The sequence below is a fragment of the Symphalangus syndactylus genome, chromosome 6, assembly GCF_028878055.3.
Source record: "Symphalangus syndactylus isolate Jambi chromosome 6, NHGRI_mSymSyn1-v2.1_pri, whole genome shotgun sequence".
Lineage (NCBI taxonomy): Eukaryota > Metazoa > Chordata > Mammalia > Primates > Hylobatidae > Symphalangus > Symphalangus syndactylus.
Genome location: NC_072428.2, coordinates 133,094,262 through 133,166,350, shown reverse-complemented (window position 1 = coordinate 133,166,350; position 72,089 = coordinate 133,094,262). Strand labels below are relative to the sequence as shown.

The following is a 72,089-nucleotide window of genomic DNA, read 5'->3' as shown; positions in this document are numbered from 1 at the left end:
TGTACTAAAAAACAGTAGCCCACACCCTTCTCTGACTCACATATATAGTTCCGATTTCACAGAGAACACCACTTTTGTCTTCCCTCATAATTATTTCCACACCTTTTAATGAAGAGCTTATACTTCTGTTAATTGATTTGTCAATTATAGATGTTTTCTATTTACTTTATGTTATAATAGCTGTGGATCTGACTCTCTTGGGCTCCACTTGTCCTCTTCATCTCTCTCCAAATTATTACTATTTTAATTAAAAGAGTAATCAGCGACTATATCATCATTATCATAAAAATTTTATTCACTGTATCATTCTTATGCCTTTGCATCCTCAGCTTAGCTCCCACTTGGGAGAACATATGATGTTTGGTTTTCCATTCCTAAATTACTTCACTTAGAGTAATAGTCTTCACTTCCATCCAGGTTGCTGCAATGCCATTAATTTATTCCTTTTATGGCTGAGTAGTATTCATATATATATATATATATATATATATATATATACCACAATTATATATACATTTTATATATATACCACGATTATATATATATGTATATATATATATACACACACACACATATATATACCACAATTTCTTTATCTACTCATTGATTGATGGGCATTTGGACTGGTTCCATACTTTTGCAATTGTGAGTTGTGTGAATTGTGCTGCTATAAACATGAAACTCTTTAGTTTAATTAAGTCCTACCTATTTATCTTTGTTTATGTTGCATTTGCTTTTGGGTTCTTGGTCATGAAACCCTTGCCTAAGCCAATGTCTACAAGGGTTTTTCTAATGTTATCTTCTAGAATTTTTATAGTTTCAGGTCTTAGATTTAAGTCCTTGATCCACCTTGAGTTGATTTTTGTATAAGGTGAGAGAAGAGGATCCAGTTTCATTCTCCTACATGTGGCTAGCCAATTATCCCAGCACCATTTGTTGAGTAAGGTGTCCTTTCTCACTTTATGTTTTTGTTTGCTTTGTCAAAGATCAGTTGGCTCTAAGTATTTGGGTTTATTTCTGGGTTCTCTATTCTGTTCCACTGGTCTATGTGCCTATTTTTATACCAGTACCATGCTGTTTCAGTCACTACGGCCTTATAGTATAGTTTGAAGTCAGGTAATGTGGTGCCTCCAGATTTGTTCGTTTTGCTTAGTCTTGCTTTGGCTATGTGGGCTCTTTTTTGTTTCCATATGAATTTTAAAAATGTTTTTTCTAATACTGTGAAGAATGATGGTGGTATTTTGATGGGGATTGCATGAATTTGTAGATTGCTTTTGGCAGTATGGTCATTTTCCCAATACTGATTCTATCCATCCACGAGCATGGGATGTGTTTCCTTTTGTTTGTGTCATCTCTGATTTCTTTCAGCAGTGTTTTTTAGTTTTCCTTGTAGAGTTCTTTCACCTCCTTGGTTAGGTATATTCCTAAGTATTTTGCTTTATTTTTTTGCAGGTATTGTAAAACGGGTTGAGTTCTTGATTTGATTCTCAGTTTGGTCACTGCTGGTGTATAGCAGAGCTACTGATTTGTGTACATTAATTTTGTATCCTGAAACCTTGCTGAATTCTAGGAGCTTTTTGGGAGAGTGTTTAGGGTTTTCTAGGTATACAATCAGCAAACAGTGACAGTTTGACTTCCTCTTTACTGATTTGGATGCTCTTTATTTCTTTCCCCTGTCTGATTGCTCTGGCTAGGGCTTCTAGTACCATGTTGGATAGAAGTGGTGAGAGTGGGCATCCTTGTCTTGTTCCAGTTCTCAGAGAGAATGCTTTCAACTTTTCCCCATTCAGTATTATTATGTTGGCTATGGGTTTGTCATAGATGGCTTTTATTATATTGTGGTATGTCACTTGTATGCCAGTTTTGCTAAGGGTTTTAATTATAAGGAGATGCTAGATTTTGTCAAATGCTTTTTCTGCATCTATTGAGATGATCACGTGATTTTTTGTTTTTAATTCTGTTTATGTGATGTATCACATTTATTGACTTGCATATGTTAAACCTTCCCTGCATTCCTGGTATAAAACCCACTTGATCATGGTGGATTATCTTTTTGATATGCTGTTGGATTCATTTAGCTAGTATTTTGTTAAGGATTTCAGCATCTATCTTCATCAGGGAAATTGGTCTGTAGTTTTCTTTTTTTCTTATGTCCTTTCCTGGTTCTAGTATTAGGATGATACTGGCTTCATCAAATGATTTAGGGGGAATTCCCTCTTTCTCTATCTTGTGAAATAGTGTCAATAGGATTGGTACCAACTCTTCTTTGAATGTGTGATAGAATTCAGCTATGAATTTGTCTGGTCCTTGACATTTTTTTGTTGGTAATTTTTTTTATTACCATTTCAATCTCACTGCTTGTTATTGGTCTTTTCAGGGTTTCTAATTCTTCCTGATTCAAGGTAGGAGGGTTGTATCTTTTCAGGAATTTGTCTGTCTCCTCTAGGTTTTCTAGTTTATGTGTGTAAATGTTTTCATATTAGCCTTTAATTTTTTTTTGTATTTCTCTGTTGCCACTTGTAATTTCATGTCTTAATGAGATTATTTGGATTTTCTCTCTTCTTTTTTTTGATTAATCTTGCTAACAATCTATTAATTTTATTTATCTTTTCAAAGAACCAGCTTTTTGTTTCATTTATCTTTTCTTTGTTTCAATTTCATTTAGTTCTGCTCTGATCTTTGTTATTTCATTTCATCTGCTGGGTTTGGGTTTGGTTTGTTATTGTTTCTCTAGTTCCTTGACGTGTGACCTTAGATTGTCTATTTGTGCTCCTTCAGAATTTTTGATGTAGGCATTTAAGGCTATGAACTTTCATCTTAGCACCACTTTTGCTGTATCCCAGAGGTTTTGATAGGTTATGTCACTATTATCATTCAGTTCAAAGAATTTTTTAATTTCCATCTTGATTTGATTATTGATCCAATGGTCATTCAGGAGCAGGTTATTTATTTATTCATTTATTTACATATTTATTTTGGAGGCTGAGTCTCACTCTGTCACCCATGCTGGAGTGCAGTGGTGTGATCTCGGCTCACTGCAACCTCTGCCTCCCCGGTTCAAGCAATTCTCCTGCCTCAGCCTCCCAAATAGCTGGGATTACAGGCGTGTGCCACCATGCCTGGCTGATTTTTGTATTTTTAGTAGAGATGGGGTTTTGGCATGTTGGCCAGGCTGGTCTTGAACTCCAGACCTCAGGTGATCCATCCACTTAGGCCTCCCGAAGTGCTGGGATTATAGGCATGAGCCACTGTGGCCAGCCAAGAGCAGGTTATTTAATTTCCGTGTATTTGCATGGTTTTGAAGGTTCCTTTTGGAGTTGATTTCCAGTTTCTTTCCACTGTAGTCTGAGAAAGGACTTGATATAATTTCGATTCTCTTAAATTTATTGAGACTTGTTTTGTGGCCTATCATATGGTGTATCTTGGAGAAAATTCCATGCACTAATGAGTAGAATGTATAGTCTGTGGTTGTTGGGTAGAATGTTCTGTAAATACTGTTAAGTACATTTGTTCCAGGGTATAGTTTAAATCCACTGTTTTTTTGTATACTTTCTGTCTTGATGCTTATCTAGTGCTGTCAGTGGAGTATTGAAGTTCCTCACTATTACTGTGTTGCTTTCTCTAATTTCTTAGGTCTAGTAGTAATTGTTTTATAAATATGGGAGCTCCAGTGTTAGGCACATACACATTTAGGATTGTGATATTTTCTGGTTGGACAAGGCCTTTTATCATTGTATAATGTCCCTCCTTATCTTTTTTAACTGCTGTTGCTTTAAAATTTGTTTTGTCTGGTATAAGAATAGCTACTCCTGGCCAGGCGCGGTGGCTCACGCCTGTAATCCCAGCACTTTGGGAGGCCGAGGCGGGTGGATCACGAGGTCAGGAGATCGAGACCATCCCGGCTAACACAGTGAAACCCCGTCTCTACTAAAAAAAATACAAAAAATTAGCCAGGCGAGGTGGCAGACGCCTGTAGTCCCAGCTACGCGGGAGGCTGAGGCAGGAGAATGGCGTGAACCCTGGGGGGCGGAGCCTGCAGTGAGCCGAGATCATGCCACTGCACTCCAGCCTGGGTGAAAGAGTGAGACCCTGTCTCAAAAAAAAAAAAAAAAAAAAAGAATAGCTACTCCTGCTCACTTTTGGTGTCTATATGCATGAAATGTCTTTTTCCATCCTTTTACCTTAAGTTTATGTGAGTCCTTACATGTTACGTGAGTCTCTTGAAAGCAGCAGATAGTTGGTTGTTGAATTCTTATCCATTTTGCAATGCTGTATATTTTAAGTGGAGCATTTAGGCTGTTTACATTCAATGTTAGTATTGAGATGTGAGGTACTATTCCATTCATTGTGCTATTTGTTTCCTGAATACCTTTTTTTATTGCTTATTTTTTATAGGTCCTGTGAGATTCATACTTTAAAGGGGTTCCGTTTTGATTTGTTTCCAGGAGTTGTTTCAAGATTTAGAGCTCCTTTAGCTGTTCTCGTCGTGCTGGCATGGTAGGGGCAAATTCTCTCAGTCTTTTTGTTTGTCTCAAAAAGACTGTATCTTTCCTTCATTAAGGAAGCTTAGTTTCACTGGATACAAAATTCTTGGCTGATAATTGTTTTGTTTAAGGAGGCTGAAGATAGAGCCCCAATTGCTTTTAACTTGTAGGGTTTCTTCTGAGAAATCTGCTGTTAATTTAATAGGTTTTCCTTTATAGGTTACCTGATGCTTTTGCCTCATAGCTTTTAAGATTATTTCCTTTGTCTTGACTTTAGATAACCTGATGACTATGTGCCTAGGTGATGATCTTTTTGTGATAAATTTTCCAGGTGTTCTTTGAGCTTCTTGTATTTGGATGTCTAGATCTCTAGCAAGGCTGGGGAAGTTTTCCTTTATTATTCCCCCAAATATGTTTTCCAAACTTTTAGATTTCTCTTATTCCTCAGGAATGCCAATTATCCTTAGGTTTGGTCATTTTGTCATTTAACGTAATCCCAAACTTCTTGGAGGCTTTGTGTATTTTTAAAAATTCTTTTTTCTTTGTCTTTGTTGGATTGAGTTATTTAAAAAACCTTGTCTTTGAGCTCTGAAGTTCTTTCTTATGCTTGTTTGATTCTATTGCTGAGACTTTCCAGTACATTTTGCATTTCTCTAAGTGTGTCCTTTATTTCCTGAAGTTGTGATTGCTTTTAATTTATGCAATGTGTTTCACTGAAGATTTCTCCCTCATATCTAGTATCATTTTTTTTATTTCCTTAAGTTGGACTTCACCTTTCTCTGGTGCCTCCTTGATTAACTTAATAATTGACCTTCTAAATTCTTTTTCTGGCAATTCAGGGATTTCTTCTTGGGTTGAATCCATTGCTGGTGAGCTAGTGTGATTTTTTGGGGCATGTTAAAGAACCTTGTTTTGTCATATTACCAGAATTGTTTTTCTGGTTTATTCTCATTTGAGTAGGCTATGTCAGAGGGAAGATCTGGGGCTCAAGGCTGCTGTTCAGATTCTTTTGTCCCACAGGGTTATCTCTTGATGTAGTACTCTCTCCCTTTTCCTAGGGATATGGTTTCTGGAGAGCCAAACTGTAGTGATTGTTATTTGAGTAGGCTATGTCAGAGGGAAGATCTGGGGCTCAAGGCTGCTGTTCAGATTCTTTTGCCCCACAGGGTTATCTCTTGATGTAGTACTCTCTCCCTTTTCCTAGGGATATGGTTTCTGGAGAGCCAAACTGTAGTGATTGTTATTTGAGTAGGCTATGTCAGAGGGAAGATCTGGGGCTCAAGGCTGCTGTTCAGATTCTTTTGCCCCACAGGGTTATCTCTTGATGTAGTACTCTCTCCCTTTTCCTAGGGATATGGTTTCTGGAGAGCCAAACTGTAGTGATTGTTATTTCTCTTCTGGATCTAGCCACCCAGCAGGGCTGACAGTCTCCAGGCTAATACTGGGTGGTGGTGGTGTGGGGAGTGTCTGCACAGAATTCTCTGGTGTGAACCATCTTTAGGTCTCTCAGCCATGGATACCAGCACCTGCTCCAATGGAGGTGGCAGGAGAGTGAAATGGACAGGATCTGTAAGGATCCTTAGTTGTAGTTATTTTATGCACTAGTTTTGTGCTGGTTGGCCTCCTGCCAGGAGGTGATGCTTTCAAGAGAGCATCAGCTGTGGTAGTATAGAGAAGGATCAGGTGGTGGGCAGGGCCCTAGAACTCCCAAGAGAATATAAACTTTGTCTTCAGCCAATAGGGTGGGTAGGGAAGGACCATCAGGTAGAAGCAGCATTAGGCAATTCTGAGCTCAGACTCACCTTGGGCAGGGCTTGCTGTGGCTGCTGTGGGGGATGGGATGTGGTTCCCAGGTCAATGGAGTTATGTTTCCAGGAGGATTATGGCTGCCTCTGCTGTGTCATGCAGGTTGTCAGGAAGTGGGGGAAAGGTGGCAGTTATAGGCCTCACCCAGCTCCCTTGCAACCCAAAAGGCCAGTCTCACTCCCACCATGCCCCCTCAACAGTGCCATATTTGTTTGCAGTCAGTGGGCGAGTAGAGCTTAGAACTTGCCCCTAAGCTACCAGCCTCCTGGCTGAGAAAGCAAGTAGGGCTTTCATGCCTCCCTGCCTGTTAAGTCTGCATACCAGATGCACACCCTCCCCCGAGGTCTGGCCAGGAAACTTTGCATTCAGTTGGAATTGTTAAAAAGTTTACCTGGAGGTTTCCTTCTCCCTGTGGTCTTTTCCCAGTTCCTCTGGCAGCCCTCCCCAAGGACCACTGTGAAACAAGTCAGAAATGACTTCCCTGGGGACCCAGAGAGCCCACAGGGCTTTTCCTGCTGTTTCATCCATCCCTGTATTTCACTCAGCTCTGTAAATTGTCTCAGATCCAGGTAAGGTCTAATCCTTCTCCCATGATTGGGACCTTCAGGTTCCCCAGTGAGATTATGTGTTTGGGGTGGACAATCCCCCTTTCCCACTTTCACAGTTTGGGCACTCACAGAATTTGGGCTCTCTCCTGGGTCCTGCAGGATCAATTTGTTTCCTTCAAAGGGTCTGTGTATTCTCTTGGCCTTCCTGGCATATTCCTGCAGTAGTTCTTGGAGCAAAAGTCCACAATATGAATCTCCACATGCTGTTCTGTCCGTCCAAGTGGGAGCTGCAATTTAGTCCTTCCTCCTACCCAACATTTTTTACTCCCTTGTCATATAATTTGAGGTCAGGAAATGCCATACCTCCAGCTTCGTTCTTCATGTTCAGGATTACTTTGGCGATTTGGGCTCATTTTTTTCCATGAATTTTAGGATTTTTTTTCTAATTCTGTGAAAAACGATGTTGGTATTTTGATAAGGATTACATTAGGTCCTTAAATTGCTTTGGGCAATATGGTTATTTTAATGATATTAATTATTCCAATTTATGAGCATGGGATGTTTTCTCTCTCCCTGTAGCTGAGACCTCTGGACAAACTATAGGTAACCAGTTGTAGAAGACAGAAAATAGGAGACATGGCCTGACCCAAACTATACAACTTACATAAGCTCTGGGGAAAACAGAAGGTTATTTCAAGTTATTTTTCAAGTCCTACAGAACCTCACATTGGAATTAACCTGGAAATGGTCCAGCTGTAGCCTCCAGGCATTGGCATGTGACTGATGATACATGGCCTTAGAGAGGGGTGAGAGAACAGGAGAGTGTGCATGCCATCACTGTGGTGACCACCAGACAACCTCTGAGATAAGATGACCTCTGGAAAGTAGAGCAATATGAAAGAGAAGAGTGAGAAGGAATGGCTAACCATTCTCAGCCCTCCAGGCTAGCTAATGTTTCTATAGTAGCAGGGATGAGAATTTGAGAAAAAGCTTCTTCATTGTCAAAATATCTGTGCCCTGCTTCCTGCCTTCACTGTGTAGATTCACCTCTGGGCTCTTCTACTCCAGTTGGGGAGCTCCCCCTTCCCACTAGGAAGACAGAAAAGCCATAGGGCCAGCTCATCCTCCAAAAGAAGCACAGTTCCTTCTCCATGGGCAAAGGTGCCTTATCCCTGGTGTGTCATCTCTAGGGTGATGTCTAAGGTAGTGAGAGAAGAGAAGTAGAAAGCTCTAGTTGTTCATCATGAAAGTGAACACAGATTCAGGCGGTGGGAATTTATTTCCACTCTGACACAAATATGTGTTAGTATTGATAATGAGCTATTGGGAAGAGGATGGGGAATGATATGTGTACACAAGTGTGTGTGAACTCACATGTAAGCTGGATAATGGTGACCACAGTCTGAAATACATGAGTATATGTCTGTGTATTGGTGTTTCTAATATAAGACAGTGTCTTTCTGCACATGGATCTAGGAGTTCTGAGATACGGTTACTGAATGTGAGCCTTCTGAGAGCTGCTTGTCTGCTGCTTTGCTTTATTCTCATACCTTGTCCTTAGAAGTCCTAGCTGAGGATAAATATCTGGCTGCAGGTCTGTGCCAATAAATCTTGGGATAAATAACTGATGACATTGGGCTAGTTTCACAGTGTTGTTTTTGGATGATTCAGGGACATGGACCTTTGGGACAGAAAGTTAACCTTGTGATTGCTAGTCCTGGAATAGCCTGGGCAGGACTGGGCCACCCTCACTCTTGAAGGGGGCAACCCGTGAAACATAACCCCCCATTCCTAGCAATTTTCCAGCCAGGCAGATGATCCAGATGAAGAGGTGACTACCTGCCCCTCTAGTCTTCTGACCATATTAGGAGCTAAAACAGTTTAATAAAGTGAAAAGATGCCCCTCACTGAGCGTCAAATGAACTGGCTCTGAACCAAAGAGATAGAAATCCCAGTAGGGGTCACTGGGAAGGAGAATACTATCTGTCAAGGTCAGCTACACCAGAATCACTCCATAAGCCATGTAGCTACTGTCACCACCAGTTAATAGAATTCAGAGATTCCAGTGAGAATTTAGCCCATCATTCATCATCCTACCTTCTCCATTTGTTCATCACCTATTCTATAAACTGGAATGCCTGCATTTCTGAAGGGAGGGAATACACTTTTTTCCTTCAAAAAATCTCCCATTTATTTCCGGCAAAATATACCTAAGGTATAGGGGGATCAGCTGAGTATGATGTCAGAGACTCTCTGGCTATATGGCGAATGCTGTTGACCAAAGCTGGAAGGACTTCATTAGTCACTGGTGTCAGGGAAGCTGATCATCGCTTCTTAGGTTACACACTAAGAGATAATCTTCATGGTTCTTGATGTGTCTGCACATTACAGTCACCTGGGAAGCCTCACCGTAGACCAATTAATTATATCAGAATTTCTGGGCATGTTTTCTGGGTGTTCAAAAATTCCCGGAAGTGGTTGTAATGTGCATCCAGGGTTGCAAAACACTGAAATTGTGGATCTTCTCATTCTGAAAACATGAATCTAGAATACTCAACTAGATACCTAGATATTGAAAGTGAAATAGTGACTTTTTCAGTGGTCATTATGTCTCCTTTGTTGATATGATATGTTAGGGTTACCATGTGAAACTTTATGATGTTCTGTGGACATGTCTGAAAACTATAAGGTGGACCAATTAGATTTCTCCCTCAGGAATTGGAAGGGAAACTCAAAGGCATTGGTGGATATTTGACCTGAAAGTTTAGAATGAGCTGGGACAAGGTAGTCGTGATGAGTCTATGGCTATGCAGATGTTTCACGTAATAGGGACTCAGAGAAGATTGGTCAAAAGAGGGAAGAGGACAAAAGAGTAGCCGGAGAAACAAAAGAGTGATGGGGGTGGAGTAGGGGAGCACAGAGGGGAAGATGGCCAGTCCCAAGATACCTTGATTCCTGACCTTTCTGAAGTCTTTTCCCAGATTACATTTCAATCAGAACTCTAATGGAAACTCTGGTTTAGAACCGTAAGTGAGGAAGTCAAAGCTCCTTGAAGATGCTGTTTTCTCTCATATCATTAAGCCTGTCTCAAATGCACTTTATTCTCCTCTCTGTCACTCAAACACCTACTCCTTTTAAAAGAACAGTATGCATGTCACTCCCACCTGGCTTCCCCAGAACAAAGGACAACCCACTCTTTGCACACTCTTTACTTTCACAGGATTTTGCTCCATATCTTTATTTCTTTACACATTAAATGTTATTTTCTTGAGGACAGAGGTTATATGTCATTTATATTTTTTTTACCAGCATCTAGTATAGTTCCCAGTCCATAGCAATTGCTGAATAGATATTTCTTAATTGAATACATTCTTAAAAATCAAATGGACCTGAGTTTTTGAACTTTCTGTTTTCTTATACACCCAGAAAAGGGTTAATGAACATAATACAGCCTTTCCAGAATTGGATCTGGAAGTGGCGAGTAATTTTCCCCAGTAATTTCTTATTTAACATATCTACTAAAAACCCTTAGGACAAAATTCTCCTCTTCTGTTTTCTTTTAAACCAATAACAGTCATTTATTATCATTATCAAGTATTGCGTACTGTACATACTTGTCTGTGCTATATTTTTATACGACTGGCAGTGCAGTAGGTTTGCTTACACCAGCATCACCACAAACATGAGAGTAATTCATTGCACTGTGACATCACTAGGTAATAGGAATTTTTCAGCTCCATTGTAATCTCATAGGATCACAGTCCGTCTGTTGTTGACTGAAATGTGGTGAATGACTGTATAACAGGGCTCCAACGAAGATCATAAAATTGCTTGTTTTCCAGAACTTTGACAAATACCTTTTACAGAAACTAATATAATAGATAAATAATAGTATATCATTGCTGTTTTCATTTGCATTTCATTGATTACTAACTGTTTGGATTGTTTCTTGTTTATTGGCTGTTTACATTTTTGTCAATTTCTTTTTTTTTAATTATACTTTAAGTTTTGGAGTACATGTGCACAACGTGCAGGTTAGTTACATATGTATACGTGTGCCATGTTGGTGTGCTGCACCCAGTAACTCGTCATTTAACGTTAGGTATATCTCCTAATGCTATCCCTCCCCGCTCCCACCACCCCACAACAGTCCCCAGTGTGTGATGTTCCCCTTCCTGTGTCCATGTGTTCTCATTGTTCAATTCCCACCTATGAGTAAGAACATGCGGTGTTTGGTTTTTTGTCCTTGCGATAGTTTACTGAGAATGATGGTTTTCAGCTTCATCCATGTCCCTACAAAGGACATGAACTCATCATTTTTTATGGCTGCATAGTATTTCATGGGGTATATGTGCCACATTTTCTTAATCCAGTCTATCGTTGTTGGACATTTGGGTTGGTTCCAAGTATTTGCTATTGTGAATAGTGCCGCAATAAACATATGCACGTCTTTATAGCAGCATGATTTATAATCCTTTGGGTATATACCCAGTAATGGGATTGCTGGGTCAAATGGTATTTCTAGTTCTAGATCCGTGAGGAATCGCCACACAGACTTCCACAATGGTTGAACTAGTTAACAGTTCCGCCAACAGTGTAAAAGTGTTCCTATTTCTCCACATCCTCTCCAGCACCTGTTGTTTCCTGACTTTTTAATGATCGCCATTCTAACTGGTGTGAGATGATATCTCACTGTGGTTTTGATTTGCATTTCTCTGATGGCCAGTGATGAAGAGCATTTTTTCATGTGTCTTTTGCCTGCATAAATGTCTTCTTTTGAGAAGTGTCTGTTCATATCCTTCACCCACTTTTTGATGGGGTTGTTTGTTTTTTTCTTGGCCATACTGCCCAAGGTAATTTGTAGATTCAATGCCATCCCTGTCAAGCTACCAATGACTTTCTTCACAGAATTGGAAAAAACTACTTTAAAGTTCATATGGAACCAAAAAAGAGCCCGCATTGCCAAGTCAATCCTAAGCCAGAAGAACAAAGCTGGAGGCATCACGCTACCTGACTTCAAACTATACTACAAGGCTACAGTAACCAAAATAGCATGGTACTGGTACCAAAACAGATATAGACCAATGGAACAGAACAGAGCCCTCAGAAATAATGCCACATATCTACAACCATCTTATCTTTGACAAACCTGACAAAAACAAGAAATGGGGAAACGATTCCCTGTTTAATAAATGGTGCTGGGAAAATTGACTAGCCATATGGAGAAAGCTGAAACTGGATCCCTTCCTTACACCTTATACAAAAATTAATTCAAGATGGATTAAAGACTTAAATGTTAGACCTAAAACCATAAAAACCCTAGAAGAAAACCTAGGCAATACCATTCAGGACATAGGCATGGGCAAGGACTTCATGTCTAAAACACCAAAAGCAATGGCAACAAATCCAAGATTGACAAATGGGATCTAATTAAACTAAAGAGTTTCTGCACAGCAAAAGAAACTACCATCAGAGTGAACAGGCAATCTACAGAATGGGAGAAAATTTTTGCAATCTACTCATCTGACAAAGGGCTAATATTCAGAATCTACAATGAACTCCAACAAATTTACAAGAAAAAAACAAATAACTCCTCTTCTGTTTTTAAATATAATGCTTTCATAGGAAATTTAGTAAAAGAACGAAAAGACATAAAATAGTAAGATAATTAGTTCAACAAACTGAACCGGTATTGTTATTTAATGGCAATGTGCCTTTACAAGTTAATTATCCAGACAATTAAAATGAGCACCTAGCACAACTGTCCAAAATATGGGATTTTGAAATGTAAACTTAACTGTTACTGTGGTGACACAGTTATTTTTCATGAACGATTACTCAGATTGCATCAGTGGATCTATAAATACATGATACCTGGAATTTAAATGGAACTATATTTTGCATAACCGAATCAATAATGGGATGCCTATGATTATATCTGGAGCTCCATAGGCTCATCATATAAACTTTATATTATACAGATAATTTTTTAAAACTACAACCTCTGATTTATGATCTTGGAGGCATACACCCCCACCTCCAGCTTCCCAGGTAGCTAGGATTACAGACATGAGGCACTGCACCCACCTTTTGAATGCATTCAGTAGAGAATATTATTCCATAGTAGTGGATTCTGTTCTACAATCAATTACTGGCTAATTAGGTAGCCAGTAATGAGCCAAGAGTGAATTCACTGAATTGAGATAATTTTTTTATAATTTAAAACTTATTTTATTAATAACATACATCTTTTATCCTCATTCCTCACTCCCATTCCCCTCTCCTTTTCTACTGGTATGAAGTCACTCTGATCTGTTTAGTGTCTATTTTCTTAATTTCTAAATTAAAAACGTGTAATAATGTTTTGAGTTTTATTTATAGAAATGTTTATATTGTGATAATAGTAAATTCACATGAAATTATAAGAAATAGTACATAAAGAACCTATGTACTCTTAACCCAGTTTCTGCCAGTGGTACCATCTTGATAAAATAACAGTGCAACATCACAACCAGGATATTGAAATTGATGTTAAGGATACTAAGTTCAGCATTCATACTTTCTTTTTAACATACACAGTGATAAGCAGCCTAAAATACTTTAAATAACTGTTATTTGTTTGAACATCTAGGATATGCTAAAGTGATGAGAAAAATCGTCAAAATAAACTACACTGGATGGGGGCAATAGAGAATGGTAGAACAGGGAACAGGAAAGCAATGTGAACTAATAGACCGCACTTGGTTTATAATACAGCAGAAACTTGCAGAGCATTATGAAAACTTTCAATAATTTACTTAGTATTAATACAATTGATGAAGGCAGAGTCAGGGCAGACTTCTTAGAAAATATGACATCTGAATTGATTCTTTTAGATCTTAATGTAAAAATCTCAGCCACTTTGGTACTCATTCATTGATTATATCCTCTTCTCTCTCTCCCTGAAACCTATTGGTCAGTACCCCTTACTCATTGAAGCTTAGGCATCTCGCTGAGAACTATCTTTTTCACCCCCATTTCTGCCATCATCCTAGGTAACTTCTATGTCTGTGTGGATAACCCAATCAACACCTTGGCTTCTCTTGATTTTCTCAACTCCATTGATGTTTACCTAAGCTCCACTCCAGTGATTTGCCTCTTTGAATATTGTTAAGCACTCAGAAATGATCATGTTCAACTTAGAGATTCAAAGTTGTTGTTGTTGTTGTTGTTGTTGTTGTTTTTGGAGACAGAGTCTTGCTCTGTCACCCAGGCTGGAGTACAGTGGCATGATCTTGGCTCATTGCAACCTTCACCTCTTGGGTTCAAGCAATTCTTCTGCCTAAGCCTCCTGAGTAGCTAGGACTACAGGCACCCACCACCACGCCTGGCTAATTTTTGTATTTTTAGTAGAGACAGGGTTTCACCGTATTGGCCAGGCTGGTCTCGAACTCCTGACCTCAGGTGATGTACCCACCTCAGCCTCCCAAAATGCTGGGATTACATGCATGAGCCACTGCGCCTGGCCTTTTTCCTTATTAGAAAGGAAAAGGTGGTGCTATCACCACCCTCTTATGTCTTGGTCTTGGCTTGTAACATTTTAGACTAACAGACAGAATGTAGAGAGAAGGAGTGCTATCTGAGCTCAGAAGTTTGTGGTAAAAGAAGACCCAGATGAGAGCATAAGAAAGAACAGCTAACAGCCGTAAGTGGTGGAAAGAAACGCAGGGATGAGAACAATGTTTTGTGTGTAGCTCCTCTGCAGAGCAAGAAAGTAGGTGGCTGGACAGAATCTGGTTGGATAACTCCTGCCTCTAGCTCCTACATGAAGAGAGGTGAATGTGTTAAGGAGGGGTAGAGATCAACAGGCTCTTTATGTTCATAAGACATTTGTAAATTTGAATCGTAATCTCAGTTTTCTTATCCTATAACTTGTACTTTTAGTGTCTGAACCCAAATTTCCTGAACCAACGCTGCTATGGCCTTAAAGTCTTAAATTTTCTATTTATTTCTAAGTGTATTTCCTAAGTATTGCTCAATTATTTGCTAGGAGGCTATCGTCAGAGATACATAATCTTGCTGTAATAAGTGTTTGGCATCCTTTTGGGAAAGCATAGCTCCTCCACTGCAATTTCACTGTCAGAATGCATGATGCATGGCAATAATGATGCTTCACTCCTTTATAAACAGTACCTTGGGTAGATAGCTGAGAGCTGAGTAGGGACCTGCAAAGGCCTGCCTCTTCAAGAGATGCTGTGAATTGTTTGAGATGAGGAAAATCCTTAATGAGCAGTTTGTTCTCATTATATGTAATTTAATTTTCTGGATACCTAAGAAAAACAGTATACTAGCTCCTTTATTAATTCTCATGAATTCTTATTAATTTACAATTCCCTGCTAATTGCACTTCTTCTTTTCTCTCACCCTCTACAAGATGTTAACGTGGGTTTAGCTCTTGTGTAATCTAAGTCCCTAAGTGCTAAAGAGAAGATCAAAATAAAATGACATTAGCAGTTAGGGTTTTTATGATATTGGAAAGGACTGGCACAGTTTTTTTTATGTGTGGTAGAATGTGGGGTGGGGGAGGATGTTGTGATACATGTTCCTAGAAGAGTAAGTGGCAGTTCCAAGTGGAAAGAACTGGTCATGATGAAGAGGGTAAGCTCATTTACTTGATAGGAACAGATATTCTGTTGGTAATATGGAATGTGATTGTGCATGAGGCATATTATTGCAGCAGCATAGGCTAAAGAGGCAGTTATAAGAGGGATTCTGCCATAGTGAAGTTTGTATTTGATTTCAGAGTTAATAGGGAACACAAATCAGTTCTGAGCTATTGATAATGTAATATTCTTGAGGTTACCTAGAGGACTGTGGAGTAACAGCACCTGATGTCTCAGCCTTGGGGCCAAACCAGCCATTGTGGGGAAAAGATCCAGGTCTCTAGGGAGAAGATGGAATCAAGTGTGTGTCTCTGTGTGTGTGTGTGTGTGTGTGTGTCCATGCATGTGTACAGACGGAGGGATGGTCATTGAGAGAGAATTGTTATTTCAGTAGGAGGGAATATGTAAAAATATACTGCATCCCAGAGGAGATCATTGCTTTCCACTTATTTGTTTAGGCTCCAGATCCATAAGGAGGGAGAATAATTAGCTTTATGAAGGCCAGAGCAGAGAAATTGTACCTATTCATGGGCCCATCACCACAGTTCCCCAACTGTCCAAAATCCCTGAGATAACCCTTAATGATGACATTCATCTACCTACCAAGTTTTCTCCTCCAAGAAAGCCAGTGATTGACAAAACCATTCTCAAGCAGACCCCAATCCAAGATCTTCTTCCAGTCGAATTTTCACCCTGTTGACTTTGGGATACCTTTTATTGTGTATACATTAGAAAGGGGGAAGATGCGAGCAAAGGGGATTTTCTGTGAGTAAAGAGGATTTCCTTATCCTATAACAATGTCCTGCAATTCTCACCTTCCTGCATTTCTCTACCAACCTCTAGGACATACAACAAGCTCGGAATCAGCCCACAGGTAGAATGGCATAAGGAAATGTGGGCAGATTCTCTATATAGTTGAAATAAATTCCAGGAGCCTCACTTTTGCTAAGTACGTGCTTGAAGAGGTAGGTAGTCATTGTCAGACTCCTTGGTTTCATCTACCATTTAACATGGTGTGAGGTCATTGCTTTCTCCAGTTAGGACATCTCTCCCCATCACACCCAGGAAGAGCTCATTTACTTGCTTGAGTTATTATTCTCTCTATTGCCATCACTCTGTTTTCCTAACCTTTTTGTCCCCTAAATCTACAGTAAAAATATGTTTTTCCTGCCAGAGCCACAGATCCATTCACGAGCTCTGCCCGCTTCTGAGCAGCCTCTCTTCAGATTCTGGGCACTCGAAACAGTTACTTAGGTTATTTTTGCTGAGGGCCCTGCCTTAGGCAGCACACACCAGAATCTCTCTTGTGGTTTTTCTCCATTTCTTCTTCTCTTCTGTCTTTGGTGTCTTTCATTCAGATTGATTATCACAGCACTTTTATTCCATTCAGCTCATTTGGTGTTCTTTTGGATTGCTTTTTAAACCCACTTTCTGTTTTTTTCAAGACAGAGTCTCACTCTGTTGCCTAGGCTGGAGTGCAGTGGCACGATCTCGGTTCGCTGCAACCTCTGCCTCCCGAGTTCAAGCAATTCTCCTGCCTCAGCCTCCTGAGTAGCTGGAACTACAGGTTCCCACCACCACACTGGGCTAATTTTTTTTTTTTTTTTTTTTGGTATTTTTAGTAGAGACAGGGTTTCATCATATTGGTCAGACAGGTCTCGAATTCCTGACCTTGTGATCCACCCACCTCTGCCTCCCAAAATGTTGGGATTACAGGTGTGAGCCACTGTGCCCTGCCTAAACCCACTTTCTTTAAACAATCCCCACAATCCTGCTTTCTCCATCTCACCTCAGTCTCTATGTCCATTTTTTTTTTTTTGTCCCAGATGGGTCACTCACAGCTTCTAGATACATATAAAATATGCTACAAAACTACTTAAAATGATTTGGGGGTTCAAAGCTCCTCTCCATTTTTGCTATATTTGACCATTTAAACATTAAGGTGGTGATGATTGTGCCCACCACCAAATTGAATGTGAACCCGAGCAGAGATTTGAAGCTCCAGCGGGGCAAACATATTTCCCATATATTTGGGGAAAGGCTGAGAAGTCTAGAAAAAAAGACATATCTCACAGAAGCATGAGTGTTGTATTTCCTTTCAATTCTGTCTCAGACCCCTTCTTCTGAAGCTTAGATGCACGATCATGAAACTCTAGCCTGGGCTCACTCTTTGAGACAGATGTCCTATGTTTGTTTGCTTGTTTGTTTGTTATTGTTTTGACAACATCCCTATGAAAATGCATTATGCAAATAGAAGTTCATCAAGACAAGTTTTCATTTTCACTTGTTAGTGTTTTCAGTTAAAATTGTTAGACAATTGAACAGACAAACTTGAACCATTAGGGCAGGAGATGCTATATGTGATACTTGAAATGCTCCTTGATCAGCAAATATATGAAAATGTGAAAGGCAAATGAGAAAATGTCAGTGTAGGGGGTATGCAAGGTCATGTGTAAAAGTCTAAAGTACCCAAGCTGAAGATCACCTGTACTCTGCTCCTTGGAGTTCAAACCCAGACACCACTTACTAGGTGCATGCCCTGGAGCAAGGCTTCCTCTGTACCATCAATGGTGGAATGAAGACACCCATAACGGCTGCTTCACAGGGTTGTTGAGAGGATCAAATGAGACAATGTCTGCAGGAACACGTGATATAGCTGTTATTGCCATGAAGTACAGCAAGGGACAAAGGAAAAGGACTATGTCATTTCTTGAGTCCTTGGCACTGGAGGTTATGCACATCCTTGGGTGGGTGGAGAAGTCAGGGAAGCTGGTCTTGCTGATAAAGAGATGCAAAATTCCGGGCCAGGCGCGGTGGCTCACGCCTGTAATCCTAGCACTTTGGGAGGCCAAGACAGGCAGATCACGAGTTCAGGAGATGGAGACCATCCTGGCTAACACTGTGAAACCCCATCTCTACTAAAAATGCAAAAAATTAGCTGGGCGTGGTGGCAGGTGCCTGTAGTCCCAGCTACTCGGGAGGCTGAGGCAGGAGAATGGTGTGAACCCGGGAGGCAGAGCTTGCAGTGAGCCAAGATAGTGCCACTGCACTCCAGCCTGGGTGACAGAGCGAGACTCCATCTCAAAAAAAAAAAAAAAAAAAAAGAGAGAGAGAGAGATACAAAATTCCTTTGGTTTTGGCAGTCACAGTAAAATTCTATGTTTATTGAAGTGTCCCAATGTCATATTTAAAATTTTTCATAGCTGATATAATATACAAAATTACAAATTGGCAACAAATATTTTTGTCATTTATACACACACATTCCCTTTATGTATATGCATATATATATATATGTGTGTGTGTGTGTGTGTGTATATATGTATATATATATATATATGTATATTTCCCATTTTATAATTGTAAACAGATCCCTGATTTCTCATTTTGGTTCACCAAGTATCTTAATGCTCAGGCCCTGACCATTTTGTTTTTCTAAAAATAGATGTCTTTTTCTGTTTTTTTTCTTTTTTTCTTTTTTTATTATTATACTTTAGGTTTTAGGTACATGTGCACAATGTGCAGGTTTGTTACATATGTATCCATGTGCCATGTTGGTTTGCTGCACCCATTAACTCGTCATTTAGCATTAGGTATATCTCCTAATGCTGTCCCTCCCCCCTCCCCCCACCCCACAACAGTCCCCGGAGTGTGATGTTCCCCTTCCTGTGTCCATGAGTTCTCGTTGTTCAATTCCCACCTATGAGTGAGAACATGCGGTGTTTGGTTTTTTGTCCTTGCGATAGTTTACTGAGAATGATGTTTTCCAGTTTCATCCATGTCCCTACAAAGGACATGAACTCATCATTTTTTATGGCTGCATAGTATTCCATGGTGTATATGTGCCACATTTTCTTAATCCAGTCTGTCGTTGTTGGACATTTGGGTTGGTTCCAAGTCTTTGCTATTGTGAATAGTGCCGCAATAAACATACGTGTGCATGTGTCTTTATAGCAGCATGATTTATAATCCTTTGGGTATATACCCAGTAATGGGATTGCTGGGTCAAATATTTCTAGTTCTAGATCCCTGAGGATAGATGTATTTTTTTACTCTGACATTCCTCTTATTTTTCATTTATGAGAAAACAACAAGACAGTGGACCTATTTTTTTTCCCTCCAGGGTAGCCAGAGGTAACAATTCTTTGCTCATTTTCTTTGTTCCTGGATTGCCTGTGTCTAAAACAGTTGGTGCCCAACTCCCTGCTCCTTCTCCCTCTTCTCCTCACTCCAGCTTGCAGATCCCAGGGCTGCCAGGGCTGCACTGAGCTCCATGTGCACAGGAGACAGGAGAGTGTGAGAGAGAGCAGTCACAGTTCCTAGGAGCCCCCTGTGGACTCACAGTTGCTGCCTGCTCCCAGGAGCTCACGTTCGCCAAACTGAGGATGGTCCTGGGATGTGGCCAAGTCCCTAGTAGAGGCAACTGCTCCCTGGGAACAACCACCATGCTCCTATTCCAGACCCTGCTTGGGAACACCATCAGCACTGAAGAGGGTGGGAAACTTCCATCTTTCTGAATCCCTTTCAGTTCCAGGTCTCCCACTGGGAGTGCCTGAATAGCGGGAGGAAAGAGATAAAGAGTGCACTGGGCAGAGTGGAGCATCTCCATCCTGGTGTCGCGTTGTTGCTCTTTCCTGTGGGCTGCCCAAGAGGACCCAGATTTGGGACTGTGCCTGCAGGGAGTCTGAGAGGAACCTCTTTGCCCCATTCAACCCATTGCACTGGCCCTGTTGTCCACAGGGTCTGAGCTCCAGGTCCTGCATTTGGACCTGGGTGGCAGGATGTGACCTGGCACTGGTGAGTCCCCCTCCCCTTCCCTCCCTTTCTGTTATGCCCCTTTCATTGCACCTATCACAGTCTGTTGTTTTAAACTTACCCTGTTTTTGCAATTGAATGGTAAAACCCAGGACTGTTTTTAGCCCTGCATTCCTAGAGCACCAGCAGTATTTGGTATTGTCCGTGACTTTCTGAATAAGTGAGTGAGTAAGCGAATGAATGATTCAGTTGCCTATTTCCTCCTGCTCACTGTGCTACTGCTGACATTAGGCGCAGCATTGCATTTCATCATGACAGGACTCCACCCCCTGCATTGGTCCCATTTTGCCCTCCCCCTGGGGAAGAAGCTAAGGGTCTCTCTCCCACCCACTTCTTTTGTCCCTTCCTGAGGCTGGGGCTGGGAAAGCTCAGCATAGGTCTAGTCCTGTGGTGTCTCTTTTTCTATTTGAGCCTCCCTAGACCTTTGTCTGCTTAGTGCATGATGCTCTTGCATCATTCGTTGCTTTTAATTCTTGCTGCTAGCTGGCCTGCTATCCCCAGGGTGCTGTTCACCTCTATGTCCTCCCCCGGCCATCTGCCCCTTGCAAAGACCTGCCAACAGTGAGGGATGTTCAGGTACTTTCCTTGCTCTCTCCTCTTTCTCATTCCTCACCCTGCTCTTTCCCTCACTAAGAAGCTCAGCAAGCCCCCAGGACACTGATGATGGAAATTACTGCCACAAAGAACCAGGGTGAAAGTACTGCTACCCCCTCTGCATTCCCAGTGGGTCAAAAACCGTCATTTTTCTGGAGCAGAAACATTGTTTCAGGAGTCAAAATGCACAAGGATAATTCAGCTAGGAGGATTGAGAGAGTTAATGTGGAGAGGGAGAAAGATACACCCATCAGGAGAGAACATTCAAATCCTCCAAGTCTCTGGAGGATTATTATATTATATGGGGATGTGGAAGCTCTCTGCTAGTTGGCATTTTAACAGAGCTGTGAACTGCAAAACCTGCAGCATGAAGGATTTAGAAAGATAAACAGGATCTCTTCTCAGCAAGCATCCTTAACAGGAATGAGTGAGGGGAGCTGAGGGCACTCTGGGGAGTCCAGGCTGCAAGTACAGTTAATGTGGGATGCTGTCCAAAGCATATGCTAAATAGCTAAACACAGCCTTGACTAGGCCACTCTGTAACAGCCAAGGCTGTGCTTGGCCTGTTTTGATTGAGCACTGGATGGTCTACTGGTTGGACAAGTTGAGTTTGCCTGAATCTCGGGAATGCAGAACTCCTGGGCCTGAGAGAGGATCTGTTGTGTAGCAAGGGGAGGCTGCACTGAGGGAAACCTATTCTGTCAAAGACTCTGATGCAGAAAAAAGTCTATTCGACATTCAAGTTACACTTTACATATGTTAACTTCACTTGTAACTAACAATCAGTTTTCTAAAATAAAAACTTGGAATGTAAAATTATTGAACAAGCACTAAAGGTCCTAAGACATACTCCAGGGACTTGTCCTGAGTTGCAGTCTTGCTGAATTGGAAGGGGTCGGGGGGCGTATTGTGACTCAGAGTCTTGAAGCCTCATGAAGAAGTGACTGGCATGAATTTTGTATGAAGAGAGGAGCATCAGTCATCAAACCTGAGAGGAGAGGTGAGATCTTGAACAGGGAAAAAACAAACTAAGTGTTAAAAGTTTAAGTGGCTGGACAGAGGTTGGGAAGATAAATGCAAGAGGGTTTGAGATGAGGGGTGAAGGGCAAGGGCACAAAAATGGGGGCTGTGGTGGAGGCCAGTTTGAAAAGGATGCCAGCAATGTGGTATGAAGCTAAGCCTGCCACATGAACTGGGGTACTCCTGACTCAAAGTTTATCTTAGAATCCCCATTTAACCTCTGATTCCAAGACTTGAGATGTTTTATATTGGAGAGCCTCAAGACGTGATGTCACCTGAAGAATATGAAGGACATCATATTGAATATGACACCTGAAGAATATGAAGGACATCAATATGGGGGCTGAAAAGGGTGAGGTCACAGTCTGGGAAGTGGCAATTGGAGGAACAGCAGCTTCCTGGATTTCTGGATTGTCATGGATTCCCAATAAGAGATGGAGGGCTGAGAGGTGACCCTGTTTGGAGCACTGCTAACCAGTCTTGCAATAGCATTTGAGACTCAAGTTAGATCTTTCTGCTGGGAAAGGGACACCCTCCCCATCTCCTACCTATCACTGATAGTCCATAGCTGATAGTGGGACTTTAATACATTCATTCATTTGCCATGTATTAAATAGTTTTTTTGTAGATATAAGCATTTTTATTCGTAGATATAAGCAATAAGCTTTGAGTCCTGTGTTCAGAGATTGATACGGCGCAGTGCTTGATTCAACACTGCAGATTTCATGTACTTGAAGTTTTGATTACTACAAACAAATAGATATTGGAGTTAGAAAACTCTAGATTCAAATCCTAACTCAACATTTATTGACCATATGACTTGGGATTAAGATCCTTAAACGTTCCAAGCCTCAGTTTTTATCATCTGTTATGAAGTTGGTAACGATTTCACAGCATCGTTGTGGCACGGGAGCCAGTGCATGGTGGGCCCTCAGTGGATGGGGTCTACCCATTCCCAACCCTTTATCCACAATTCTGTAATCAAAATGCTTTGAATGCTGAAAGTTCTTTCTTAAATGTTGAGTCAAAGCACTTAGATGGCTTAACTTGTTCTGAACTAAACATGAGGCCATTTCTGTCTTTATTTCATTGAGTGTGAATATTTGTGTACTTTGCTGCAGAAATAATAGTGTGCTTGATTCCAGAATGCTGCCTTGCTGGTATTGGTCTCATTTTAGCTTTCTGATAAGAAATTGTGGGGTCGTGATTGCCCCATTACATTTTGTTAAAGTCCACATTACACATACACATCATCATTAAAGAAAATGTGAGTTACCATTTGGCAAAACTTTCCTTCTCAGGACTAGAAATGAAAACCCAACATACGTGCTCATTGGTTTAACCAAAATTATTATTATTTTGAGAGAGCATCTTCCTCTGTGGCCCAGGCTGTAGCGCAGTGTTGTAATCACAGTTTACTGCAGCCTCCACCTTCTGAGCCCAAGTGATCCTCCCACTTCAGCCTCCCAAGTAGCTCAGACTACAGGCATTCGGCACCACACCAGGCTAACTTTTTTATTTTTGTAGTGATAGGGTCTCTCTATGTTGCCCCGGCTGGGTCTCGAACTCTTGGCCTCAGGCAATCCTCCCACATCTGCCTCCCAAAGTGCTGGGATTATAGGTGTGAGCCATTGCACCTGGCCTGTTTAACCAAAATGTAATGAGTAGTTACACTGTGTAAGACATGTTGCTTGGTATTCTGAGGGTTATAAAGATGAAAAAAGAGCCCTGACACTGAGAAACCAGGAATCCAGGATTTGGAATCTGACTGGTACACAATTATAATACAAGGCAGATCATGTTAACTTTCCTGATTGGGAACTCCAGGCAGGATGACTTCACATCTGGATGGGGATGAAGCTTCGTAAAGGAGGGGACATTTGAGATAGTCCCTGGTGGGTGATTAAGTATTTGCCAGGCAAAGATGGCAGAACAAAGTATTCTAAGCACAGGAATAAAAAGGGAAGTGTGTGAAGGCAAAGTGGACAACTTATGGAGAATAGCGAGGGTTCAGTTCGGTGGTATCACAAAGTGTGTGACAAGGAGGTGGGGGTGAAGCTATGGGGGGTGGTGAATGGGCAGAGTCATGTAGGGCAGGAGTTGCCAGGGAGAATCTGTGCTTGATTTGACTGAAAAAGGAAGAGATTATTGTTGTTAATTTTTTTGATCACTAAAATAATATATGAAGAGAATTCAAATTTAAATGAAGAGAATTTGGAAATGAATGTGGACATATAGAAGAACAGAGGGTACAAGATTTCAGTTGGGCAGGAAGAATAAGTTCTAGCAATCTAATGTTCAGCATGGGGATTACAGGTAATTATACTGTATTGTATACTTGACATTTGCTAAGAGGGTAGATCTTAGGTCATCTCACGACACATGAAAAATGGTAACTATATGAAGAGATGGATATACTAATTAGCTTGACTGTCGTAATAAGTTTACTATGTATATTTCTATCCAAACCTCATGATATACACTTCATATGGTTTGGCTGTGTCCCCACGCAAATCTCATCTTGAATTGTAGTTCCCATAATCCCCACTTGTTGTGGGAGGGACCAATGGGAGGTAGTTGAATCATGGGGGTGGTTACCTCCATGCTGTTCTCGTGATAGGGAGTGAGTTCTCATGAGATCTGATAGTTTTATAAGGGGCTTTTTCACTCCTTTGCTCTGCACTTCTCCTTGCTGCTGCCATGGGAAGAAGGACATGTTTGCTCCCCCTTCGTCCAGGATCATAGGTTTCCTGAAGCCTCCCCAGCCATGCCAAACTGTGAGTCAATTAAACCTCTTTTCTTTATAAATTACCCAGTCTTGGGTGTGTCCTTATAGCAGCATGAGAACAGACTAATACAACAGTTTAAATACATATAATTTCAATATAAGATTTTTAAAAAGTAAATTCCTATAGCCTACACCTAGATATAGCCATTGTTAATATTTTAAAATGCATCCTTTTACTCTTTTTCTGGATGAAGATAGATGGCTAGCTAGTTTGATTGATTTTGAAAGTAATTATAAATGAAGTCTCATTGTTACAGATTATTTTTATTTATTTATTTATTTTTGAGATAGAGTGTTGCTCTCGTTGCCCAGGCTGGAGTGCAATGGCATGATCTCAGCTCACTGCAACCTCCACCTCCTAGATTCAAGCGATTCTCCTGCCTCAGCCTCCTGGGTAGCTGGGATTACAGGCGTGCGCCACCACACTCGGCTAATTTTGTATTTTTAGTAGAGATGGAGTTTCTCCATGTTGGCCATGATGGTCTCGAACTCCCGACCTCAGATGATCCACCCACCTCAGCTTCCCAAAGTGCTGGGATTACAGGCGTGAGCCACCATGCCCGGCCTTGTTACAGATTATTAAAAACAGTTGACACAATAACTTAAGAAAATAAAATATAATAGCAGCATGGTGCATGGATAGGTTGGTGACTCAGCAATCTACCAATAAAAGAAAATTAAGAATGTTGTTGTAATGATTAAGAGGAAACAGATCCTTGAACTAGGGTGGTGGCTATGGATAAACAAAGGAGGGCTAGATGCTTCCAGTTTCCAGCCCAGATGACTGGGGAATTGGGAGCCATAAACATGGCCTTTGCGGGAGGGGAGGACTAGGTGTGTATCTTTAGATGTGTTGAATGTGTGGTGATGGTCAATCTGGTGGTTAGAGATGTGGGCCACGACTCAAGAGGGGGACAAAATCCAGATTTGAAATTCATTTACATTTTAAAGATTGCTTTGGTTAAAGAAGGTGAGATTTCTGAAGGAGAAAATAGAGAATTTTTTTAAACAAAGATAAGAAAAGAAATGTGGGGACATCCACGTTTAGAAAATGGCAGAAAGACAGGGAGCTAGAGAAGGAGACAGACAAGGGAACCCAGGATGGTAGGAGAAATTCAAGAGTGCAGGATCCTTGCAGTCAAGGGTGGAAGTGACTTCAAAAATGGGTTATTTGTAACCTGACATGTTATAGAGAAGAAAAAGAGGATGAGGATTCAGCAAAAAAGATGGAAGGAAATAATGTATAGGTATCTAGCCCATTTTCTGGCACAGGGAAAGAACAGTAAATATCAGCTATTATTTGAACAACAGACCATTAAATTTGGCAGTTAGGAAGTGTTTACCCCTTCATCCTCAGACCCAGCCAAATGTCTTGCACAGAGTTGGAGCTTATTAAGTGTGTTGTACAATATAATCAATGAGTAGAAGACAGAAGAGGAAGAGCTTAAGAATGGTGATAATGTAGAGGTGGCCAAGTCATAAATCTGCTCATCCCAGCCAGTAATCCATTCCTCGCCCCAGGGAAACTCCTGCCTTTTGGGAATGTGTCTTCTGGGGTCAACTGTGCACACAGGCTAGTGTGCGTGGGGAGCCAGGCCAGCACTATGGGGACCTGATTGAGAGAGAGGTTGATGGCAATCTCCTGCTAACATTTCTCAACCCCTCACAGGTGTCACATAGAATGGGCATCAAGTGCAATGGGTAACTACAGCATTGTCAGGGAGTTTGTGCTCCTGGGATTTTCTTACCTCCATGAATTCCAGGTTCTGCTGTTTGCTCTGATCCTGTTGATATGTGTGCTGACGCTGCTGGGCAACCTGGCCATCATCAGCCTCACTTGCCTTGACTCTCGCCTTCACTCACCCATGTACTTCTTCCTCTGCAACTTCTCCCTCATGGAGATGGTGGTCACCTCCACTGTGGTACCTAGGATGCTGGCAGACTTGCTATACACTCACAAGACCATGGCCCTGGCCCAATGCCTAACCCAGTCTTTTACTTCTCCCTGGGCTCTGCCAACTTCCTGATACGGTCATGGGCTTTGATTGCTATGTGGCCATCTGCCGCCCCCTGCGCTACCCAACCATCATGAATGGTCCAGTGTGTGTGAAGCTGGTGGTGGCCTGTTGGGTGGTTGGTTTCCAATCCATTGTCTCTCCCACACTGCAGAAAACACGACTGTGGTTCTGTGGCCCTAACATCATCGGCCGCTACTTCTGTGACTCTGCCCCGCTGCTCAAGCTTGCCTGCTCTGACACCCGCCACATTGAGCGCGTGGACCTCTTCCTGTCCCTGCTCTTTGTGCTGACCACCATGCTGTTTATCATCCTCTCCTACGTCCTCATTGTGGCTGCAGTGCTGCATATCCCTTCCTCCCCTGGGTGCCTGAAGGCCTTCTCCACCTGTGCCTCTCACCTCACAGTGGTGGTTCTGGGCTACGGCAGTGCCATCTTCATCTACGTAAGGCCAGGCAAGGGCCACTCCACATACCTCAACAAGGTGGTGGCCCTGGTGACTGCAGTGGTAACCCCTTTCCTCAACCCCTTCATCTTCACCTTCCGGAATGAGAAGGTCAAGGAGGTCATTGAGGATGTGACCAAAAGGATCTTCCTTGGAGACCCAGCAGCCTGTAGGTGAGAGGGTGAGCCCTTGACAGGGCTAGAGAGCACCTGACAAGTCACGAGGAGTAGACTTGCTGCAGGTGGGCACCCACATGCCCAAGCTGGAGCTCCTCACTCTCTTTTTTCTCATTTTCTGCTGCTCCCTCATCTTCATGCAAGTTTCTTCTCCTGCACTGCAGAGAACTAATGGACACACATTGTTAGAATGTCACAAAGGCAAGTTTCTGTGCACCTGAGATAGTTAAGGAATGGATAGGGAATGTGGAGTGAGTACAATGGGATGGTATTAATTAAAAGAGATAATCCAAACAAATAAGGCTCTTAGTGCAGGGTCTGGTACATTAAGTAAGAGCTCAGTAAATGTGGCTATTATTAAAATGTCCTATTAAAACTTTTCTTTCTTAGCTCTATGGTTTTGCTTGCGTTCTTTTAAGTTCCCTTTACTTTGGGTGTGTTTCCATTTCAGGACCTGGCTTCAAGGTCTAAGATAGAGTTCTGAAAATGGGAAGTGCTCTAAGAAGAGCAGAGAGGCCTGGCACCCCAACACAGGAGGAGCCATGTGCCTCTGTTGGCTCCCATCTCTCGGCCTGACTGCTCCTGGATGGAAGCACCAGTCACACCCAGGCTGCCCACTTCTTCCATCTGGCCCCAGAGCCTCTTGCCTTTCCACAGAAATGGCTCTCTGGGAGCCACTCCTCCAACTCTTTTATAGAAAGTCATGAAGACCTTACCTTTTTCATGCACTTGAGAGTGGGGGAAAGCTGAGCTGCGTCCACACTCTCAGACTTGCTGCCTTCCCCTTCCCGTGGGGCCACTACTTCCCTTCTACTGCAGAATCTTAGATCCAAGTTCCAGAAGGAGGACCAGTTGCCCAGGCCTTCTGAGGTTGGGTTTCCTGAGAGCAGCCTGGCCAGATTACCACGGCCCCTGGATGGTAGAAGCAAAGATGGTAGAAGTCAGACGAGAAGGAGTAAACGGAGTGGGACTGGTGTTGTGGGTAACGGGGTGGGAGGGCTGATAAGAGAGGCATTCCTCGGAAATCTGGATGGCGTGGGAAGTCATGGGAAGATGGTAGGGGCAGGAAGAGCTCTGGGTCTGGTTTCTTTTACTAGACTGAGTCTCAACTGGGCTGGGCTAGGATTAGCAAAGCAAGGCAAAGAGTAGATGCAAACTTCCTCTCGTTTCTGAAGCTGGCTCTGTCCACAGGATCCCTAGAGGAGAGGCCCTGCTCATAACTTGCAGTGCGGTGTCACAGTGTGGGAGCCACCCCACAGGGCCAAGACTATGAAGAATGGCTGCAGGGGAAGTGTTCCAGGACACAGAGCCTGGAGGCACCACTGTCTTACTGTCTCTGCCATTTAGCTTGATCTCTAACATAGCTCTTTTTTTTTTTCAACCACCACAGTATGTTTTTGCATTTGTGGGCCTTGCCAAAAGTGGGCAGATACTTCTGATTCTGCCCTAAAGACCAGCAGGGAAAAGTTTTTCTTCCTGAGAACTTGTCTCTTTCACCTCTCAAGAGACTAATTACTTGCCCTCCTTGCAAACTTCCTGAAAAACTGAAGAGCTAAGTGGAAAGTAATTATCTCCTTCTGAGATGCAGATACTTTTCCTCAGCTTCTCCTCCTAAAATAATCAGCACAGGAGTCACTCAGTGTCCTCCCCAGGGATTCCTTCCTGCTACTCTCTCTTCTCTGCACATTCCCCTCTTAAAAAACTAAAAATAATCAATAGCCTATAGCAGGCTATCTCCTGTTTTTCATAGGATTTCCTTGGAAGTGGGATCTCTGGTCAGTTTTGGGGAAGGTCTGACTAGCTTTGGGCCTTCACAGCAATCACCCCATGGAATCCAGCATCATGCAGCCTGACCTGCCCCACAGCCTTGCCTGTGGTTCTTTGCTCTTCAAAGTGTGATGCTTGAAACAGCACTGGCATCACCTGGGAGGTTATTGGAGATGCAGAATCTCAGGCCCCACCTGAGACCTCCTAAATCAGAATCTGCATTTTTGCAGGATCCCCGGGTGACTCCTATGCACATTAATATCTGAGTAACGCTGAGCTAGACAATTTGCTGGTAGAGATTTCAAACAGGAAATTGTATAAAAAAAAACCTTGTTCCAATCTCAACAACGTGAAGGGCATTGGAAGAGGGAATTTGGGGACACATTTGCTATTATTGGAGCCATCTTCCCTTAGTGACCTTTATCCCAGGTCCCATTTCCGGAGACAGTAGTAACCAGGATAAAGACCCTGAAGACTGTCATCCTAGTCTGACTTTAAGCTTCTTGAGTGACTTCAATCAATGGCCCAGCCTCTGACTCGCTGTTAGAATTCTATGTGGACGTCACCTAGAGATGTCTAGATATATTGGTTCCAGACATTTGTCTTAATGTGGCATGGTCGTCAATGTGCACAATGTCAAATGAGACTCCTGGATAGGTAGAAACGAAAAAATAATTTTTTAAAAATCCTGCAACTTGCTGGGAGGGATCTTGGGATTCCAGTTCCAGATCAAAGTAGCTGTTATATAAAGGCTCCCCAGGTTTAAGACATGATGTAAGTAAACCACAGCTTCATGGAATTGCAAGGGAGTTTCTAGGTCATGCAGGCCTGCCTCCCTCTGTCTCAGTGCAGGCATCCCCACTGCAACACACTGATCAGACTGGCTTAGGGACTCTGCTTGAACCAAGTCCAGGGATGGAGCATGCCCAGCTGTGGGAGGCAGCCCCTTTCTTCACTGCATGGTTCTAAATTTTAAGAAGAAATCCTTATGTCAGACTTCAGTGTGACTTCCTCTAACCTTCACCCATTGTCCCAGTTCTGCCTTTTTCAGTTATGCAGGCAGACTAGCAGGTAAGCAAAGATATCTACGCATTCCCCTCCAAAATAGTCAGGTTTACAAATAGGAGTTTGCATCAAACTGTTTCCAGAACTCTTGCCTTCCACATTGCTTTGTTTGGTTCCTGTTAGGCGCATCTTGGAACTGACTGAGGTACTAGTTTATTTATTTATTTATTTTATTTTATTTTTATTTATTTATTTTTTTTAACAGTTTTATTTATTTATTTATTTTTTTTAATTATACTTTAGGGTTTTAGGGTACATGTGCACAATGTGCAGGTTTGTTGCATATGTATCCATGTGCCATGTTGATTTCCTGCACCCATTAACTCGTCATTTAGCATTAGGTGTATCTCCTAATGCTGTCCCTCCCCCCTCCCCCCACCCCACAACAGTCCCCGGAGTGTGATGTTCCCCTTTCTGTGTCCATGAGTTCTCATTGTTCAATTCCCACCTATGAGTGAGAACATGCGGTGTTTGGTTTTTTGTCCTTGCGATAGTTTACTGAGAATGATGTTTTCCAGTTTCATCCATGTCCCTACAAAGGACACGAACTCATCATTTTTTATGGCTGCATAGTATTCCATAGTGTATATGTGCCACATTTTCTTAATCCAGTCTATCGTTGTTGGACATTTGGGTTGGTTCCAACTCTTTGCTATTGTGAATAGTGCCGCAATAAACATACGTGTGCATGTGTCTTTATAGCAGCATGATTTATAGTCCTTTGGGTATATACCCAGTAATGGGATGGCTGGGTCAAATGGTATTTCTAGTTCGAGATCCCTGAGGAATCACCACACTGACTTCCACAATGGTTGAACTAGTTTACAGTCCCACCAACAGTGTAAAAGTGTTCCTATTTCTCCACATCCTCTCCAGCACCTGTTGTTTCCTGATTTTTTAATGATGGCCATTCTAACTGGTGTGAGATGGTATCTCACTGTGGTTTTGATTTGCATTTCTCTGATGGCCAGTGATGATGAGCATTTCTTCATGTGTTTTTTGGCTGCATAAATGTCTTCTTTTGAGAAGTGTCTGTTCATGTCCTCTGCCCACTTTTTGATGGGGTTGTTTGTTTTTTTCTTGTAAACTTGTTTGAGTTCATTGTAGATTCTGGATATTAGCCCTTTGTCAGATGAGTAGGTTGCAAAAATTTTCTCCCATTCTGTGGGTTGTCTGTTCACTCTGATGATAGTTTCTTTTGCTGTGCAGAAGCTCTTTAGTTTAATGAGATCCCATTTGTCGATTTTGGCTTTTGTTGCCATTGCTTTTGGTGTTTTAGACATGAAGTCCTTGCCCACGCCTATGTCCTGAATGGTATTGCCTAGGTTTTCTTGTAGGATTTTAATGGCTTTAGGTCTAACATATAAGTCTTTAATCCATCTTGAATTAATTTTTGTATAAGGTGTAAGGAAGGGATCCAGTTGCAGCTTTCTACATATGGCTAGCCAGTTTTCCCAGCACCATTTATTAAATAGGGAATCCTTTCCCCATTTCTTGTTTTTGTCAGGTTTGTCAAAGATCAGATAGTTGTAGCTATGCGGCATCATTTCTGAGGGCTCTGTTCTGTTCCATTGATCTATGTCTCTATTGTGGTACCAGTACCGTGCTGTTTTGGCTACTGTAGCCTTGTAGTATAGTTTAAAGTCAGGTAGCGTGATGCCTCCAGCTTTGTTCTTTTGGCTTAGGATTGACTTGGCGATGCGGGCTCTTTTTTGGTTCCATATGAACTTTAAAGTAGTTTTTTCCAATTCTGTGAAGAAAGTCACTGGTAGCTTGATGGGGATGGCATTGAATCTATAAATTACCTTGGGCAGTATGGCCATTTTCACGATATTGATTCTTCCAACCCATGAGCATGGAATGTTCTTCCATTTGTTTGTATCCTCTTTTATTTCATTGAGCAGTGGTTTGTAGTTCTCCTTGAAGAGGTCCTTCACATCCCTTGTGAGTTGGATTCCTAGGTATTTTATTCTCTTTGAAGCAATTGTGAATGGGAGTTCACTCATGATTTGGCTCTCTGTTTGTCTGTTATTGGTGTACAAGAATGCTTGTGATTTTTGTACATTAATTTTGTATCCTGAGACTTTGTTGAAGTTGCTAATCAGCTTAAGGAGATTTTGGGCTGAGACAATGGGGTTTTCTAGATATACAATCATATCATCTGCAAACAGGGACAATTTGACTTCCTCTTTTCCTAATTGAATACCCTTTATTTCCTTCTCCTGCCTGATTGCTCTGGCCAGAACTTCCAGTACTATGTTGAATAGGAGCGGTGAGAGAGGGCATCCCTGCCTTGTGCCAGTTTTCAGAGGGAATGCTTCCAGTTTTTGCCCATTCAGTATGATATTGGCTGTGGGTTTATCGTAGATAGCTCTTATTATTTTGAGATACGTCCCATCAATACCTAATTTATTGAGAGTTTTTAGCATGAAGGGTTGTTGAATTTTGTCAAAGGCCTTTTCTGCATCTATTGAGATAATCATGTGGTTTTTGTCTTTGGTTCTGTTTATATGCTGGATTACATTTATTGATTTGCGTATGTTGAACCAGCCTTGCATCCCAGGGATGAAGCCCACTTGATCATGGTGGATAAGCTTTTTGATGTGCTGCTGGATTCGGTTTGCCAGTATTTTACTGAGGATTTTTACATCAATGTTCATCAAGGATATTGGTCTAAAATTCTCTTTTTTGGTTATGTCTCTGCCAGGTTTTGGTATCAGGACGATGCTGGCTTCGTAAAATGTGTTAGGGAGGATTCCCTCTTTTTCTATCGATTGGAATAGTTTCAGAAGGAATGGTACCAGTTCCTCCTTGTACCTCTGGTAGAATTCAGCTGTGAATCCATCAGGTCCTGGACTCTTTTTGGTTGGTAAGCTATTGATTATTGCCACAATTTCAGAACCTGTTATTGGTCTATTCAGAGATTCAACTTCTTCCTGGTTTAGTCTTGGGAGGGTGTATTTGTCGAGGAATTTATCCATTTCTTCTAGATTTTCTAGTTTATTTGCATAGAGGTGTTTGTAGTATTCTCTGATGGTAGATTGTATTTCTGTGGGATCGGTGGTGATATCCCCTTTTTCATTTTTTATTGCATCTATTTGTTTCTTCTCTCTTTTCTTCTTTATTAGTCTTGCTAGCGGTCCATCAATTTTGTTGATCTTTTCAAAAAACCAGCTCCTGGATTCATTAATTTTTTGAAGGGCTTTTGTGTCTCTATTTCCTTCAGTTCTGCTCTGATTTTAGTTATTTCTAGCCTTCTGCTAGCTTTTGAATGTGTTTGCTCTTGCTTTTCTAGTTCTTTTAATTGTGATGTTAGGGTGTCAATTTTGGATCTTTCCTGCTTTCTCTTGTGGGCATTTAGTGCTATAAATTTCCCTCTACACACTGCTTTGAACGTGTCCCAGAGATTCTGGTATGTTGTGTCTTTGTTCTCATTGGTTTCAAAGAACATCTTTATTTCTGCCTTCATTTCATTATGTACCCAATAGTCTTTCAGGAGCAGGTTGTTCAGTTTCCATGTAGTTGAGCGGTTTTGAGTGAGTTTCTTAAACGTGAGTTCTAGTTTGATTGCACTGTGATCTGAGAGACAGTTTGTTATAATTTCTGTTCTTTTACATTTGCTGAGGAGAGCTTTACTTCCAACTATGTGGTCAATTTTGGAATAGGTGTGGTGTGGTGCTGAAAAAAATGTATATTCTGTTGACTTGGGGTGGAGAGTTCTGTAGATGTCTATTAGGTCCACTTTATGTAGAGCTGAGTTCAATTCCTGGATATCCTTGTTAACTTTCTGTCTCGTTGATCTGTCTAATGCTGACAGTGGGGTGTTAAAATCTCCCATTATTATTGTATGGGAGTTTAAGTCCCTTTGTAGGTCACTGAGGACTTGCTTTATGAATCTGGGTGCTCCTGTGTTGGGTGCATATATATTTAGGATAGTTAGCTCTTCTTGTTGAATTGATCCCTTTACCATTATGTAATGGCCTTCTTTGTCTCTTTTGATCTTTGTTGGTTTAAAGTCTGTTTTATCAGAGACTAGGATTGCAACCCCTGCCTTTTTTTGTTTTCCAGTTGCCTGATAGATCTTCCTCCATCCCTTTATTTTGAGTCTATGTGTGTCTCTGCACGTGAGATGGGTTTCCTGAATACAGCACACTGATGGGTCCTGACTCCCTTTCCAGTTTGCCAGTCTGTGTCTTTTGATTGGAGCATTTAGCCCATTTACATTTAACGTGAATATTGTTATGTGTGAATCTGATCCTGTCATTATGATGTTAGTTGGTTATTTTGCTCATTAGATGCTATAGTTTCTTCCTAGCCTCGATGGTCTTTACAGTTTGGCATGTTTTTGCAGTGGCTGGTACCGGTTGTTCCTTTCCATGTTTAGTGCTTCCTTCAGGAGCTCTTTTAGGGCAGGCCTGGTGGTGACAAAATCACTCAGCGTTTGCTTGTCTGTAAAGTATTTTATTTCTCCTTCACTTATGAAGCTTAGTTTGGCGGGATAGGAAATTCTGGGTTGAAAATTCTTTTCTTTAAGAATGTTGAATATCGGCCCCCACTCTCTTCTGGCTTGTAGAGTTTCTGCTGAGAGATCAGCTGTTAGTCTGATGGGCTTCCCTTTGTGGGTAACCCGACCTTTCTCTGTGGCTGCCCTTAACATTTTTTCCTTCATTTCAACTTTGGTGAATCTGACAATTATGTGTCTTGGAGTTGCCCTTCTCGAGGAGTATCTTTGTGGCGTTCTCTGTATTTCCTGAATCTGAATGCTGGCCTGCCTTGCTAGATTGGGGAAGTTCTCCTGGATAATATCTTGCAGAGTGTTTTCCAACTTGGTTCCATTCTCCCCATCATTTTCAGGTACACCAATCAGACGTAGGTTTGGTCTTTTCACATAGTCCCAAATTTCTTGGAGGCTTTGTTCATTTCTTTTTATTCTTTTTTCTCTAAACTTTCCTTCTCTCTTCATTTCATTCATTTCATCTTCCATCAGCGATACCCTTTCTTCCAGTTGATCACATCTGCTACTGAGGCTTCTGCAATCTTCGCATAGTTCTCGAAACTTGGCTTTCAGCTCCATCAGCTCCTTTAAGCCCTTCTCTCCATTGGTTATTCTAGTTATCCAGTCTTGTAAGTTTTTTTCAAAGTTTTTAACTTTTTTGCTATTGTTTTGAATTTCCTCTCGTAGCTCAGAGTAGTTTGATCGTCTGAAGCCTTCTTCTCTCAACTCATCAAAGTCATCCTCCATCCAGCTTTGTTCTGTTGCTGGTGAGGAACTGCGTTCCTTTGGAGGAGGAGAGGTGCTCTGTTTTTTAGAGTTTCCAGTTTTTTTGGTCTGTTTTTTCCCCATCTTTGCGGTTTTATCTACTTTTTGTCTTTGATGATGGTGATGTACAGATGGATTTTTGGTGTGGATGTCCTTTCTGTTTGTTAGTTTTCCTTCTACCAGACAGGACCCTCAGCTGCAGGTCTGTTGGAGTTTACTAGAGGTCCACTCCAGACCCTGTTTGGCTGCGTGTCAGCAGCGGTGGCTGCAGAACAGCGGATTTTCCTGAGACCACAAATTCAGCTGTCTGATAGTTCCTCTGAAAGTTTTGTCTCAGAGGAGTACCCGGTTGAGTGAGGTGTCAGTCTGTCCCTACTGGGGGGGTGCCTCCCAGTTAGGCTGCTCAGGGGTGAGGGACCCACTTTAGGAGGCAGTCTGTCCGTTCTCAGATCTCCAGCTGCGTGCTGGGAGAACCACTACTCTCTTCAAAGCTGTCAGTCAGACAGGGACATTTAAGTCTGTGGAGGTTCTTGCTGGGTTTTTGTTTGTCTGTGTCCTGCCCCCAGAGGTGGAGCCTACAGAGGCAGGCAGGCCTCCTTGAGCTGTGGTGGGCTCCACCCAGTTCGAGCTTCCTGGCTGCTTTGTTTACCTAAGCAAGCCTGGGCAATGGCGGGCGCCCCTCCCCCAGCCTCGCTGCCGCCTTGCAGCTTGATCTCAGACTGCTGTGCTAGCAATCAGCGAGACTCCGTGGGCTTAGGACCCTCCGAGCCAGGTGTGGGACACAATCTCCTAGTGTGCCGTTTTCCAGGCCCGTTGGAAAAGCGCCGTATTAGGATGGGACTGACCCGATATTCCAGGTGCCGTCTGTTTCCCCTTTCTTTGACTAGGAAAGGGAACTCCCTGACCCCTTGTGCTTCCCGAGTGAGGCAATGCCTCGCCCTGCTTCGGCTCGCGCACAGTGCACTTCACCGACTGTCCTGCACCCACTGTTAGGCACTCCCTAGTGAGATGAAACCGGTACCTCAAGCAGAAATGCAGAAATCACCAGTCTTCTGTGTCGCTGGGGCTGGGAGCTGGAGACCAGAGCTGTTCCTATTCCGCCATCTTGGCTCCACCCCTATTTTATTATATTTTAAGTTTTAGGGTACATGTGCACAATGTGCAGGTTAGTTACATATGTATACGTGTGCCATGTTGGTGTGCTGCACCCAGTAACTCGTCATTTAACATTAGGTATATCTCCTAATGCTATCCCTCCCCTCTCCCCCCACCCCACAACAGTCCCCGGTGTGTGATGTTCCCCTTCCTGTGTCCATGTGTTCTCATTGTTCAGTTCCCACCTATGAGTGAGAACATGCAGTGTTTGGTTTTTTGTCCTTGTGATAGTTTACTGAGAATGATGTTTTCCAGCTTCATCCATGTCCCTACAAAGGACATGAACTCATCATTTTTTATGGCTTAGACAACTAACTGAGATGTAGTGCAGTGGGAAACCTTTTCTCTTGCCCTGTTGACTGCATTTCTTACCATCAACTAAGATGACATTCCATGTTTAGGTTATCGTGCTAACTCATGTTCGAAATTCATATAAACCTCATGATTAATGACAGCTAGCATTTATTGAACATCTACTATATTCTAGGTACAGGAAAAACAAAGATCTATAAGGCACGACACCTAACATAGGGAGCTCAGAACCCACACACAGACAAAACTACATTGAACCAAGTCCAGAGATGGACCATTCCCAGCTGTGGGAGGCAGCCCCTTTCTTCACTGTATGGTTCAAATCTTAAGAAAAAATCCTTACGTCAAACCTCAGCGTTACTTCCTCTGAGTTCCTGAAGGCAAAGCTCTCGGGGAATGCCCCATTTCTTTTGATTAAGTTGAAAGTTAAGTTGAAATGACTTTTTGAGGTCCAAAGAACAGTTTTATAGGCTGAGAAGAGGAAAAGTGAATTCCTGAGAGAGGCAACTGAGTGTGTAAAATAACATAGACATAAAATGGTATATTGTATAGACAACCAAAGCCTACAGAGACGAGATTAATGAGTGGGTTTCTGGAGACTGGCCATGGGTATGATCACTAATCAGACCCAAGCCCCCCAGGGGACCTGTAAGTGTCATCTATGAGATGCTCCACTCACTGAAATAACAGGGCATATTTGATTACAAGAAACTTCAGTGTGTACATCAGTGTAGAAATCTCTGCTTGCCTAGGGCAATCATATTGTAGTCACCAAAGGTGCTATTTACCTTCAGCGCTGAAACTGTATTGCCTTTAATTTTGCAAATAACCTAAGCAAGTTCAGAGAGCTTAGCTTTTCTGAAATGCTTGATTTCCCTCTCTGCCAGCAGCTGAATTAGTCATGTGTTATACCCCTTTAGGGCTGGTTCGGTCAGGTCCTCCAACAAAAGGGAGGCATGGGGATGAGGCTGAGAATGGGGGGATCTGCCTTCTGTGTCTGTGGAGGAGAGGGAAGGAAATCGGTGGTGTCCCCTCTCCTTAGATCACAGCCAACTTCCTCCATAACAAGGACAAGGGCCTCATATACTGTCCTTTGGACTCACCCCCAGGGTTGGGCAACCCAAGAACTTCTGGGTGAGTTGTCCACTGAATGAGGGAAGTGGCAGAAACACAGGTGTGAGTGGTGAGCTGCTCAGGGGCTAGTGAAGAAGCCAGGTCCCCTCATATATGGAGGATCCTGTGTTTATCAGATAAAATAATTCATAAGTTCCCTTATAAGGGCAATGACATGAGCTTTACCTCCATAGGACCTGGCAGGTGTCTAACTCAAGGGAAGGAGAATGATAGCAATGCAGCATTGACTGGGGAGCAGGATCTAAGGGAAACCCAGAGGTAGGATGCTAGTGGTGTTCTGGAGCCCCGTAGAGAACCCATACCGGGGCATTGCTACAAGACTCCTGAGAATGTGGAAGGGAGTTTGGAACTGGCTAACTGGCAGAGACTGGAATAGTTTGGAGGGCTCAGAAGAAGACAGGAAGGTATGGGAAAGTTTGGAAGTTCCTAGAGACTTGTTGAATGATTTTGACCAAAATGCTGACAGTGATACGGACAATGAAGTCCAGGCTGAGGTGGTCTCAGGTGGACATGAGGACCCGAATGTTAGTAGCCAAGGCAATGGGGAAAATGTTTACAGGACATGTCAGAGACCTTCACAGCAGCCCCTTTCATCACAGCCCAGAGGCCTAGGAGGGAAAAATAGTTAATGGGCCAGGCCCAGGGCCCTGCTGCTCTGCGCAGCATCAGGACTTGGTGCCCTGCATCCCAGCCACTCCAGCTCCAGTCGTGGCTAAAAGGAAAGAAGGTACAGCTCAGTTCATTGCTTCAGAGGGTGCAAGCCCCAAGCATTGGCAGCTTCCACGTGGTGTGGCAGAAGACAAGAGTTGAGCTTTGGGAACCTCTGCCTAGATTTCAGAGGATGTATGGAAATGCCTGGAAATGGACCGTTAAATTGGCAGGAATTAAACACCACCATGATAATAAAATTAGATAACAGAAACTCAAAATCAAATAAGTTATGCTAAAAACAAAGGTGATTCGTATTCAAAACTCCGAATTACTTTGCTGCATGGTACTTTTGTCCATGAGATTGAGGTTATTTAGGCCACCTGTCTCAGCGTGGTGGAAATACTATATGGGGCTGTACGGTGGGGCATCTTTCCCTAACTCCAACTTCAGATGTCGTCTTGGTAGCTTAAAATTGGACATGGTGAAAATATTGACACCAGGAAGTTGGCAAATGCTAGAAGTCAGCAAATGGGGAGAGGCGGCTAAACATTTACTATCAGACCACTGAGCCACGACCACCATTCCTCAATACCTGTCAGGCATTGTTGAGAAAAACATACGTACATCAGAAAACCTAGTGCTGAAAGAATTAGTGAATTAGATTGATATGAATCTAGTCCACTATAGGCAACACTGACATTTTCTTAGTTTGACCCAGAGGGTTTTTCACCTCACCACTCCTAAAATCCCATCTGTGCGGGGTCTTGATGTTACTACCAACCACTGCAAGATCCAGGCCTGACTTTCCTTTGAAAAGTGATTATATGCCTTTGTCTTCCTTCTTCAAAAACGTTCATACCCTCAATTTCTTGCTCTCTAATCCTCCCAACTGGAAAAAATAAATCCATTTTTTTGGCTTCCCACTGGGATTTACGTGTGTGAGGATGGATTCTTGGGTTAGCCATTTAGAACTAGGATGCCAGACAAATGAAGGGTGTGTGGGAAGATATTTGGGGCCAGGGAAAACATTTTAGTTTCATGGAATCCTGTCATGATTTCGCCTACACTTAAATTAGTTCTGGGTGTTGAAAGCAACCTTGCCCTCCTACCACCCTGAAATTAGGTCCCAGTGTAAGCCACTTCTGTGAAGTGGAAAGGCTGTTGCCATCTGTGCATCTACATCCAACGACCTTACATAGACAAACAACCACATCAACTGTTCTCACCTCGCAGGGAAAATGATGTCATAGCAAAGGGACTGTGAATCCATTGTATAATTAACATTGTATATGAACAGAATCAAAATATTTATTTAAAATAAAAATATCTTACATGTGTAGGTATTATTTGCTCTATTTCAAATGTTCGTGGAAACAGTGGTGATAAATAAAACACAAATCTTTTTTTCCTTCTTTTCAACTTTTATTCTGGGTTCAAGGTGTACATGTGCAAGTTTGTTACCTGGGTAAATTACGTGTTGCTGAGGTTTGGTGTACAGATAACTTTGTCACCCAAGTAATCAGCATAATACCTGATGGTTTTTCAATCCTCACCCTCCTCCCTCCCTCCACCCTCAAATAGGTTCCAGTGTCTATTATACCCTTCTTTGTGTCCATGTAAACTCAATGTTTAGCTCCCATTTATAAGAGAAGATGTGGTATTTGGTTTTTTGTTTCTGTCTTAATTTGCTTAGGAAAATGGCTTCCAGCTCCATCTGAGTTGCTGCAAAGGACATGCCTTCACTCTTTTTTATGGCTGCATGGTATTCCATAATGTATATGTACCACATTTTCTTTATCCAGTCCACCATTGATGGGCATCTAGGTTGCTTCTATGCCTTTGATACTGAAACACAAATACTTAAAAGTAACATTGAATCTATACTTGCTTTCTGCCAATATGTGTTTTTTTCAAGTGATGGATACTAAATGTGCAATTACTGTGAGGAAGGGGTTACTAGAATTGTTGCCATTACAAGTCTATAAACTTGTAGAATCTTGATAGCTATGTGCTCAGTAAGGGTCTAGAGGAGGCAAAACTGAGGAGCTTCAGATCCTGGAGGTTCCAACTTTGAATTAACCCAACTTTTAATTCAGATGGAAGAAGAAAATTCCAATGATGGGGAGATGGAAAAAAAGGTTTGAAGAACCAGATCGTGCTGTCAGTTCTGCAATTTCTTTGACCAATTCATTCTTCCTCTCAGCCATGTTTCCCTTACCCGCTAAAGCGGGTCAGGAACACTGCTTGCTGCAGTTTCAGAATCAGAAATTTTCCTTCCGAGCTCTCATACACTCTATAGGAAAACACTTTATTGAAATTAACCACACTTTTTAATTTCTCTCAGTACATGGAACCCCTTGAGGTCAGACTCTGCATTTCTTTCATCTTTAACAGCCACTGCTGAGTGGAGTGTTTTGCTTATGATGGGTGATCAGTGAATCTTTATTTAATTGAATTACTATGAGGGTAAAACCAAATGGAAAATATATGTAAAAGTGGTTTGTAAAGTATGAAAAGTATACAAAAGTAAGATATTGTTAGTAGAATTATTCTTAATTGACTCATCCTTCTTTCATTCACTCTACAAATACTTACTTTTCTAGGTAGCAAGCAGAGAATAAACAGAGGAAAAAAACATCAATTCATTCAACAGCAACTGCAAACAACAGAATCTTTGCTCTGTTATGTAATTAAGCAAAATTTTGGTCCAGAAACTGAAACTAGGAATGTAAAAAGACCCTCCGACTTGGCTGAGGGGTATCTCAGAAAGAAAGAAAGACACTTTCAGAAAGCCAGAGAAAGGGGTGCCTTGTTTAGGAAGGAGTTAGCTTGGGGTAAGAGGAGGTCACAAGGAGAACCAATGGGCTGGTAAGCAAGCCACATCTCCCAAGCTCCAAATGAGCCTACCTCATTCATTTCCACATAGTGAATTTTTTAAATGCTCGACATTTGTGATAAATTAGTAGTTTTATTGTTTTCAAGTAAGTGTAGCTACGAATAAACTCCTGATTGTAGTTTATATATCACAAATTGGGAAATGGAATTTGGTAAATTAAAATGTATTTACAAAAACCATGTGTCAGAACAACTTAAATTGGAGCTACTTTAGAAAATTCTGCGTGGGTGAAAGCTAAAGGAACACCATGATCCTGAGGTCAAAGTAACTGGAAGATTTTTAAAATTTCAGGCTATAGTTGGAGGAGGGAGGACAGTGGAGCTGATGTTTGACTCCAAAGGCAGCAAGGGACATAATAGATTTTCAAGAATTTTATACCCACACGTATGTCAATGTAATATAATGTTCATATTTTATGTAACGTACAATGTAATACGTATGTGTGTAAAATAGGATATATAATGCCTGAATAAGTGAACTTACTAGGTTTATTACAATCCCTTGCCTTTAGGCAAATGAATGTTTCTAATCATACAGAAGCAAAGTTTATTTTGTCTTTCTAAACTCTGAATATCTCCTCTCTGGAAACCACATAATTACTCACTAGTGGAGATTTATCTTGTTTTAATTTCTCTCTGTTTCGTCTTTCCCTGATGCAAAGGTACCTGATGAATTGCACCCTCACAGTGTCCACCTTATAGTCAATGTGCTACTCAGGTGTCATCTTGTCAGGAAGCCGTTGCTCAGCCCCCTCCTGGTCTCAGTGTTGCTCTCCTGTGTGCTCATAATACCTTCTGTGAATCCACTGTTGCACTTTCCCCACTGTGCTAGAAACAGCTATTTATCACTCTTTCCTTCTTTAGGCCAAGAGCTTTGTCAGGTTAAGAACAATTTATGCCTTTTTTACCTTTTTACCCTCTACCTGTTACAGTGCCTGACACACACAGCCTACTCAATATTGAAGAAATGAATGAATAAATGGATGAATAATTATACAAGGACCCAGTCCTCCTCCCAACATGCACACACACATTGAAAAACAATCAGTTTGTTTTTGGTAAGTTTTGCTTCTTCCCTTGATCCCATGTAGCCCAAGCACTTATGGTGCATACACTCAGCAATGGTGCATACTGTGATAGAGAAGCACACCCTGAACATGCACATGCATGCACACATATGTACACACATACACACCCATGCACAAATATGTACATACATACACACCCATGCACACATATGTACACACATACACACCCATGCACACATACTGGGATTGGATACTACCTCTTGATCATAGAGCACTTCTTGGCTACTCTTCCTTAAATGCAAAGCACATGCACTTCTCTTTACTGAAAGCTCTGGGCTACTCTCAGAGTTCTTACGGCTGCCAGGGGATGTAGGGAACACTTCCATGGTGGCCCATAAGAGCTTTGGGCCAGACAGTGCAGCACTGAGGGCTCACTGTAGTTATTGCTCAGAGGGAAAAAAACTAAAGAAACTCAACAGTGGTCTTCCCACTCGCTGGAGGTCTCCCTCCCCATAGAACTGCTCGATGGAGGCAGGCCAGGTCCCCCTGGGCCCTGGGCTCATCATTGTGCCTTGCAAAGGCCTTTCAGCCTCTGCATCTGCCCCTATAGCACTGTTTTAACTGTCTCATTGCGGAAGGTGAGGATAAAGGGATTGAGGAAGGGGGTGAGAACTGAAGTCACCAAGGCCACAACCTTCCTGACTTGCACAGAATGAGCTTTGCCAGGCCTGACATACAGAAAGATGGTACTACTGTAGCCAATGAAGACCAGTGTGAGGTGAGACCCGCAGGTGGAGAAAGCCTTCTGGCGGCTGCTGGCGGAAGGGATCCGCAGCACAGTGGTCACTATGTAGCCATAGGAGATGAGAGTCACCAGGAAGGAGCTGAGGACAAAGGCCAAGGCCATCAGAAAGTCCCAGAATTCCAACAGGCGAGTGTCAGAGCAGGACAACTGCAGGAGAGGTGCATTGTCACAGAAGAAGTGGTTAATGACGTTGCCGTGGCAGTAATTAAGATGAGCTCGGGAGAGGACAGTGGGTACCATGGCTAGGAATGGAGCTGCCCAGGCAGCCCCAGCCAGCCGGACACACACAGCCCGGCTCATCAGAGTGCCATAGTGCAGTGGGTGGCAGATGGCCACAAAGCGGTCAAGGGCCATGTCTGTCAGGATGAGGAAGGAGGTGGAACCCAGGGAAAAGTAGAAGTAGAACTGGACCATGCAGCCACTGAAGGTAATGACTTTGTGGGGGACCAGCAGGTCTGAGAGCATCCTGGGCACTGCAGTCATGGTTACCAAGATCTCCAGCAGGGAAAAATTGCCCAGGAAGAAGTACATGGGTGTATGTAGGTGGGTGTCAGCTATGACCATAACTATGATGATGGTGTTTCCAATGAAGGCGAGAAGATAAAGCACGAGGAAGGGGCCATACAGAAGAGCCTGCAGCTCACCAAAGGAGGAGAAGCCCGAGAGGACGAATTCAGAGGGCTGGCTCAGATTTGCCATGATCCACAGGCTGGGGCTCTGCATGCAAGGGAAACAAAAGACAGATGGAGAGGCAGAAACAGAGAGATAGAGACAGAGAACCATTGACCTTGAAACAGAAGAAACAGGGACAGAGACAGAGAATAGAGAAAGGCAAGTAGCCAGCAAGTGATAAACAGAAAAGCAGAAAGAAACGGCAATAAAAAAAGATAACAAAATAGGAATAGGAAAGTCATGGAGAAACAGAGTGAGGGTATCAGAGAAGTGAAAGACATAGAAAGCCATTATTAAGAAGAGAGAAGGCTGGGGATGATGGCTCATGCCTGTAATCTCAGCATTTTGGGAGGCCGAGGCAGGGGGAACACTTGAGGTCAGGAGTTCAAGACCAGCCTGGCCAACATGGTGAAACCTTGTCTCTACTAAAAATACAAAAATAAGCCAGGTGCAGGCATCTGTAATCTCAGCTACCTGCAAAGCTGAGGCATGAGAATCGCTTGAACCTGGGAGGTAGAGGTCGCAGTGAGCCGAAATCATGCCACTGCACTCCAGCCTGGATGACAGAGCGAGGCTCCATCTCAAAAAAGAAAAAAAAAAGGAAGAAAGAAAAACAGAGGAGCAGATTAAGGAAGACAACATGGCAACGGACATTGACATTTAGGGAGAAAACAAGAAGGAAACAACAGGAACAGAGAAAGAACAGAAAAAAATTCAAATATGAGAGAGGGAGAAATAGAGAAATACAGGAAGGGGAGGAATACAGAAAAAAGAGAGAGAGGGAGAGAGGGCATTAGTGCACGTGACCCAGAAGCCCCCAAACGTAGGCTGATCCGTCTGTGTCACACCCAGAGGTTGTGCCCCAAGACCCCTTTTAAAGGCTTCCTGCAAACCTTTCTGAGCTGCCACTCTGAGGACCCTCACTTGTGCACATTTCTCCGGCTGTGATCATGAAATTAATGAAAGTCAGAGTTTTGAGTCCAGAAATTAGCTTCCTTTAGAGTGGGCCTCTGCTTCATGTTTGCAAAGATGGAGAGCAGAAAGGGTGCAGGAGGTCAGGGAGCGAGGCCTGGAAATCCAAGTGGCTGCTCTCCCAGGACACACACAGTCATCAGGCTTCCCAATGGCATCAGCCGTCTACCCAAGGGCACTGCTTTGCCGTCTCCACTGCACTTCCCCTCCTCCCATGGTGCAAAGCATAAGCTATGGAGTTGGCCTGCCTGTGTTTGAATTCTGGCTCTAGACTTGCTTGTCACGGGCCATAAATCTGCTCTTCTTTGTTACTCTCTCTGAGCCCGTTTACTCAGCTATAAAATAATGGTATTACTGATACTTAGCCTCTATGGTGATTATAAAATTAAATAAGTGAACTACTTAGTGCAGTGACTAGCACATACTAGCCAACAAATTGTTGTTGTTATTATTATCACTGTTCTTATTGTTAGACCGTCGATAGAACTCAAATTTTTTTGGCCCATCATCTCTCTACACTTCTTCTCGTTGCCAACGTATGTGTGTGTGAAGATCTTTACAACTTTACACTGTTTCTTGGAATTTCAGTTCACTAAAAGGGTACTTTAAAACATTTCAAACACAAAGTATTTACAACACAAACTGTCAGGAGTGGAAGGAGTGAAGCTGTGTGTAGATACACTCTGGCCCTTTCTCCAGCCCCATAAAAGCTTTATTTGGGGCTGTGTCCTGGCCACCCAGCAATGACATTCTAATTTTAAAAAGCCTTGCACCCGGCTGGGTGTGGTAGCTCATGCTTGTAATCCCAGCAGTTTGGCAGGCTGAGGTGGGCGGATCACGAGGTCAGGAGTTCAAGACCAGCTTGGCCAACACAGTGAAACCCCGTCTCTACTAAAAATACAAAAATTAGCTGGGCATGGTGGCGGGCACTTGTAATCCCAGCTACTCGGGAGGATGAGGTAGGAGAATCACTTGAACCTGGGATGTGGGATTGCAATGAGCTGAGATCGTGCCAATGCACTCCAGCCTGGATGACAAAGCTAGACTCCATCTCAAAAACAATAAATAAATAAATAAATAAATAAATAAAGGCTTGCACCCATGCCACTGACAAGCATTAATGGTAGGTCTAAAATCTACCCCAGCACTGACTAAATTCAAACCCAGTCCTTATGTTTGTGTTGCATGAGAACCTGACTGACATAGAGACTTCCCCCACTCACCTTAGCCTCCAAGCCTGGTGTCTTCTTTGTAAGCTGCTCTCACTTAGGCATTCATACCTGGAGACACCTGCCTACTGGCCTCACTCTATAATGTGAGTGACATCAGAAATGCAGTCTCTTTCCCTTGGGTTGTGTCTTACAGCTGGAAAGGTGGACAGCGGCTTTGTGCACAGCTAGGAAGAGGTGGCACTGCTGGGTGAGCTAAAACACTGCCAGTCCTTATGCTGATTTTCTAATTCAGCGCCTACCCTGTGTCACTACAAAGCCAGGGGCAGCAGCATTGATGTGGGGCTGGGAGATGGGAAAGAAGTCCCTCAGGACACCAGAGGGGAAAGGTGCTGATTCTGTCCCTTCTCTCTCAAGGATGAGTGTTTTCAGCTCTTTCTCTCGTCCACATCTTCAAGTCCTTTGTGTCTTGATGTTTACAGTTGAGCTTATGCTGGATGGGAAACTTAGACTCCAGCAGACTGTTTTCTGTGGGAATGATAGGAAGCCAAGGAGCCCTCTGGGGAGTTCTGAGGCACTGATGTTACTCCTTAGAATAATGAGATGTCCTCTGTTTTGAGGAAGTAACAAGTGAGAAAAAGATCTGAATAAAGAAATGGATAAAGACCTAGATACACCCAAGCAGCTGACGGCTTAGGATCAGCACCGCCTGTCTCCTGGCCCTTCCCCTCCTCCTAGGACTGTGGAAAAAAAGATGAGATCATGGAACAAACACAAAGGAATTTTCCCAGCTGGACTAAAATTATGACAGCCTGGGTACCTAGCCAGGGCTGGATCCAGAGTTTCCATTTGCAGACATAATCTCCAAGTGGATCCAGGATTTAGGGATCTAGGGAGGCAGGGAATGGAGGCCCTGGACCATAGCAGCCTCTTGTTAAAATTCTCCAAAGAAAGTATCATCTGGAGAAGTCTGGGAATCAAACAGATCTCTGCCTCCAGAGGCAGGGCCCTTGGTAGACACATCTTGGGATTTGGCTCCTGTGAGAAGATACACACCCTGGGGACAAAGGTAAAGGGAATATGGGGAGGCCACTCCAAGCTTCCAGCTCCCTAGTAAACTCTGAGTCACAGTCTTTCATCTCAGAGACATTTAAACCTTATGCATGATACCTAGTGCAACCCCACCCACACTGAGACAGAAATAATTACTCGAAGATTTCAAGGGAAAGCTGTGCAATGAAGGTAGTGCAGATGGGCCCTGAGTTTAAGAATAACCAGGGCTGGAGGGGTTGACCAGGCAATCTTTCTGTAGGACTTGAGCCTGGAACTGAGATTTGGAGCTGACCCATTGAAAGCAAAGAAGAGGCTGGGAACAGTGGCTCATGCCTATAATCCTAGCACTTTGAGAGGCCAAGGTGGGCGTATCACTTGAGGTCAGGAGTTCGAGACCAGCCTGGCTAACATGGTGAAACTCTGTCTGTACTAAAAATACAAAAAATTAGCCAGGTGTGGTTGTGGACACCTGTAATCCCAGTTACCCAGGAGGCTGAGGCAGAGGAGGCTGAGGCTTGAGCCCACAAGGCAGAGGTTGCAGTGAGCCGATATCGTGCCACTGCACTCCGGCCTGGGTGGCAAAGCAAGACTTCGTCTCAAAACAGAAAGAAAGAAAATAAAGAAAAATGTAGGTCACAAGGCTAGAAATGGAGGAGGAAGAAGAAAGGAGCCAGTTGCTAGCAGGGAGCTCAGGTAGGCAGACAGGTGCTGGCCAGAGCAGGGCTGGAGGTAGGAGCTTGGGAATTGAAAGGCAGGAGCATAGGTCGGGGCTACATGGGCCTTCATGACTATTCATTTTCTATTGCTTCTGTAGCCAATTACCACAAATTTTGTAGCTTAAACAACACAAATTTATTACCTGACAAATTCTACAGGTCAGTAACTTGACACAGGCCTCAATGAGCTAAGATCAAGGCGTCATCAGGGCTGCCTTCTTTTCTGGGGTCTCCTTGCTTTTCCAGCTTCTAGAAGCTGCCCACATTCCTTGGCTTATTTTTCCGTCATCCATCTTCGAAGCCAGCCACATGTGTCTCCCAGAACCGTCTTCTGTCATCACTTAGCCCTCTGACTGAACTCAGAGGAAAAGTTTCTCCACTTTTACAAATCCCTAAGATTAGATTCAGCCCACCTGGATCACCCCTAAGATTAGATTCAGCCCACCTGGATCGCCCAGGCTAACCCCCTCATCTCAAGGTCTTCAACCCAATCACACCTGCAAAGTCCCCTTTCCTATGTAAAACAACATTTTCACAAATTCCAAGGATTAGGGCTTGGACATCTTTGAGGGGGCATTCCTCTGCCTATCGCAATGACTACCATGCAGCTTTGGTGCCTGGTGAACCACTTATTTGACCAGATCCATTCATGTTTACACAATTGTGTTCATGCCTTAATAAATATGTAGTGTCAACTCTGTTAAATGATCATAACATAGAGCAGCCTCCATAATCCAGGAGCATAATCCTAAATCTGTCCTTATTTCCTTTGGGATTAAAGGCACATGGAGCAATGTTAATTCTTGTTTCCTTTCTAGTCTTCCCAAAGAGAAAGAGGTAGGATTGAAACAGTGAGGGGAACTACTCTCGTGCCACTCAATTCTGCCTCCTGGGCTTCCCAGGCTTTGAGGAACGGCCCCATTTCCTTTTGGTTAACTTCTTTCACTTGATGAGATTAATGGGAAATGCAGTCATTTACATGGTTGAAATGATGAAGTCTTCAGTCTCCCAGGGACTTCTTCCTCAGTCAACTCTTCATATTTTCACAGTCTATTAATGGACATTTCCATTGTTATTGCTTCTTTGATCCGGATTGATTCCTACTCCAGTATCCCCTTAGCCTCTGGCCAACAAATAATCCTTCTCCACTCGTGCCTCCCATTTCACCTGTGTGGTGATTGACTGTGACAGCTGCTTGTTTCTCTACGTGAAACCCAAGCAAATGTGGGCAGCAGAATAAAACAAGATAGTTTTCCTGTTTATTTTCATGTTGACCCCTTTCTGAACTTTCTTACAGATTTACTGACCTAAATCAGTTTTAGGTGGGCCAGTCCTCATGGATTCTAAGGTAATCTGGAAAATACTAACAAATATCTCAGCTAAAGCATCTTTATTTTCATCATCAAACCATAGGTAATTATCACACTCAGGCCCTTGGAAGTGGGCAAAATACACAAACATAAAAACCAACGTGCTTATCAGTTACTGATAATCTGAGCTACTTCTTGTTTCAGCCGTTTTGTAATAAAATTATTGTTTTGTTTTTGAAAATCTAAAGAAGAAAATGCCTGAAGTCAGGGAAGAGCTTGAGAAAGGAGCTGTATGTGTTCCTGGGGGAGTTAGTGCACCATAATCATCTCTGAGTGTGCATTTCCAGAAGAGCAAGAGAGTCCAGGGACTACAATAAAAATGTCAACACCTCTGCTCAGATCTGCCCTACTGTTTCCTGGGATATGTTGACATTTTGACTTGCATTATTAGACTCAATCTCATAAGGCTGTGCCTGGCCATTAGGTGAGACACAGATTACTCCCTGGTGTACTCTTTTTCTTGGATGTACCATATCTAATCTTGGCCCATTGCTACTACAAAGCAACTCTTTTTCTCTACATTTTGGCATAAAGCCAACTTGGAGTGGCACGAGGACATTATGTTTAGAAAGGGGTGGATGGAAAGCTTGAACATGTTTGGTAGTAGGGACAGAAGAAAATTTGTGATCAAATTTTTGGCAACTATTTAACTCATCTCGTTTTGTTCGTGGTAAAGGAAGGAGGTAAGGAAGGATTGAATGGCTCACTCTAGGTGCCTGAATTTTTTCTTTATATGCTACAGGAATCCCTTGTTTTCATGATGTGCTCTGCCTCCCAAAGCCAGATATCCTCTGACTGGGGGCTTTTCTGCCCCAATCTCCAGCTTCTATGGAAAATCTCTGCAGATTTTCACTGCTGGCAGGGTTGAGAGTGGGAGTTTCCTCCCTCAATTCTGACTCACTAACAAATCAGGGGATGGGATAGCTCTCTATTAATGCACAGGAATACGTAACTGCTAGATTTTCAGACAGATTGGAGGAAGAAATTATCTCACATGATAATACCTGTAGGCTGGAATCAGGCAGAAAATAGTTTTCTCGAGAATTGATGTGGGTCACCTGGAGAATTGAAGAGTCTAGCAAGTGGGTGCTTGCCTGGTGGTGGATGGAGATAGGGTCTGAATTAGGATCACTAAGTACAGTTGTGTGGCTTGTAGCCTGCACAAAGATGCTGATGGAGAGACTGAAGGGGCACATGGGGGCTGAAGGAGCTGCATCTACTTGATGGAAAGGGGCACCTATTTTATGCACAAAGGTACACTGTACTTGTCAAGCCTTGTTCTTCCCAACTACATCTCAGTGGGGAAACGTTTTTCTAATTTACTCAAGGCTCTGGTGTGGAAGGCACTGCCCTGGGCTGGTGAAGAAGAGCTGAGTGTTCACAGGAAGGTGCAAGGAAAAACCTTAGCTCTGCGCCCCTCCTGCATACTTTCTTTAGGTTCCTCCAGCCTTTCCGTTGTGTTGCCTGCCATCTTCTCTCTCCCATGTTGACTCTTTTTCTTATCATCTTGCTGCCCAGTTCTCTTCTGCTTAAACTTCACATTTAAGGCCGGGCGCAGTGGCTCACACCTCTAATCTCAGCACTTTGGGAGGCTGAGGTGGGCGGATGACTTGAGGTCAGGAGTTCGCAACCAGCCTGGCCAACATGGTAAAACTCTGTCTCTACTAAAAATGCAAAAATTAGCCCTGGCGTGGTGGTGTACTCCTGTAATCCCAGCTACTCGGGAGGTTGAGGCAGGAGAATTGCTTGAACCTGGGAGGCGGAGGCTGCAGTGAACTGAGATCACACCACTGCACTCCAGCCTGGGCGACAGAGCGGGACTCTGTCACACACAAAAAATAAAAATAAAAAAATAAACCAAAAAAACTTCATAGCTCCCTTCCTACCCCACATCGACCCCGATCCCACCATTTTTTTTCTCATGGCTTCCCTGTCCTGACCTCTCACACCCTTGGCTACCATTCAGGTGGCACCTGTCCTCATGTACCTGTCCTCTCCCCCAGGGCCTCAGCCCCACTGTCACTCTGCCCACCCCGCTCCTCTGCTATCCACAAACAAGCCTAAATTTCCTTTCTGTATCTCAAGGGACATAATATTTCAAAATTTCCCTTTAAATGCTGCAGGAATCTTATTTTAAATTTAAATAAGATTGTCAAATATGAGGATTCAGTCATCCCTGTAAGTATGAGCCTTGAAAAAGCGAGGTAAACAGTTCTAAGTCAAAGGAGTAGAGATGGTTTTCTAGTTATCTATTGCTTATCTATTGCTACCCCCAAAACTTAGTGACTTAAAACAATGGTGATTTTATGATGTCTCAAAATTGTGTGGGTGTGGAATTTGGTCAGGGCTCATCTAGGTGATTCTTTGGTTCCACATGGCATCATTGGAGGTTTTCAGCGATTTCAAATGTTCAGTGGGCTGGCCTAGAGGACCCAGCATGACTTCACTCATGAGTGTGATGCCTCAGAGGAGATGAGCAGGCCCTGCGATGAGCTGGGACTGTTGACTTCATGACCTCACCGGCCTGGGGATCTCACAGAAGTTGGATTCATTACACGGTGGCTCAGGGCTCCTACACTGAGCATTCTAGCAGAAGAGGTTGACACTGCATGACCTTTTATGTCCCAGCCTCAGATGGGACAGAGGGGAGGAAGAAATTATCTTGCATGATAATACCTGCAGGCTGGAATCAGGCAGAAAATAGTTTTCTTGAGAATTGATGTGGGTCACCTGGAGAATTGAAGAGTCAGCAAGAGGGTACTTGCCTGGTGGTGTATGGAGACAGGGGCTGAATTAGGGCCCCTGAGTGCAATTGTGTGGCTTGTAGACTGTACAAAGGTGGTGATGGAGAGACTGAAGGGGCGCATGGGGGCTGAAGGAGCTGCATCTATCTGATGGAAAGGGGCACCCATTTTATGCACAAAGATGATACACTGTACTTGTGCCAGAATGTCTTGCTTTATCCCCCCCAACTGATCCCAGACAGTTTGCTTAGATGTCTAAAACAAATACAAATCATAGGCTTTATTTGATCTACTTGTCAAATATGATTGTCACAGATGTCACATATGGTCACTTTTCCATACTTTTATGAGTCCAAGCAACACAACATTCAAGAGGCGGGGGCATAGAGCCATATCTTTTTATTATTACTATTTTTTTTGAGACAGAGTCTCACTCTGTTACCAGGCTTGAGTGCATTGGCGCGATCTCAGCTCACTGCAACCTCCGCCTCCCAGGTTCAAGTGATTCTCCTGCCTCAGCCTCCTGAGTAGCTGGGATTACAGGCATGCGCCACCATACCCAGCTAATTTTTGTATTTTTAGTAGAGACAGGGTTTCACCATGTTGGCTGGGATGGTCTCAATCTCCTGACCTCATGATCCGCCTGCCTCAGCCTCCCAAAGTGCTGGGATTACAGGTGTGAGCCACCGCACCCAGCCAGAGCCATATCTTAATGGGAGGAGTGCCAAAAAATTTGTGGCCCTTTAAAAAACCTGTCATGGATAAGTCAACAAAATTTTCTTTTTCTAAGGCTTAGATTACTCTGTCTGATATCTGATTCTGAATGGAAAGAAAGCCACTAACTCACCCCACTCTCTTTTCACTCCCCTTCTCAGAGAACAGGAGGCTGCAGTATCTGAAGTCAAACTTGTTCTGATATTACACTGTATTTCTTCCTTTTTGTCCATTTATGAGGAAGGCAGACACATTGCCCCACTAGGAGTTTTATATCATCCAAGCTGCAAGCATCTCTGAAACATAAAAACAACAAAATATTACTCTGTCTATCACATATGCACATCGCGAGGCCTCAAAAACATCTCGCTTTACTCCCACAACTGATCCCAGTTTGCTTAGATGTCAAAAACAAATACGAATCATAGACCTTATTTGATCTACTTGTCACTATGCTTAAAAACCACACAGCACAGTCTTGATTTTTTCATACATTATAATGCGTCTCTTAAAATGTGTGATAAATTTTTGTGTAACACATTCTGTTAATGAATGCTTATTTTTCAGTAATCTATCTCTCAAAAATTAGAGAAAGAAATTTATTTCAACAAAAAAACACAAGACTTTTTAAAAAGTTTCTTTATCTGTGAGGCTTTTCTTGGTAAAAGAATCCAAGACTCTTGGAAAACTTGGTAAGGGTTATTCAACTTATGTTTTTCTTTACATAAATATTCCTACATATCTGAGCTGAAAGCATTAGTAAATGTTTGTGTGATATAAAAACTGATTCTAAAACCTGTTTTCTATTAATATTCTAATTTTTCAGAATAAGGAAGGGGTGGAGCAAGGCAAATAAATCATGAATGATATGGGCTCCAATGGTAGACAAATGACAAATAGGGATGTCTCCTGCACCTGGCTGGAATGGCTTTCAATTCTTAATCATATTGACAATAGTGGCTGCACGGTGGCTCACGACTGTAATCCCAGCACTTTGGGAGGCTGAAGCAGGAGGATTGCTTGAGCCCAGGAGTTCGAGACCAGCCTGGGCAACATAGTGAGACTCCATTTCTACAAAAAATACAAAAATTAGCTGGGTGTGGTGGTGTGTGCTTGTAGCACCAGCTATTCAGGAGCCTGAAGTGGGAGGATTACTTGGGCCTGGGAGTTCTGCAGTGGGCTATGATTGCACCACTGCACTCCAGCCTGGGTGACAGAGCCAGACCCTGTCTCAAAAGAAAAGAAACAAAACAAACAAACAAAAACATTGATAGTAGCTACTAACACCAGCTACTGCATGGTAGAGTTTGAATTTGAATCAGGTCTGGTCCCAAAGACTCTGCTCTTAATTTTTATGTCATTTTGTCTCACCAACCTAAACATAATCCAAACTTGTATATCATTACATTGCTTATTGATTTATATTGATTATATAAAAGATATTTTGCTGATTACATGAGAAGAATATGAGAGTCATAGGAGAAAAAAATCACGTGTAATGACTATAGATTTATTCTGTGGTAACCTGTGAGGGAGAATTATTATATTCGGTTTTTAGATAAGAATGTAGAATCTCACAGAGCTTAAGTAAATCTCAGTATTTCTCGGTCATTACATGTTGGGGCCTGAGACTGAAGCTCTGACCCGCTTCACACACTGTGCTTTTCCTCTATATCAAGCCAAGAATAGTAATGCTATGACTGTTTCAGATATTCTGTAGCTCAGCAATGACAGAAACTGTGAAACTGAAATTAGTCACATTATTTGATAAGCTAAACCCAAAATTCATGAGGAAGAGAATAAGTAAAACAAACAAACAAACAAACAAACAGAAACCCAGATGTTTATAATGGACAAATAATTGTTCACTCATATTTGTTGGCCTTCCTGGAGGTGACCCTCCTGGTGGAAATATCACATATTTTTGCTCCATTAATTCAGGAGTGGTCGAGTGATTTGCTTCAGCCAGTGAGATGTGGGTAAAAATAATGAGAGTCACTTTGTAGCAGGAGCTTTAAAAGTTGGCATTTGAGTCACATTCTCTCTTTCCCCACATCTGAGATCATGGAAGAATGTGTTTCAAGTGAGCTTTCTACTGCTCCAGTCCCTACGGTATAATAATGAGCAGAGTCTACTTCCTGGCTAGTGATGGGTGCATGGCATGAGTGAGAAACAAACCTAGTTGTTAAAAGCCATTGAAAGATTTGAGTTATTGGTGACTTCAGCGTGACCTTGCTGTAGCAGATATTGTTAGTGTTACATTCTAATCCCTTAAGTTTCCTTTTATCGTTTCTGTGTTAAGCCCTATGTACCTTTGTGGTGAGAGATAAAGAAAGGCCAAGGTTCACCAGGGAGAGCCAGTGTGGATGCGAGAAACACAAAACCAGAGAGGTGAGGTGTTAGAAAAGCAGTAATGGAGAGAAAGTGAGAGACAGAGAGACACAGGAGGCCCAGGAATGCAGACAGAAAGCTAGAAGGAATAAAAGGCAACCCAAGAGAAGCAGCAAAAGTGACAAAGAAAAGCAGAAATTGTGAGCAGAAGGAGGGAGGAAATGCAGGCAGGAACACGGGACTGAGCATGGCCAGAGGCTTAGCACAGAAGCCAGTCTAAAGCACCTCTGTGAGGCTTTCTGGATGCCCCTCTGCTGAGAACTCTAACTCAGCCACATATTTCCAGCTTTCAGCAGCAGCAGCAAAGCCATTCAATTCAGGAAGCAAGGGGAGCCAGAACAGAGAAACAATAAGATCCCTTTGGGGTGACCATCTGCTACATGTTTACAGTGGCTGAAGGCAGAAAGGGAATCAAGATATTTAGATTGAAGCTCTGGAATCCAGGCAAGACCCATTGGATGCTGCTGCTCTGACAGTCCCTGAAATATGTGTGGTATGTGGATTGCACTGGACTTCTAGCTCTGCTTCTTAAAGTGCTGTGACTATCCTAGTGGACCACCCTTCCCTGACACGACTCACTCTTCTTGTATGGGGGCTGACAGCACGGACCTTGGACCATCTAGGTTTATATCCTGGCCCTGTGAATTGCCAGTTGTATGAGCTTGGGCTGATACTGATCCTCTTGGAGTGGAATTTTTCCCAGATGTAAGATAAAAAATAGTAGAGCTAGCGTGAGCATCAAATTGGATTATGGCTGCCACATAGGAAGAGTTCAATAACAGCAGTTTCTGCTGTTGTCATTGGCATGGAAACTTCATTCTCATCATCTCTCCTTCTAACCCAACCGCCAACCGCCAACTACACTTCTTTAACATGAAGGTGATGGGTTTGTGTGTGTGTGTGCCTGTGTGTGTGTGTGTGTGTTGATGCATCTATATATGGGTCCAGCAGTGTGCTGGCTGCACACTTTAATTAGAGTTAACTGAGTGAATACCTTTAGAGATCCATAAGTAGTAAATAAAATCAGAAATAAGAGTAAACAAATGAAGCCCTGAGAAGACACACGTTAGCTTTCTCTCTGGAACCACAGACGTTTCCTAGAACTGTATCCTGGCCACCAGCAATGACATCTAATCACAGAAGTGGATCTATCTCCCTAAGCAGTGAGCATGCAACCCTCTCGCTAATCTTAATGCCAAGTCTAAACTCATCTTGACTAATCGAAACCTAATCCTTATAACTCATTAATTCTCCAGACCCAGCCAATGCATCTTATTTCGTAAGTCCAGCATGGCGAGCTTTTCTTATTAGGTCATTCACTTCGGTGGCCTCCTGACTGTGGTACCCAGATTTTGACACGGAGACATAAGCCCCTTGGGAATGGGGCAAGCAACCCTGTCCCTGCTTTGCAAGTGACTCCACAAGTTAGAATCTGTCAGCAACTTTCACTGAGTCTGTGAGGAAGAGACTTACTGTTTCTCCCTATACAGCCCAGGGCAGCAGTATCCATGACTGATGTCAGGCTGGAGATAGCATGGAGGTGGCAGGGAAATCCAATGAGAATGATTCTCTTGCTGTTCTTTTCTCCCAAGGATGATGGTGCTGTTCACCCACCGTGTTTTGAAACCTTTGGGGTCTTGCTGATTTTTAGAAATGAGCTGGGCCGAATGGGAAACTTTAGACTCCAGCAGGGTGCTCCTTGTGGGAACAAGGGAAAGCCAGGAGTCCTTTGGGTTTTACAATGCTGATGCTTAAACTAACAATGGGTACACTCAGGCGACGGCAACAAGAGGCAGATGAGAACTGGGTCCAGCACCTCAGTTGTGTGTGTGTGGTGGGGGGCTTTGGAGTTCGACCTGGGTTTGAAATCTAACATTTACGTAGTAGTTGTTGATGAAGCATTCATTAAGTAAATATAACACAGATAAAAATCTGGAATTTTATTCAATAAAAATATCCCCAATATTATGGGGATAGTAATGTCTCCCTCATAAGGCTAATTTCAGAATTAAATAAAACATTTTATGTAACACACTAGTACAGGTCTTCCTGGGGTATAGAAGAGCATGGTAGATGTTAGTAAGCTGACAAGAGCAAACTAAGGTTTGTTTAGCAATGTTCTTCTCCAGCCCTTTCCTGCTGTCTGGCCTCACTATCCCAGTGTTACAGGATGGAGGAGAGTCTGGAGCTTCGGGATCCCCAGCTGTGAGATCCCCTTCCGCCTTTCTCCACTGCTCAGTCCCAAGGGGCTGTGTCTCCCTGGCACTCCAGCAACCATCCCAGATACTGACATTGTCATAAACTTCACACTTATGCTCGTGGATCCTGTTCATCATGTCCAGAGGCACATTTACTTATCATTATTGATAAGGACATGCCACACTCATTGCTGAGGTATTTATTGAGCATTTACTGTATTCCAGTATGTAACTTATTCAACTTAAAGCATCTGTCTTTGATTATAAGACCGTTGATCTTCAAAAGTACATTTGTGAGTCTCAGAATCGCAGGGTTGCCAGGATTCTTGAAGGTCACGCCAGTCAACCTACCTGGTGCTTCATTCCCTGCTGACAACAGCTGCCTGCCTCCTGTAGAAGGGTGGTCTAGGAGTTCTTGGTCACTCATTTCAACTCAGCTAGTAAACTGCAGCATGACCTTAACAAGTCACTTGATTTCTGAGTTTCAGGCTTACAATATGTAAAACGAAGTGTTGGAAAACATTATCTTTCCATTGCTGATATTCTTTGGCCCTTATTAATATCATAGTCATTCTAATCTCTTGTTTCTCCACATCCAAATATGGACACACTCTGTGCCCCAACCCAGATAGAGGAGGAGGTAATTTTTTTTTTGCCATGGCAGGCCTCTAAGTTTGTTTTTTGGGGGCTCTCTCTCTCTCTCTCCTCCTTTCTTCGTCCGCATCTTCCCTTTATCCTAGAAATATGTATTACATTCACAGAATATCTGGAAAAACCAAAACCCTGGATCTATACCTTATGCTTCCAAAAAATAATAAATTCCAGATGGCTCAAACAGACTTATATGTAAAAAGTAAAAAATGGGATTTATTTTCCATTTTTAATTTCCTTGGAGTATGAACATAGGCTTTCCTAAGGAAAATATGGATCCTGGGAGTCTAAAAGGCTTAAGTATAACTGCCTAAGGATGAAATATTTATGCAAGATAGAAACAAAACATAAAAACAAAAACATGAAATAAAGATTTGTTTGATTTATGCAAAATGTTCTCTTACAAACCTGTACATTCATTAAAGAAAACTACAAATGATTTTTTAAACATGAAAAGAGCTCAACCTCACTCTACATTAAAAAAACAAACTTTAATAAGAATTGTTTCTGAATACCTGTTATTTTTTAGACAATGTACTGAAGATATAGCAGTGAACAGAGTGGACATGGTCTCCCCACTGTGGAGCATATTTGATGAAGACCGATGTTACCATACACTATAAAACCAGGTACACACACACACACACACACACACACACTTACAAAATAGTGAATTGTTTTGAGCAAGAAACTACATGGTTGTCTTAGATTTGGGAGTGATGAGGGAGATGTTTGGACAGATCTGTGATGAGGTCACAACAGAGGCTTAAATCCCATGGGGAGCTCTGAGCTAGGACGGCTTTCCAGAGTTGTCCTGAATTGCGCCCAGAGTTGTCCTGAATTGTGTCCAGAGTTGTCCTGAATAGAAACTTGGGGCCTGGGCAGTTATACTTCTGCATCCGTAGGCCATTGGATGCAGGCTACCTTAGAGGAAGGTCTATAATCTTGGGGAAGGTGTTTCTCTTTGATTGGGGGCAATTTCAGGGTAATTAGCATCTTGGTTCTGAATGGGAGTCCGGGCAATGCACTGCAGCATTTACTGTAGTATCTGGAAAGCCCCTGGCAGGGAACCTGAACATGGATATGTCTGTGAGGTTAGGGGAAGCATCTATAGGAGTAGTCATTAACAGGTATCTGGTGCTAACTAGGCGCAGTATGGTGGGAATCACAATGAGCACTCTGAGAGATGGAGCAGCGTGCCTTTACAGGAGCACAAAGGGATGTCAGCGTCTCTGAGCAGAGGAGTGACACAAAATGACATTAGAGAAAGGTATTTCTAGAAATCATGCAGAGCCTCACAGGTCTCAGGACTTTAACCAAACGGCAGAGAGAAAGGTTCCAATCAGGGGGGAGACCTGATCTGGTCTGTGTTTTAAAGGATCACGCAGGCTGCTATGGGGAGAACAGAGTAGACAGAGGGAAGCGAGGGTAGATGTGAAGGTCAGTTAGGAAGTTTTGTGGCAGGTAAGTAAGATTTGTTCCTTCTCATTTCCTCTTTTGTGGGTAAGGTCTCTGCCACTGGGGTAATAATCCTATCTATAATAACATACATTATTAATGCAACCATATATAGTAGATAGGTAATAACCCTATCTGTTCTACTAGTTTGCCAAAATGTCCTTTTCTTTCTCTGGGCCATGATGACTTCTCATACTTGTGTCCAAGTATGCTTATGTGGGAAAGTCAAACATAGACATGAAATGGCCTTGGGCTTAAAGGATATTCAACAAACACTTCTACTGACTTGTAAAATCATTAATCTAGGATAAGTTTATGTACTAGATCTGGTGTGGACTATAATGGCCCATGATGTTATCTAGAGAGAACTGATTCAGACAAAAATGTTAGCTTTGCAGATGGGTTCCATCCAAAGAGTCATGAGTGGAGAGTCCTCATGTTGGACTGAGAGGCTCAGGTCACCATTAAGAAGAAGGCTTGAAAACTAGCTCCATTTCTGCCCCTTGACTTTCACAAGGTAAAAGTGGAAGAAAAATTACACATCATGCCCATCAATGCCCTGGCATTTCAGATGAGGAGGTCTGATATTTCAAACCTAGAGGGCTGAAAATTCACACCAAGTATCACACAGCTAATAAGTATGAGAAGGAATTAGCACTCAGGTTTCTTGATTCCAATTTCAATGTTTTATTCATGATCTTACGCTATTTTGAACTTTTTCCACTTTCACCAAAGATGTACACTTTTAAATTGCGCTCTCAATGTTATGGGCTCTACTGACAGAAAATATCTGTCTTCGTTTTTACAAAGAAAATGTTCTATTCCCTTAAGAGGTGTTTGCAGAACGTTGCTTAGAAATGTTTTGATAGAACTTAGCCAAAGAGACATCTGTTTGGGGAAGGGTCTGAAAGCTCCTTGCTGCACTCAGACATCCATTAGGGCTAGATAAGCCATTTTCTCTTCATGGTTCCTCATTTGCTCTCCCATCCTCATCTCTGCCCCCACCCAAAAGCCAGAATCTATTTAACTCACTTTGCCTACTTATTCTAATTGCTTTCTGACTCACTCCAATGCTATCTTTATCCTTCACCTGCCTTTACCTCATTTGTGTCCTCATCAGGCCCCCAGTAACAAGCTCCATCCTCTGCTATGTATTTTGGATTTATTTTTATTTTATTTTATTTTTTAATTTTACTTTAAGTTCTGGGATACATGTGCAGAACGTGCAGGTTTGTTACATGGGTATACACGTGCCACGGTGGTTTGCTGCACCTATCAACCTATCATCTAGGTTTTAGGTCCCACATGCATTAGGTATTTGTCCTAATGCTTTCCCTCCCCTTGCCCCCCAACCCCCAACAGGCCCCCGTGTGTGATGTTCCCCTCTCTGTGTCCATGTATTCTCATTGTTCAACTCCCACTTATGAGTGAGAACGTGCAGTGTTTGGTTTTCTGTTCCTCTGTTAGTTTGCTGAGAATGAGAGTTTCCAGCTTCATTCATGTCCCTGCAAATGACATGGACTCCTTCTTTTTTATGGCTGCATAGTATTCCATGGTGTATATATGCCACATTTTCTTTATTCAGTCTATCATTGATGGGCATTTGGGCTGGTTCCAAGTCTTTGTTATTGTAAATAGTGCTGCAATAAACATACAAGTGCATGTGTCTTTATAGTAGAATGATTTATAATCCTTTGGGTATATACCCAGTAATGGGATTGCTGGGTCAAATCGTAATTCTGGTTCTAGATCCTTGAGGAATCACCACACTGTCTTCCACAATAGTTGAACTAATTTACATTCCTATCAACAGTGTAAAAGCATTCCTATTTCTCCACATCCTCTCCAGCATCTGTTGTTTCCTGACTTTTTAATAATTGCCATCCTAACTGGTGTGAGATGGTATCTCATTGTGGTTTTGATTTGCATTTCTCTAATGACCAGTGATGATGAGCTTTTTTCCACATGTTTGTTGGCCACATAAATGTCTCCTTTTGAGAAGTGTCTGTTCATATCCTTTGCCCACTTTTTGATGTGGTTGTTTTTTTCTTGTAAATTTGTTGAAGTTCCTAGTAGATTCTGGATATTAGACCTTTGACAGATGGATAGATTGCAAAAATTTTCTCCCATTCTGTAGGTTGTCTGTTCACTCTGATGATAGTTTCTTTTGCTATGCAGAAGCTGTTTAGTTTGATTAGATCCCATTCATCAATTTTGGCTTTTGTTGTCATTGCTTTTGGTATTTTAGTCATAAAGGCTTTGCCCATGCCTATGTCCTGAATGGTATTGCCTTGGTTTTCCTCTAGGGTTTTTATGGCTTGGGGTTTTACATTTAAGTGTTTAATCCATCTTGAGTTAATTTTTGTATAAGGTGTAAGGAGGGGGTCCAGTTTCTGTTTTCTGCATATGGCTAGCCAGTTTTCCCAAAACTGTTTATTAAATAGGGGATCCTTTCCCCATTGCTTGTTTTTGTCAGGTTTGTCAAAGATCAGATAGCTACAGATGCGTGGTGTTATTTCTGAGGTCTCTGTTCTCTTCCATTGGTCTATAAATATGTTTTGATATCAGTACCATGCTGTTTTGGTTACTGTAGACTTGTGGTATAATTTGAAGTAAGGTAGCGTGATGCCTCCAGCTTTGTTCTTTTTGCTTAAGATTATCTTGGCTATATGGGCTCTTTTTTGTTTCCATATGAAATTTAAAGTAGTTTTTTCAAATTCTGCAAAAAAGTCAGTGGTAGCTTGATGGGAATAGCATTGAATCTATAAATTACTTTGGGCAGTATGGCCATTTTCACAATATTGATTCTTCCTACCCATGAGCATGGAATTTTTTTCCATTTGTTTGTGTCCTCTCTTACTTCCTTGAGCAGTGGTTTGTAGTTCTACTTGAAGAGGTCCTTCACATCCCTTGTAAGTTGTATTCCTAGGTATTTATTTTCTTTGTAGCAATTGTGAATGGGAGTTCGCTCATGATTTGGCCCTCTGCTTGACTATTGGTGGTGTATAGGAATTCTTGTGATTTTTGCACATTGATTTTGTATCCTGAGACTTTGCTGAAGTTGCTTATCAGCTTAAGGAGTTTTTGGGCTGAGACAGTGGGGTTTTCCAAATATACAATCATCTTATCTGCAAACAGAGACAATTTTACTTCCTCTCTTCCTATATGAATGAATGCCCTCTATTTCTTTCTCTTGCCTGATTGCCCTAGCCAGAACATCCAGTAGGAGTGATGAGAGAGGGCACTTAGTGCTATAAATTTCCCTCTTAACACTGCTTTGTCTGTGTCCCAGAGATTCTAGTATGTTGTGTCTTTGCTCTCACTGGTTTCAAATAACTTCTTTATTTCTGCCTTAATTTCGTTATTTACCCAGTAGTCATTCAGGAGCAGGTTGTTCAGTTTTCATGTAGTTGTGTGGTTTTGAGTGAGATTCTTAATCCTGACTTATAATTTGATTGCACTGTGGTTTGAGAGACAGTTTGTTATGATTTCCATTCTTTTGCATTTGCTGAAGAGTGTTTTACTTCCAATTATGTGGTTGATTTTAGAATAAGTGCTATGTGGCACTGAGAAGAATGTATATTCTGTTGATTTGGGGTGGAGAGTTCTGTAGATGTCTATTAAGTCCACTTAGTCCAGAGCTGAGTTCAATTCTTGAATATCCTTGTTAATTTTCTGTCTCATTGATCTGTCTAATGTTGACAGTGGGCTGTTAAAGTCTCCCACTGTCGTTGTGTGAGAGTCTAAGTCTCTTTGTAGGTCTCTTAAGAACTTTCTTTATGAATCTGGGTGCTCCTGTATTGTGCATATACATTTAGGATAGTTAGCTCTTCTTGTTGCATTGATCCCTTTACCGTTATGCAATGCCCTTCTTTGTCTTTCTTGATCTTTGTTGGTTTAAAGTCTTTTATCAGAGACTAAGATTGCAACCCCTGCTTTTTTTGCTTTCCATTTGTTTGGTAAATATTCCTCCATCCCTTTATTTTGAGCCCATGTGTGTCTTTGCACGTGAGATGGATCTCCTTAATACAGCACACCAATGGGCCTCGACTCTTTATCCAGTTTGCCAGTCTGTGTCTTTAACTGGGGCATTTAGCCAATTTACATTTAAGGTTAATATTGTTATGTGTGAATTTGATCCTGTTATCATGATACTAGCTGGTTATTTTGCAGATTAGTTGATGCAGTTTCTTCATAGTGTCATTGGTCTTTATATTTTGGTGTGTTTTTGCAGTGGCTGTTACTGGTTTTGCCTTTCCATATTTAGTGCTTCCTTCAAGGGCTCTTGTAAAGCAGGCCTGGTAGTGACAAAATCCCTGAGAATTTGCTTGTCTGTAAAGGATTTTATTTCTCCTTCACTTATGAAGCTTAGTTTGGCTGGATATAAAATTCTGGGTTGAAATTTTGTTTCTTTAAGACTATTGAATATTGGCCTCCTACTCTCTTCTGGCTTGCAGGGTTTCTGCAGAGAGATCTGCTGTTAGTCTGATGGGCTTTCTTTTGTAGGTAACCTGACCTTTCTCTTTGGCTGCCCTTAACATTTTTTCCTACATTTCAACCTTGGAGAATTTGACAATTATGTGTCTTAGGGTTGCTCTTCTTGAGGAGTATCTTAGTGGTATTCCCTGTATTTCCTGAATTTGAATGTTGGCCTGTCTTACTAGGTTGGGGAAGTTCTCCTGGATAATATCCTGAAGTGTGTTTTCCAACTTGGTTCCATTCTCCCCGTCACTTTCAGGTATACCAATCAATCATAGGTTTGGTCTTTTCATATAATACCATATTTCTTGGAGGCTTTGCTCATTCATTGTCGTTTTTTTCTGTGATCTTGTCATTACACATTATTTCAGTAAGTTGATCTTCAATCTCTGATGTACTTTCTTCTGCTTGATAGATTTGGCTATTGATACTTGTGTATGCTTCAGGAAGTTCTCATGCTGTGTTTCTCAGCTCCATCAGGTTATTTATGTTCTCTAAATTGGTTATTCTAGTTAGCAGTTCCTGTAACCTTTTATCAAGGTTCTTAGCTTCCTTGCATTGGATTAGGACATGCTCCTTTTGCTCACAGGAGTTTGTTATGCCCACCTTCTGCAGTCTATTTCTGTCAATTCATCCATCTCATTCTCTGTCCAGTTTTGTGCCCTTGCTGGAGAAGAGTTGCAGTCATTTGGAGGAGAAGAGGCATTCTGATTTTTAGAATTTTCGGCATTTTTGCACTGGTTTTTCCTCATCTTTGTGGATTTATCTGCCTTTCATCTTTGAGGTTGATGACCTTTGCATGGGGTTTCTGTGTGGGGGTCCTTTATGTTGATGTTGATGTTGTTGCTGTTTGTTAGTTTTTCTTCTAATAAGCCTCTCTTCTGCAGGTCTGCTGCAGTTTGCTGGAGGTACACTCCAGACCCTGTTCACCTAGGTATCACCAGTGGAGGCTGCAGAACAGCAAAGATTGCTACCTGCTCCTTCCTCTGGAAGCTTCATCCCAGAGGGGCACTGGCCTGATGCCAGCCAGAGCTATCCTGTATGATGTGTCTGTCGACCCCTGTTGGGAGGTCTCTCCCAGTTAGGAGGCACGGGGTCAGGGAGTCACTTGAGGAGGTAGTCTGTCCCTTAGCAGAACTGGTGTGCTGTGCTGGGAGAATTCCTCTTGTTAGGATCAGCTGCTCTCTTCAGAGCCAGCTGGCAGGAAAGATTAATTCTGCTGAAGCTGTGCCCACAGCCGCCCCTTTCCCCAGGTGCTCTGTCCCAGGGAGATGGGAGTTTTGTCTGCAAGCCCCTGACTGGGGCTGTTACCCTTCTTTCAGAGATGCCCTGCCCAGTAAGGAGGAATCTAGAGAAGCAGTCTGGCCACAGCCACTTTTCCACACTGTGGTGAGTTCCATCCAGTCCAGACCTCCCTGCTGTCTTAGCACTGTCAGGGGAAAACTGCCTAGTAAAGCCTCAGTAATGGTGGACGCCCTACCCCAACCAAGCTGGATCATCCCAGGTCAACTTCAGTCTGCTGTGCTGGCAGTGAGAATTTCAAGCCAGTGGTTCTCAGCTTGCTGGGCTCTGTGAGAGTGGGACACACTGAGTGAGACCACTTGGCTCCCTGGCTTCAGCCCCCTTTCTGGGAGAGTGAACGGTTCTGTCTTGCTGGGGTTCCAGGCACCACTGGGATACGAAAAAGACTCCTGCGGCTAGCTTGGTGTCTGCCCAAACAGCCACCCAGTTTTGTGCTTGAAACCCAGGGCCCTGGTGGTATAGGCACCTGATCTGCAGATTGTAAAAACTGTGGGGAAAGCATAGTAATCCAGCTGGGTAGCACAGTCCCTCATGGCTTCCCTTGGCTGCAGGGAGGGAAGTCCCCTGGCACCTTGCATTTCCCAGGTAAGGCAACGCCCCACCCTGCTTCTGCTCACCTTCCATGGACTGCACCCACTGCCTAACCAGTCCCAGTGAGATGAACTGGGTTACTCAGTTGGAAATGCAGAAATCACCTGCCTTCTGTGTTGGTCTCACTGGGAGCTGCAGACCAGAGCTTTTCTTATTCAGCCATCTTGGCCCCTTCTTTGGATTTATTTTTTACAAAATATTTTCAACTCTATTAAGATTAAATTTTGCACAACATCTGTGTCCATTTATTTTATTTTTAAAGTTTTAATGGTACATAATAATTGTACACATGTTGGGGGTATATGTAATATTTTGATAACCAGGGTAAGTGGGATATCTATCACCTCAAACATTCATCATTTCTTTGTGTTGGGGACATTCAAATGCCTCTCTTCTAGCTATTTTGAAATACACAATAGATAGTCATTAAACGTGCCACCCTACTATGCCATAGAACACTTATTTCTTCTATTTAACTGGAATTTTGTAACCACTAACCAAACTCTGCCTGTCTTCCCCTCCCCTATACCCTTTCTAGGTTCTGTTAACCATTATTCTATTCTGTACTTCTATGAGATCAGCTATTTTAGTTTCCACATATGAGTGAGAACATGTGATATTTGTCTTTATGTGCCTGGCTTATTTCACTTAATGTAATGTCCTCCAGTTTTATCCATTTTGCCACAAATGACAATATTTCATTCCTTTTAATGGCTGAATTCTATTCCATTGTATATATGTATACATCACATTTTCTGTGTTCATTCATCCATTGATGGATACTTAAGTTGATTCTATATCCATATTTGTTTTTGAGTCGGTTTTGGTCATTTTTATCTTTCAAAAATTTTCCATTTCATCAGGCTTGTTAATTGATTTCCCTTTTAAGGTGTCTTGTTTTTATTCTCTTCAACTTAAAATTAAAATTTTAATTATGCCTTTGGCTTATAACAAGTCAAGAAAACAAGACCCCTTCTATTACACAGTCTTAGTAATTGTGTGAATCAATACAAAATGTTTGGAGTGTAATTTGGTGCCAATAAAAAGTAATAGCTTCAATACATCTGCATTTGACCCAGACATTCCAACTCCAGGGAATCTTTTTTTTTCAGAAATATAATTGTTTATGTACTTACATGTATACTTACTTACTTTACTTACAAGTACATGTTTATGTACTTACAAATATCTAAGAATATAGCATCATTTTTTCATAATTAAAAATGGAAACGACAATGAAAATTAATTAATAAAGGGCTATCTAATAAAGAATAGGACATCCACATAATGGAATCCTATGTAAAAAAAAAATAGAGGTAGAGTAATATGTGCTGACATGGAAAGATGTATTTTATATGTTGTTAAATGAGAAAGAAAAGGTTGCAAACAGATTTTCACAGCCTTTATAAAAAAGAATATGGAGATACATGCTTGGAAAATTTCTCTAAAAATACATGGCAAGTAGTTGGGCTTGGGCAATTTAAGGAATTGGAAGAAAGATTAATCCCAATTTATACCCTTAGGCACCAGTTGAAATTCTCAGATTTAATAGGTGTACTTAAAATACTTAAAACAAAAATGCAGACAAATGTTTTGTAATTCCTACTTTTTCTATCTTACTCCAGCATTAGACATATTTCCAACTTAAATTTTGTCAGTTCCTCCAGGTTGCAAACAGAACTGTGTACATAGGCTGCCCTTATGTACACAGTACAAAGTAGAGGCTCTCTCTACTTTGCAGTTGTCCAGCTGGTAATCAGGGACGTGCCATGGAAAAAAAAAAGTCTGGAAGAATCTTGCTGGAATGCATACAGATGCACATATATCAAGAAGAGTGAAAATCTGAGACAATAGACCAAAATAGAATTCGATTTAGGGGAGGGACCTCTTAACAGTATTCTGTAGGGTCCAAGGACTAAACGCAGGAACCTTTTTAAAATGAATGAAGGAGTCATCAGGCTTTTTGGAAGATTTTTGGTGAAGTTAAGGTTTTGACCAAGACCAATATGCAGACTTTTCTGGGATATTGGTGCATGTTTTAGAGGCCAATTGTGGTGTCTCCTACTGGCGGAAGAGCGTTCATTTAGGCTCCGAATAACTAGAGAAACTTGAGAAAAGCCTAAGATAAAGGGCAGAGGGAGTTGACTGATTAGAATCTGAGACATCTGGAAACCTAGACCTGAGGCTTTTCAGGAAGGCAGCCCCAGTATTGAGAAGTCCCTGATTGGTAAGATTTCAGGTTTTCCTGTCAAACAAAAACTTTCAAAAGTTCTAAAACTTAATCGGTAAAAATAAAATAAAATAAAATAAATGGGAATAACTTAAAGTTTGTTCTGCTCCCACTAGACTGCCTGGGGACTCCCTGAACGTGGGCTAATTAAGAAGCAGTAACTCGGTGATTAAATACCCTTGGGAAGAAGGGAAGCGGGAGGAGAGGGGGGAGAGAGAGGACTCTCGACTTTGCACAACACTCATTTCTGGGCTTTTTCCTAAGCTCTTCTGGGAGGATATTTCCCTTCTTCGCCATGAGAGGGGATTGCAGCAACTTGTTCTGGCCCCTGTGCATGGCTCAGCACTAGCAGGACAGGAGGTAGCCTCAGCGGAGCCCTAGAGAACATCAGAAGAGGCGGCGAAGCCCCTCTGTAGAGGTGAGTGTCTTTCCAAGGGGTCTCCTCTATGAAGGAGAGGGTAAAAGCATTTTAGGATGGGACATTCTGGGCCTACCTATCTTCTAGAACAAAGTCACCCAGATATTGAAGTGTGGGCTAGGGGAGCAGTAGAGGGTATAGGCTCATCTGCAGATCCTTCCTGCATAGCAGAGAGCACTTCCAGCTCCTCTCGGACCCAATGCTAGACACAGTCACAGCTCCCTGACAGTCGGTGTCCTTCTCACTCATGTTTCTTCATCTCGTGCTGGTTATGCAGAGGTTGTGGAAAACCAGAACACTGAACTTTCCCATCACTTCTGTCCCTGAAGCTTTTTAAACCATTAGTAAAACAGTGACATAGACAGGAAGGGGGTTACCTAAGCAAGGGAAGGGCAGGAGGGAAACTGGTAATGTGAGGCAGGAAGGAAAACCAACCAGAGTAGGATTGAGGGAATGTGGCCCAACCTATCCTGGCCAAAACAAGTATTATTTAATCATATATTATCCATCCATCCATCCATCCATCCATCCATACCTCATCTAGCAAAATTTGTCAGCACTACTTATTTTATATGTATGATATATATCTTATATATTTAAATATCTTATAAATAAAATATATGATATGTATATTTTATATAAGATATATTTCATATATCTTATATAAATAAGATAAATAATATAAGATAGTAAATAATATAATATAAGGTGTGGTAGTTAGCTGTGTGAGTGATGAAATCTGACAGACCTAGGTTCAAATCTTGACTCACACAGCTATTAGTTGGTTTACCTTGTGATAAATTAATACATAATTTAATATATGATATATCTATGATATATTCATTTCACATAATATATCTGTCTATATCTATATAAAAGATATATAAGATATATATATATATAATATATAACTACTTAATTTATGCATGTAAATTTTATGTGCCAGCCTCAGAATACAACAGTGAAGATATGTCCTAGACCTCATGGAGTTTATATTCTAATGTCGTAGATAAATAATAAATAAACTTAAATTTCCTCTCCTTCTTTCTTGCTTATTTTTTCCCTGTGACATGATAAACAAACTAAACTATTACATATTTTACGTAGGTGTCTTGTGTGTGGTCTAACCCCCACCTCTTCCTTGAATATAAGCTCCACAGGGCATGGAATTTTCTTTGTTCTGTTCATGACTACGTTTGTTTATTGTTAAATGAAGGAATGAAATAAATAATTAGACATAATACAAGGTAATAGCAACTGTTATAAAAAAACGGAAGTCCAATAATGAATGTGTCTTTTCTGTTTTGGGTAGAGTGATTGGAAAGAGTCTTTGGAAAGGGTGACATTTGAATAATGGGATGAAGTGACAGGCAGAGAGCCAGGCATCCTTAACAGCTGGCGGTCCCAGATCTATTCCTTATCTGTGCCAGGTGCCATCTTTCCTTCCTCCCACAACTTTGGAAGGAAAATGGAATTAGAGAAGAATGGGTCTGTTCTGGGAAATTATCCCAAGCTCTAGAGTTCTCACTTAAAGATCTTGCTGTTCTGTAAAATGGAGATTTTAAAATCTGGAACAGCAGAGATGTTAGTCTTACATCCTGTGCCTCCTTTCTGCTGGCCCCAAAGGTGGGTCTATGCATTACTATTACAGATGAGAGCTGGGGTTTAAAGTTCTATCCTTTGAACATCATGTAAAATGCCTTTATGTCATCTTGCACAGTTAATCTAAGAGAAAGCAGGACAACTCCAGGATCGGAAGGACCCGATTGACTCACCTTTAAAACTGGCCTATTTAAAAGGTCTTAGCCTCTGCCCCCGAGAGAAGGTACATTTAGTGGGGAAAAAGGCAAGGAAGGTATTTCACCACCAGTGGAAGAAGATGTCTTCACCCATTCTAGGGGGCTGGTTACACAGGGAAGTGAGAGCCTCACTTGTAGAATTGGGAAGACAGCATGTACCTCAAGCTATGTATGTGCCGACCACAGTAGCAGGGACATGTCACCTGATTCTCAGATTGGAAATAGTTTCTTAACCTAATCTTTCTTCCTTCTGTCTTGACAGCAGGACCATATGGAGCAATGCCACCTCTCTTTTAATCTCTGGGCTTCAAAAGAAGCAGAATCAAGGACTAAATGATGGACAACCACTCTAGTGCCACTGAATTCCACCTTCTAGGCTTCCCTGGGTCCCAAGGACTACCCCACATTCTTTTTGCTATATTCTTTTTCTTCTATTTAGTGACATTAATGGGAAACACGGTCATCATTATGATTGTCTGAGTGGATAAACGTCTGCAGTCCCCCATGTATTTCTTCCTCAGCTACCTCTCTGCCCTGGAGATCCTGGTCACAACCATAATTGTCCCCATGATGCTTTGGGGATTGCTGCTTCCTGGGATGCAGACAGTATCTTTCTCTACATGTATTGCTCAACTTTTCCTGTGGGAACCACAGAGTTTGCATTACTTGGAGTGATGTCTGTGGACCATTATGTGGCTGTGTGTAACCCTTTGAGGTACAACATCATTATGAACAGCAGTAGCTGTATTTGGGTGGTAATAGTGTCATGGGTGTTTGGATTTCTTTCTGAAATCTGGCCGGTCTATGCTACATTTCAGTTTACCTTCCACAAATCAAATTCGTTAGACCATTTTTACTGTGACCGAGGGCAATTGCTCAAACTGTCCTGTGATAACACTCTTTTCACAGAGTTTATCCTTTTCTTAATGGCTGTTTTTATTCTCATTGGTTCTTTGATCCCTACGATTGCCTCCTACACCTACATTATCTCCACCATCCTCAAGATCCTGTCAGCCTCTGGCCGGAGGAAAGCCTTCTCCACTTGTGCCTCCCACTTCACCTGTGTTGTGGTCGGCTATGGCAGCTGCTTGTTTCTCTACGTGAAACCCAAGCAAACACAGGGAGTCGAGTACAAGATAGTTTCCCTGTTGGTTTCTGTGTTAACCCCCTTCTTGAATCCTTTCATCTTTACTCTCCGGAATGACAAAGTCAAAGAGGCCCTCCGAGATGGGATGAATGCTGCTGTCAACTCCTCAAAGACTAGCTGTTCTGTAAGTCAGTTTTAGGTGGTACAAGCCTCACGGTTAATTATTAAGCCACCTAGAAAATTCTAACTCCTCTTTTCTCTTATCATCATTACAAAAGTCAAAGAGTGTGTACAATTCGCCACCACACCATGGAAGTAGATTAGGCTGGTAATAATGAAATCCATTTGTCTGCCCAGGAGAATCTCATAGCCTTAGTTCCTGCCTGTTTCCACTGTTGAACATATTCTTGTGATTGGGAGGGACTAGAGAAAGGAAATGCAGACATTTTTGTAAGAGTTCTATTAGCCCAATTCATTTCCTTATAGTCCATCTCTGAAAATGTATTTTCTGGGGAAGGGAGGAAGTGTGGAGGGAGGTGGACTGAGAGAGGTGTCCTAATCAGAGTAGAAAGGTAGAGATGCTCACTTTGGTCCTTCATCACCTGTTGCTAAGTTCTTCCCTATATTTTTGTGCAATTTTTTGACAAGATGGCCATATGCATTTTAGATA

General features: G+C 42.2%; 2 protein-coding genes and 1 pseudogene across 2 annotated transcripts; 2 read left to right on the top strand and 1 right to left on the bottom strand.

The window, feature by feature from the left end:
* Positions 1 to 26,394: 26,394 nt before the first annotated feature.
* On the top strand, positions 26,395 to 27,334 carry LOC129485130 (olfactory receptor 6V1-like; annotated as a pseudogene).
* A 15,870-nt stretch (positions 27,335 to 43,204) lies between these two features.
* OR6V1 (olfactory receptor family 6 subfamily V member 1) lies at positions 43,205 to 44,920 on the bottom strand. Its single transcript, XM_055284327.2, has one exon. The coding sequence runs from the start codon at positions 44,735 to 44,737 to the stop codon at positions 43,205 to 43,207; it is 1,533 nt and encodes a 510-aa protein (XP_055140302.2). The 5' UTR covers positions 44,738 to 44,920.
* A 25,745-nt stretch (positions 44,921 to 70,665) lies between these two features.
* OR9A2 (olfactory receptor family 9 subfamily A member 2) lies at positions 70,666 to 71,596 on the top strand. Its single transcript, XM_055284326.1, is given in 3 exon segments — positions 70,666 to 70,969; positions 70,972 to 71,568; positions 71,571 to 71,596. Coding segments are annotated over 3 exon segments (927 nt in total).
* The last annotated feature ends 493 nt before the right edge of the window (positions 71,597 to 72,089 follow it).

Excerpts from the sequence above, each read along its gene's own strand:
- OR6V1 (XM_055284327.2), bottom strand. The coding sequence starts at position 44,737 with ATGTCAATGTCCGTTGCCATGTTGTCTTCCTTAATCTGCTCCTCTGTT.